Genomic DNA, 72,089 nt, shown 5'->3' with positions numbered 1-72,089 from the left:
ACACAACTCATCCTTGTGGGGATCCTTCACAAACTGTCGAATACTTCCATAAAGATACTTGGACCTTGCTGAGGATGTTCCTGCTGGCTCCAGTCTGCTTGGCAAACCAGTCGGCACAGACTTCCCTCTCTTCAGCAGGCGTACTGTTGTCTCCGGGCAACCTACATCTTTCCGCACAAAAACCTCACCTGAAATTTTAAAACAAAACTGATTAGCTATTAAAATTCATAATCAATAAAAAAAATTTTAAACCCGATATCCTCCTGATTATCTACTTTTTATCTACAAAATTAAGACATACAATGCATTTATATAGAAAAAAACATCTTTTAAGTATAGAAATCTTTATGTATACAGGTTGGTCATTCAGTTCCCTTTCCTACAGCTGGTGAACTGACATCAGAGTGTACTAGCCCAACTACATGTACATTAATTATCCCCTAACAGTTAAATCTTTACCATATCTTCATTAGTAATTGATTAATTTTTAACATGATGAAGAATTTTACTAAAATAAGAGGCTAAAGGGGACTTATATTTTTTATGTTACAACATTACCTGGTCTTTCTGAAGAAAACTTGAAGTGATGAAATGTCTGGATACCAGGGACTGCCCGAAACACTGGCTTGAAGAATGTCTTCCAGTCTCTCCACTGCCACTCTCCTTCCTGGCTTCCATACAGAACAACACGGTTGTGTGATGTTGAATGTTCCACAGTCCGCTTAAGATCCTCCATGGAATCACAATCTGTACGGCGAATTGCCCGCCTGGCTAGACCAAACAAACTGTCCACCAAACACCTAGCATGATATGGTTTCATAAAATGTAAATTAATTTCTTTGTGTAGGCTGTTGGCTACTCTCCATGAAAGATAACTTGTCATGATGTGGTTTTTATTTTGTCCTCCACAATTGTCAGCATTTAAGTGACACACTTCCTCTCCTTCACTGTGTTTGTTGAAAAAGTCATCAAGCATGGACACAACAGAATTTGCAGAATGGCTCTACTGCCCATCCTCACCAATACTTTGGGATTCCCCGAACACATAGTTATGTTGCAATGTCCTTCCATCATTGCAAATACCAAATAAGTTCACTTTAAAAGGAGACAAAAAATAAAGAGCCCCTTCTTGTCTACAATGTGTCGGAAGAAGAACACTCTGTGCAAAGTCAAATGTGTAATGAACATTCTTCAAATCCTTTGAACAAGGTGTGACAGGACTCTCTGATCTTGGTTGACCATCAAGTTCCTCTTTGGCTGCAGCACATACACTCCTGTAGTGATCTCTTTCTCTCTGGGCTGACTTGATGTGGTCACTGAATGCCTCAGTAGCTGACAACTTTTCCTCCTCTGTTCTTGACTGTAGAATAATTGAAATATATACATGCCAATCATATAGCATATTCTCACCAAACACTCTAATATGGCTATTCACAAAATTTTTGAAATCTGCAGTTGAATAAATAATCATACATGTATATAAACCACACGTGGATGTACACATTCCTGAGTTTTCACTTCCTATTTGTCTGAGAAATCCAATTATATGATATGACAAATGGAGTATTGTGACTACAGAATTAAGACAAATTTATAGAAAAATTCTTTTAATCATTATCAGTACTTGGAACTAAAAAAAAATCCTTTATAGTTTTGCATTGAGACTTTACAAAAAAACTCACTTAAGCTGGATAAACATGGTAAACAGCTGGGAAATCATGAACATACTACATGTATTCTAAAGATATTCTAACATACCTGTTGGATTAAATCCCGAAATTGTTCACACTTATGGCATACATCCGTGCGTGGAGTCATAAACTTCACGTGGTGAACAACTCTGTGCCAAATCCTGTTTAAATAATCAAAATATATGTATCAGTTAATGTGCTATGTAGAACAAACAATCAATATTTCAGTCTATTGATAACTTTTCAAATGCATATCTATTTGCTTACTGCAGTTTTTAATTTTGTATTGATAATTCTCCATCATAAGACATATATTACTGTCTTGTTTTAAATACCAACAAGTAAAATGCAAACATTACATTTATGACAGATTATTGTCACACCAGTATTTTTATTTTGTGAGGACACATGTATATGTACAGCACCAAAAGAAATATCTTGTTCAGCTGTTAAACATTATGTAAGGTACATAACTATTTACCTTACATAATGTTTAACAGCTGAACAAGACATTTCTCTTGGTGCTGTACTTGAACATGTCTTCTACATTTGTATGTACCTTGATAGAAAATAATTATATAATTAATTGTAATGAAACAAATACAAAATGTATATCACATTCCACAGCCAATGCCACAGTGTACATCAGTTTATAAATTTAATATTTTTGCACAAGAATTAATTAATATTATTATTTTTAAATATTCATTAATGTATACCTTCGAAATGTAGTTTCTGATAGGACTCGATTGTCATCTTTAGAACCATATGCTTCTGCATATTGCTGGTGGACAGTCTTGTAGCTTTCTTTTCCAGGAAGGTAAACTGGGGGAATGTCATCTCGACCCCTAGGTGCAGCTGGCTGAGGTAGACCAAATTGATCTGCAAACCTAAAGTTAAAAAAATACATGTACATATAATTACAATTCATTTTTCAACATTTAAAATAAATCACACTAGGACAATTCTCCATAATTGACTAAACCTTTTACATCTAGATAACCACTTTAAGTTCTGGTGATGATAATTCTGAAATCTTACCTTGTGATAAATTTCACAACCTGCTGAGCATCATTATAATTGACAGCATGTTTGGGTGTCCTGTTGGTGTTTCCATGGACTCTGGGCACTGCTCCTTCTTTGTACAAATGCTTTCTAATGTTTTTTAATAGTTTGTCGCCAATGTTGTTGACAAACAGAAAACAATCTTTGCACACAGGTGAATTCATAAATTGATAGTCAAATTTATGTCTTTTTCTGTCTTTTCCCTGCTTGGTCACTTCACCTTTGCTAGTCCCACAAGCCTGAAGTTGACCCATTATCAACACATCACGCGTTTCACTGTCCATTGCAGATACGTTTATTCGATTTTCTACAACGTCATTGGAACGAAACTGACGTAAACATTGACACTTATTTTTCGACTTCCTTTCATCAACACTGCTGATCAAGTCCGTGTTTACATCAAAACAGCTGCAAGTTTCAACCTCTTCACTTTCGCTTTCGTTTTCACTTTCGCTATCGCAACGAATAAAATCTCTTATCCTACTTTGTATGACAGGACTTCCAAGAATATCATTCTCACCTACCTCATCCTTTTCTTCAATATCATTGTCTGAATCATCTAAATCTTCAGAACGTAGACCTATTTCGGAAGAATTTGTTAACACAGATGGCGGTGATGAAGGTGGAGGGAAAAAATCGCTGAGTTCCTCGTTGATTTGCAGTTCTAAGGTCGAATCATCGGCTATACCGATGGTGCGAAAATCAACCGGCAAATAAGACATGCTTACAAATACATCGTAGAACTAGTTTTGCACCAAACACTTTCCGAAGCACTAGGAATACTTTCGGCAGACGACAACTATTCAATGTATTCTGTCTGTTTACTTCCTGTCAAAGTGTGTGACGTATGCACATGTTTGTAAAGTCAGGGGAAACCCTAAGATCTAAATATATCCTTCGCTTCAAAGGTTTAGAACGGCGTAAATACTACCTAAAACTCAAGTTTTTGCTTAGATATTTCAAAATAATATTCAAATAAGTTTATTTCCTGCAAAAATAATATATTTATCACTTAAATATTTCTTTTGCGCATCGAAACATTCTGAAGTGGCGTAACATGGACGGCGGGAAACACGGAAACTTCGACAAGTTTCAACGTCATGGAATTCCCTTGTTTTCTCCGTTTTCATTGGTTAATCTGTAAGGGCCCTTTTCTCAGCCGCTGGCTCAATTGTGAACAGGAGCATTATCCTGATTGAATAACGCATCTTGCAAAAGCCGCTTGTCTAGTTTACTTTAGAGTGCTACCTTGTCGATATAAACTAACCAATTGTGGCCAGTCCTTGGGTACATGACCCTATATAGTTGGAGAATAATAGGACTTAAAAACTACATCCTTGTGTACCTGCTTCAATACGCGGCTCACGACATACCAATCATCTCTTGTATAACATTCATAAAAACTTGTACAGTATTAAAATACAGAACTGTACGAACATCAAATATAATTTACATACATAATTTTTTTTTCTATATTTACTCGAAAATAATGAAAGGTTAATAAGTGATATTATCTGAATGCACTGACTACCATGTTCATTTATATAATTATTCTATGGTCATCTTGTAAAATAGACTAGTTGTACATTACTTAAGATAGCCTGCATGAATGCGTATTTACGCACAATTCTTCGCAAATATCACAAGCAAAATAATCATACTTGCGTCAATCACACATGCACAATCCGGATACTTGAATCAGACTCGGAATCCAATTTTTAGCAGATTATAATTCATGTCCCAGTGACACTTTTCAGATAAACGTGTTAATTGAAAGCATTTATATGATCATGAATAGCAACAAAAATTGAAAAAAATGGCGCTTTCCAAGGGACAACCACAGTGGTTATACATTTCTGCATTATCGCAGAAGGGAATGAAGTCTGAACAGGAGTCAAAACATATATATCAAAGAAATAACAAGTTATAGGTAGGAACAATCACTGAACTTTATCTTAACATGAAACGATTGATTCCCGGACCTAGTGTTACTCGAACATGGACGAGAAGTATTACTTTTAGGCCAATTAATTAAGTGGGCCCTGTATACAACATAACCATTTTAATTTAAAATGTATGTTGTGTTTTGATTTTGAGAAAGACATTGTCTATAAAAAAAAGTCCAAACATTCAACAATGTGACAAGAATTTTGGATCACATTTTTGCTATTGCTGAAAATGCTTGAATTAAATGAAAGGCAACAAAAGTATTAATCAACATTATATATCTTAGATCTATGTATTGTAACATGAATTAACCTTTCATATCAGTAGAAAATATTGAAAACTGAGAAGTAAAAGTTATCTGGAGCGCTCACTCTTGTATCATATGTATTGCTATCATTATCAATAATAATATGAGGAAATTAATCTTTTCACAGGGGTCCCATCCTCGTACCAGATCTACTGGATCTAATAAAATCACCGAAGATGAAAAATGTAGGACGTTTATAGAGGAAAAGAATGACCAAGACGGGTTTCAGAAATGCTTCATTAATGATTTTAAAGGTATGAATTAATAAGTTTTCATTGAAAATAAAAGTGAAAGTATTTGTCATCTATGATCTATAATAAAAAAATTGTACTTAAGACTAGTGTTATTATACTGACCCTATTGATTCTACCAGGTCAGTACTAACACCATATTGACCTCACCAAAGGTACATAATTAATAAATGTCGCACATGTACAAAAAAACCCAATAAAAAACAGATTGAATCTATTTCTAGATACATTAGTGTACATAAATGTTATAAACAGTATCAGAATAATTGTATCTTGGTTCACCAAACTGAGCCCTCCCTAAACTAACTGAATATTCTTGTCTTATGCATGGGAAGTTTCACTGTATTCAGATGAGGTTTGCTAAAATTCAGTTTTACATTATATAACTTTAGCTGCCACCAGCTGAGTGGCCAATTGAGCTTGAGCTTATGCCATTTCGCAGCGTCTATCATATCCATCCACTTTTGTTTGAATCACTACTAGTCCCTTAATATGACTCGGAGGATTATAATCAAATTTGTTCTGGAGCATTGTTAGCCAAATTTAAATGGCCCCCCTGGGCAGTGGGGTGGAGCTAAATAAGGGGGAAAATAGTAAAATCTAAAAAAAATCTCCTAAACCAATAAAAGGATTTTGACCATCTTTGGACAAAAGGGCCTCAATCTTGAATTAATGGAGAGTGTGGCCCACTGGGAGCAAAGGATTGGGGTGTGGAGATGTGCAAATGGAGGGATTCAAACAAATAGCAGTCTGAAATCATAAAAAGAAACACCTTTTTCTAGGGTATGGTGTTTTCGCCATGAAACCATTTGATCGAGGAGATTTCCTGCTGGAGTATAAGGGAGAACATATCTGTGGGAAAGACGCAGAGGCCAGGGAGAAAAAATACCAGAAAGAGGAAAAGAAAACACGACATTGCTACATGTTTTTTTATAAACATAATGGGAAGAAATTCTGGTAAGTTCACTGCTTGAAATTCTTTCAATACATGTTTTGTAACTACTTTTTAATCAAGGGTAGAATGAAACTTTTTATGACACTATTTGAGTCGATACAATATTTGCTTCTCTCCAATTGATGCATATATCACTATTTGAAATTTCATTCAATTTCGAGAGTGCAGTCTCAACATAGTGCCAGATCTCTTCCCCATATCCTGGGCTTCCCACTCATGTGTCCAATTTAAGAACTGGCCCTGTCCTTTGCCTTGTGCCCATCACACAATGCAATGTGTCCAGCTTTTCTCTTTTTAGCAGTACATTATGTGTGGCTCAAATATCTTAATTAAATAGGATACATATGTATCTATATACACAGGTATTCAAAAACTTCTTTGACATTTTGATTATTTTAAATGATTATAAAATAAGACATAACACAAGATTTTATATGTATAAAACATAATCTAATAAGGAGTAATAAGGAATCGCCCTGAAATTACACAGGAATGTTAAGAACAATGTTTAGAAGCGCTTGTAGATATTTTTTCACAGAAATTGCGGTTGCCATGGTAACCAGGTCACTTTACAAAGGTTTTTTGAGTAAAATTTTGTTCGCAAAACTCCTCATAAACCTGTAAACCAATTTCAGTGAGACCTTATAGGAATGGTAGGGACCAAGGGTAGATGTGCATGCATTTTTTTTAGCATAATATTGGTTACCATGGTAGCCAGGTCACTTATACAAAGGTTTTTTTATGTAATGGCCATAACTCACCAATCCTTTGATCAATTTTATTGACACTTATAGTCAAGTTGTGTAACTTGTCAATGCCCATAGTTTGACACATATGGTATGATCCAATCATGAATTATAAATAAGGGTTGGTAATATATCTACCACCAAACATTTTATGTTAGATATTATACAGTTTTGCTATTAGATCAGTCAAACGGAGAAATATTGAAGTAAGCATATCAATGAAATAACAACCTTAAGATGAGATGTGATTGAGATTCATTTTATTAAAAAATGACAGAAAAGCAAACATATGGGAAAACATATTTTTAGTAACAAATGTAAAATCTCTAATTTTAGTAGATTTTCTTATTAAGGTATTGAATCACTATTGATCAAATGCTTGATTCTTATATATTACAGTGCTGATGCAACAAGTGATATCTTTAACAGATTTTTGGGAAAATTTGTTAATGATGGAGGGAAAAAACATAGCAATTCTAAAATTCGAAAACTTACTGTGGATGGACAAGTGCATTTGGCAATTTTTGCGATGAAAAAGATTGATGAAGGAAGTGAAATCTGTTATGATTACGGTGAAAACAGTTCAGAATTCTGGTGGAGACATCAAAGTAGTAAGTACTAGAAAATGGTAACAACAATATGGTATACAGCATTTACATCATGACCTAGATATTAGTGCTGTGTATCGGCAACAATGTCACGATACGATACGTATTGCGATACAGACATCACGATACGATACGTATCGCATATACGTGAAATTGTCATAAATTGAAACAAATCAAACAATATTTAACGTTCAATCTGAAGTTTTAATGACACTCATTGAACACATTTTTAACAAAAACAGTAGAATTAAACTGATCTAAATAAATGTCAAATATAAACAGGACTCTTGAGTTACGTCACTGAAACATTGTCGACTCTGAATGTTATACCTTGGGTCAACAACGTGCAACAAGTTACAACTCACGGAAACATTCATTTCCACTGCCGAAAAGGGCGCAGATAATTTATTATAAACTAGTTATCGATACATCATGTAGCATGTTTGCTATCAGCTTTTAAACATAGTGGTTTTCGGCTTTATTTGTGTTAAACCTGTCCACGGTTTTCGGTTTTCAATACTTGTCTTGCTGGTGGTGTAAAATTGTCAAATGAGGGTGATGCCGATTTAATGCGAATTCAAGTTATTGTGTTCCCGGAATACGTTAACTCCGCCTCCCATTCTGTGAATACGGCAATACTGAATACTCTACTTCGATAGGTAAGTTCCATGTGCCGTGGACCCTTGACTTGTTTCAAGTCAACGAATATCTTTGATTTACAAGTCGGAGGAGGTTTAGTACTAAGATATAGATATAGATAGAGAGATAAAGTTAAACGGAATTACACATGGCTGTCAGCGTTAGCCATTGTCCATATTTATTCGCAATCATCAAGGCGCTCTGCATTGGTGACTTCATACAATCCGGTTACAAGCGTTTTACTGACGGTGCGCTTCGGCGCGCTCGATTCGCTGTATCAAATGTATTACATGGACCTGCACCCATGCCGGCGATATTACGATACAGGGATGACTGTATCGATGTATCGTATCGCGGCACAAAACGAACATATATCGATACGTATCGATGTATCGTTACAGCACTACTAGCTATTAAATCAATCGGTGAAATGTATATATGTATTGAAATTGCCAAAAGATTTTGAAAATTGAATCTCGAACTTATCTCGAAGACCCTGTTAAGTTTTACTTTGGTCCTGGCCAAAAATCCTTTATCTTAGTAATAATTAATGAAAACTCTTGATAATTTGAACTATGAAAATTCAAAAACTTCTGGAAATATCAATCCCAACAGCATAAATCCTACATGAAAATATCGCTTACCTTGAGGTTTCTGAAGTTTTCAAGGTCTGTCATATATAGGGCTGGAATGGTTAACCGAGTACCCGCTTACGGTTCGGTGACAAGTTGGTTTAGTTTGGTTTCGTTTTTGTTTAACGTCCTATTAACAGTCAGGCTCATTTAAGGACGTGGCAGGTTTGGAGGTGGAGGAAAGCCGGAGTACCCGGAGAAAAACCACCAGCCTGCGGTCAGTACCTGACAACTGCCCAACATAGGTTTCAAACTCTCAACCCAGAGGTGGAGGGCTAAACTTAAAGTGTCGGAACACCTTAACCACTCGGCCACTGCGGCCCCTCGGTGACAAATACTATCAGGGTAGCAAATATATGTACCGGAATACCATCCTGAAATGTAGGTCAATATCTATTGATTTTCTTCACAGAAATCAGCTCCTGATTGCTTTTTGACAGACATTCACAAACTTCATGAGCACTACCCTTGCTACATGTTGCAAAGTGAAATTGGTATACACATATATGATATCAACGGCATAAGTATGAGTAACATTTGTTCATGCATTGCTTATGCTGTCCTATTTGAGCTAAATGAATGTCATTTGTGGTGATATCCTCTTATATTTTCTTTTCTTTCTAAACAATTTTCTCCATACTTATGTCTCTGTTGACACTACCTTACCATGGAGGTTACGTCCCCTGGCCGAGAGATACCAGAGTCTTAATATAACAATGGTAGTTACTACTCTCTGCTTGATGCTTAACATAATTGGAGTGGAATGACGGTTCATCTGTTGTCAGTATAATATGATCTGGTGGGGTTTTCTGCTTTGGGCCTTCGGCAGTTGACTTCCCTAATAAAAATACACACAACATATACACTCGCAAAACACACGTATATCTATATATATGTATATATACAGAGGCCATCCTTAAATGACCTCATGCAGCTGATATTAGGACATAAAAGCTACAAAACCATACAAAACCACTGGATTTATTAGTGATGTTGTACAATGAGCTGCAGCTACAGCTGTTAAATAGAGGTACATATTTTGGATGGTAATGTAACGATACAAAATCATACATGAAAATTGGCCACCATTCCATTTGTATCACAATATTTCTGTCAAACTATCTTTATAAAACCTTTTACTATAGCTTTCCTGAACTTGAAATGCTTCTCATCTTTAAAAAAAATTAAAAAAAAATTATACCCCTGCAGCGAAGTTAGGGGGGTATACTGGAATCGGGTTGTCTGTCCGTCCGTCTGTCCGTCTTTCCGTCCGTCAACACAATTGACTTCTAATCTGAACCGCTGATCAGAATTTAACCAAATTTGGTAGGAAGAACTCCTAGGTGGGTTAGATTTAAATTTATACATATGATGGGGATGACCCCCCCCCCCCCCCCCCCAGGGGCCTGAGGGGCAAGGCCAAAAGGGGTCCATTTGGCAATATTAATATTAACGACTTCTTCTCTGGACCTAAGCAATGTATGAAATTGATATTTCAGTGGTAGCATCCCTAGGTGGCTGGGATTCAAATTTATACATATGGGGCTGACCCCGAGGGGCCTAAGGGGCGGGGCTAAAAGGGGTCCATTTAGCAATATTGATATTAACGACTTCTTCTCTGGACCTTCAGCAATATTGATATTAACGACTTCTTCTCTGGACCTAAGTAATCTATGACATTGATATTTCAGTGGTAGCATCCCTAGGTGGCTGGGAAATTTATACAAATTTATACATATGGGGCTGACCCCGAGGGGCCTAAGGGGCGGGGCTAAAATGGGTCCATTTAGCAATATTGATATTAACGACTTTTTCTCTGGACCTAAGTAATCTATGACATTGATATTTCAGTGGTAGCATCCCTAGGTGGCTGGGAAATTTATACAAATGATATGGGCTGACCCGCCAGAGGCCTGAGGGGCGGGGCCAAAAGGGGTCAATTTTACTATATTGATATAAAGGACTTTTTTGCAGTTTTGAAACAATTTAGATCAGGAGATGAACACAATCTTGATGTAAAAATAAGCCAAGGGGTCTTTCCCCATCCCGAAGGGATTCATGTTCAGCCATGCATTGCTAATTATCTCTGAATATTTAACATCCACATATTCCATCCAGAGTCTAACTTCATTTTTGTTTCTGCAGCCATTGAAACTGATGTTGTCCAAGCAGCCCTTGACATTGATGTTGTTCCTGCAGCCGTTGACACTGATGTTGTTCCTGCAGCCGTTGACACTGATGTTGTTCCTGCAGCCGTTGACAATGATGTTGTTCCTGCAGACCTTGAAACTGATGTTGTTCCTGCAGCCCTTGACAAAGATGTTCCTGCAGCCCTTGACACAGATGTTGTTCCTGCAGCCCTTGACACTGATGTTGTTCCTGCAACCATTGACACAGATGTTGTTCCTGCAGCCCTTGACACTGATGTTGTAACTGCAGCTGTTGAAACTGATGTTGTTCCTGCAGCCGTTGAAACAGATGTTGTTCCTGCAGCCGTTGACAGGGATGTTGTTCCTGCAGCCCTTGACTATGATGTTGTTCTTGCAGCCGTTGAAACAGATGTTGTTCCTGCAGCCATTGACATAGATGTTGTTCCTGCAGCCCTTGACACAGATGTTGTTCCTGCAGCCCTTGACACTAATGTTGTTCCTGCAGCCCTTGACACTGATGTTGTTCCTGCAGCCCTTGACACTGATGTTGTTCCTGCAGCCCTTGACACAGATGTTGTTCCTGCAGCCCCTGACACTGTTGTTGTTCCTGCAGTCCCTGACACAGATGTTGTTCCTGCAGCCCTTGACACTAATGTTGTTCCTGCAGTCCCTGACACTGATGTTGTTCCTGCAGCCCTTGACACAGATGTTGTTCCTGCAGCCCTTGACACTAATGTTGTTCCTGCAGCCCTTGACACTGTTGTTGTTCCTGCAGTCCCTGACACAGATGCTGTTCCTCCTGCAGCCCTTGACACTAATGTTGTTCCTGCAGTCCCTGACACTGTTGTTGTTCCTGCAGCCCCTGACACTGATGTTGTTCCTGCAGTCCCTGACACTGATGTTGTTCCTGCAGCCCTTGACACTAATGTTGTTCCTGCAGCCCTTGACACAGATGTTGTTCCTGCAGCCCTTGACACTAATGTTGTTCCTGCAGTCCCTGACACAGATGTTGTTCCTGCAGCCCTCGACACAGATGTTGTTCCTGCAGCCCTTGACACAGATGTTGTTCCTGCAGCCCTTGACACTAATGTTGTTCCTGCAGCCCTTGACACTGATGTTGTTCCTGCAGCCCTTGACACTGATGTTGTTCCTGCAGCCCTTGACACAGATGTTGTTCCTGCAGCCCCTGACACTGTTGTTGTTCCTGCAGTCCCTGACACAGATGTTGTTCCTGCAGCCCTTGACACTAATGTTGTTCCTGCAGTCCCTGACACTGATGTTGTTCCTGCAGCCCTTGACACAGATGTTGTTCCTGCAGCCCTTGACACTAATGTTGTTCCTGTAGCCCTTGACACTGTTGTTGTTCCTGCAGTCCCTGACACAGATGCTGTTCCTCCTGCAGCCCTTGACACTAATGTTGTTCCTGCAGTCCCTGACACTGTTGTTGTTCCTGCAGCCCCTGACACAGATGTTGTTCCTGCAGTCCCTGACACTGTTGTTGTTCCTGCAGCCCCTGACACAGATGTTGTTCCTGCAGTCCCTGACACAGATGTTGTTCCTGCAGCCCTGGACACAGATGTTGTTCCTGCAGCCCTTGACACAGATGTTGTTCCTGCAGCCCTTGACACAGATGTTGTTCCTGCAGCCCTTGACACAGACGTTGTTCCTGCAGCCCTTGACACAGATGTTGTTCCTGCAGCCCCTGACACTGATGTTGTTCCTGCAGCCCTTGACACAGATGTTGTTCCTGCAGCCCTTGACACTAATGTTGTTCCTGCAGTCCCTGACACTGATGTTGTTCAAGCAGCCCTTGATACTGATGTTTCTTACGCCTTTGACACTGATGTTGTTCCGGATGCACTTGACATAGATGTTGTTTCAACAGCCCTAGAGATTGATGCTTGTATCCCTCTGGTTGTTGATAATGATAGTTTTCTAAACAACATTGATACTGCATGTGTTAACCAGACAGTTTATACTGATGATGTTCTCCTAAACCCTGTTGGCACTGATGATGTCCTACACCCTGTTGACACTGATGATGTCCTACACCCTGTTGACACTGATGATGTCCTACACCCTGTTGACACTGATGATGTCCTACACCCTGTTGACACTGATGATGTCCTACACCCTGTTGACACTGATGATGTCCTACACCCTGTTGACACTGATGATGTCCTACACCCTGTTGACACTGATGATGTCCTACACCCTGTTGACACTGATGATGTCCTACACCCTGTTGACACTGATGATGTCCTACACCCTGTTGACACTGATGATGTCCTACACCCTGTTGGCACTGATGATGTCCTACACCCTGTTGACACTGATGATGTCCTACACCCTGTTGACACTGATGATGTCCTACACCCTGTTGACACTGATGATGTCCTACACCCACTTAACACCACTAGTACTGATGATACCAAAACTGCTGACACTGGTATTTACTGTTTTAATTTTTAATATCATTGCTTACACTTAATCAATAATGAAAATTTTGAACTGTTGGGGGTGAATATTGAATTTTATACTTTTGACAATGAAGTACACAGAGTCATAGAATTTATACAAGTAATTTTTGTGTTGCCTGCCAAAGCAGGAGATATACATAGGGATCACAATATTGGCGTCGACGGCAGTGGTATCTGAACAAGTGGTTTCCATACAATAACTCAAGTTCCCTTTGGCTGATCAAATTCAAACTTCATACAGACCTTCCTTACCAAAAGTGCTTGCATGGGATTGCTTTTCAGACTCAAATGTCAAAGGTCAAGGTCACTTACTAAAAATAGAAAATTATTTTCCGTGCCATCATTCAAGTTTCCTTGGGCTGATCAAGCTCTTACTTCATACAGATTTTTCTTGCAATTGCATTTCAGGTCCGAAGGTTAATAGTCAATGTCGCTGGTCCGAAGGTTAATAGTCAATGTCGCTTTTACTAAAAAAAGAAAACGTGTTTCTGGGCAATAACTGTCATATGTGCATTATCTGTGTAGAATTCAAGATGTTTTATGAGCTTCAAACACACAAAAAAAGATGTTTCCTTTTTTGTTTAAATTGTATCACTTTCCTCGTACTCGCCCAACATGCTGTGCAGGTGACACATCCACTTCCATGGAATTCTTGTTTAAAGACATCTGCTTATTTGTTAATACCTGTACATATGTACTGTAGAACTTTAAAATGTCTGAATTATGGCAAATATATGCACTTTCTATTTTCGCAAATGATCAGCACCATTTTCACATCATTTGCATGCAAATAAACTTGATACTAAAACAGATGCATTTAACATGTATTTATGTCAAATGACCATGTAACTATTACTTTCCAATCAGTGATTATCACTAATTTAATTCCCCTTGTTATTAGTTTTGGTTGTTAACAAGACTGTTTGGAGAAACATTTGAAGAATAATACAATGGAGTTTGAATAGAAGCTTTCAGTGCGAAAAAAATAAAATTACTGCTAAAATATATTTATATAATTACGATTCTCTTAAAGTTAAAGTGTGCACTAATCATACTGATTGAACAAATAGTACAATGCTATATCAATTGAGATAGCCTAATTTTAGATATGTTATACAGGTGAACAGAACAAAATAATCATCCAGGCAGTGACAGGTGATGGCAGGAACTACAAGAAGAGACATGAATGTTACTTCTGCGGAAAGTCAGTATTGAAAATTGGTCGCCATTTGGAAATTGTACATTCTGATTTAGCAGAAATAGCGGTATTTCTGGTACGTCGTCCGTCTGTCTGGCCGGCGTCAACTTTTCCCTTTAAACATCTTCTTCTCAATAACCAAGAGGCACAGGGACATGATATTGGACATGTAGCATGCTGGGGTGAATGGCTACTAAGTTTGTTCAAATAAATGACCTTGACCTTCATTGAAGCTCACAAGGGTCAAAAAGGCTAAAATCTTCAAACAACTTCTCAATATCCAAGAAGCTCAGGGACTTGATTGTTAGGCCTGTGGCATACTTTTTGTGAAGAGCTTCTAAGTTTGATCAAGTGAATGACCTTGACCCAAATTCAAGGTCACAGAGGTCAAATAGGCTAAAATCTTTTAAAGACTTCTTCTCAATAACCAAGAGGCCCAAGGAGATGATACTGGGCCTTTAACAAGCAAGTGTGTAGGGCTATCAAGTTTGTTCAAATGAATTACTTTGACCCATATGCAAGGTAACAGGGGTCAAATATGTTAAAATTAAACAATTATTTCTTGATAGCCAAGAGACTCCCCATGCCTGGTATTGGGCTAATAGTATGCTGGAATGAATGCTTACAAAATTTATTTACATGAATAAACCAAGCTAGCTAGCCTTCTCTGATAATTTAATAAAGTGGTAATCTGCACTAGTTAGTATCTGCATATAAATTCCCTCGATCAACTTCAAAGTTGCTCTAGAAGCAGGTGAGCGATTCAGGCCCATTGGGCCTCTTGTTTTTATTCTTAATCCTGAGTTCATGTCAGGTTATAATATAATGCTTGAGCATGAACTTGATTGCAATTAAGTACATGTTACATATCCAACAATCTCACAGTAGTTTTTCAAAGATTTCGATATGTTGATCTCCAGTTTTAAGGTTTTAGCACCCTGACAGGTGTGATCAACAATTTATATCAGAAATCTTGATGAAACAGTCTAATTCCCTGTGGTATAGGTACAATTATTTAACCACGTGTAGGTGCACTGTTTTTCGATTAAAGGTAAAATCAATGCAGATTTTCCATCAAAGTCTTGTCATGGATATTAAGAAAATGTGCAGTATTGAATTGTAGTTAGGCAATGGCTTTCATCTCTGTCAAAGGTCATGTTTCATCCCTGTCAAAAAGTTAAGTTTAATTTTATTTAAACCATTGATAGTATTTTCAAAAATCTAGATCAATACCTTGATTGTAATATCTATTAATTTTTTTCAGCACTATCTAGAGGACAAAATGCAGTTGTTGACAAAAAGGGTCCAAGATTTTCCCACAAGTACAACCTGGCGAGAATTGGCAGAAGTAGTTCTAGTAAGACTAATATGCTTCAATAAACGAAGATGTAATGAACCGGCAATGATGTTGGTGCAGAAATTCAAATGTAGACCCAAATGGAAGAATGCCAATGTTGAGCTCATAAATGCTCTCCAACCGCTTGAAAAAGAGCTTATGAAAAAGTGAGTCGACTATGTGAAACAAAACCTCCTTTTTCCCTGGTATGTAACTTTACTGTGATGTACCTGTTGTTTTCACATGTCGGTCAGTCAGTAGACTAGATGTTTTCCAAGAATGCTTAACTTGATTGTTATGATATGTTAAATTTGTGGGTTGGTCATTGGTAGTAGATAACTTCTATTGATTTTTAGGTCAAAGGTCATAATGCAGTAACCTTAAACTTTACAATTGGTTTCTGTCGAACAAAGGTGTACACCATAAGGTGATGCCAACTGTCCCTCGCTCTGGCTGCTTTCGTTGATGTAGAAGAACTCAGGTTTCTCTACTTTTAAATGTAAGGTTTTTGGGAAATAAGATCTTGGCAGACCTGCAAATGCTTATGCAGGCCTTGCAAGGCTTTTTCAAGGTTGCCTGGAAGCATTACAATGTCCTACCTTATTTAATAAGCGAACAGCTTTAGTCTTAAAAGTACTTGTTCAATCGCTTCAAAGAAAACAGCCTGTGTCTAATTGCTTGATACAATAACTGACTTATAAATAATCAACCTTTTTGAATAGAGCCCAATATCATTGGATTAAATATCAAAGTCAAATGTTTAATCTTATTACTAGAACAATTTGCTTAAACTTTTAAAATATAATGACTTTTGAAAACTCCAAGCGTCATTTTATACTGTGGGTTCAGCTTATGATTTAATTCCTCTGTTAATAGGTCAAATAAGTGCAAAGATATTTTGGAAAAACCAAAGTTTGTGCAATGTATATTTTGCTATTCTGTTAATTAAGATTTCACACGTTAATACATTAAGTATATGAAATCAAAAACAGATTTTGAACTTAAAACGTGATAAAAAGTTATGAGATATATTCAGGACTCTAATGCTGAAAAATATAAAGATCAGTGATTGAGTTACTGTATTTGAAGTCCCCAAGTAAACAAAAAATAATTCTGGCAAATCGAAACTAAATCTAGTGCTTTGAATTTTTTTTCTCTTTAATAATTAATAATAATAATTAATTATACCCCCGCAACAAAGTTAGGGGGGTATACTGGAATCAGGTTGTCTGTCCGAACCATAACTTTAAGTTTGTCCGGACAACTCCTCCTAAACTGAAGGGCCGATTTCAATGAAACTTCACACAAATATAGAGGACCACGTGCAGATGTGCATCTCACTTTCTTTTTCTCAAAATTATGGTTGCTATGGCAACTGGTCACTATAAACAGGTTTTCTGATAAGAACCATAACTTTAAGTTTGTCCGGACATCTCCTCCTAAACCGAAGGGCTGATTTCAATGAAACTTCACAAAAATATAGAGGACCATGTGTAGATGTGCATGCCACTTTCTTTTTCTCAAAATTATGGTTGCTATGGCAACTGGTCACTATAAACAGGTTTTCTGATAAGAACCATAACTTTTAAGTTTGTCCGGACAACTCCTCCTAAACTGAAGGGCCGATTTCAATGAAACTTCACACAAATATAGAGGACCACGTGCAGATGTGCATCTCACTTTCTTTTTCTCAAAATTTTGGTTGCTATGGTCACTATATTACTAGGTTATCTGAGTTAGCCTCTAATTAACAGTTTCAATTCACCATTGACCATTTTTTTTAGTTTTCTCATACAATAATGTCTGGAATAACTTACATGGACAGCTTGATTGGAATGCCACTTAGGAAGGGGTTTGAATGTTGTTTGAACGCTATTTTTTTTTGCATAACTTGGGGGCTCTCTTTCAAGAGACAATTATAGTTTTTAAATCCTATATACATGTCTCTTTCAATTCGATTTGGCCATCAATTCAGTGTACTGAATTGTTACCCCAATTCAGACATTTAATTCACTCTTGGAATTCAAAAATTTATATAATTGTATTATGATTGCATATATATCTATTTCAATGGTTATTATTACATAATTATCAATCAATTAATGAACAGCATCAGGTTGTCATTGCCGGGTCCTCCCCGATTACAACCTACATCATTCCAAATTTGAACAACACACTACAGGCTGTTTTTGCCGGGTCCTCCCCAACTACAGCCTGGATAATTAGTATACAGTATCCATAACTCCTAGCAGTCGGTGTCTTTGCTGGGCCCTCCCCAATTACCACCTGGAGTTATATATGGATGCCCTGTTTCACTAATTACATGTAACTACAATTCACTTGAAACAGTCATACAGAGTAGCCCCTGAGAATGCCATATTTTATAAGTTTTGTAAATATTCATAATCATGTGTGTTAATAAATGCAATTTTCCTATAACTTGAGACTTTGTTGTTTGTATAAAATATGAATTTAAGTATTAAATTCAAGTTTATACAAATAACTTTAACTTGTCAATCTCATTTCTGTATATGTAGGTTGATTGTTTTATAAGGATTCATTTGGTAGTTTAAATGTTTATAAGGGGCATGGGGTCTGATACCAGAGGGAACAAGGGTATAGATTTACTGGTAAGATAAGAATTAGACAGACAGCTGACATAGGTTAAGGATGAGGTCAGAATACTAATTAGGTACAGAGGTCACGTGACTAATTGACCAATGGTCATCGTGTTTAATTGACCAATGGTCATTGAGATTAGGGACGCTAAGAATCAGTATTAAAATTTTTTGGAGGGTTTGACAGAATTCTATTGAGGTGGTTTTTATCAGCCCGCCGCCACCCCCTCCTTCCGCCAATTTTATTTTCTGTTCTTTATATGATTCTTATATTGTATGTTATTGGGATGGCTAAGTCTATCATTTATAGATACTAGAGGTTTTTCTTCAGTCATAGAGCATGCATTGTTACAATTTATAGTGCACCATCTGCTATATCCCTTATGGCGTTTAAGGGAAAGTCTACTATTATGTATATACATGTATGCATCAGACACAAGATTTAGAGTTAAGCTTTTAATTATGTTTATTCCAATATATGTATTGAAACATAGTTCATTATAGTTTTCTTCTAGTACATGGCTCACATTATGTGATTTATAATGTGTATCTATTGCATTGGTAAATGTTCTCTGTAATTCATATTATTTTCAAATTCTATGTTAAAGATCTTCAATTAAGTTTTTCTTGTTTCTTTTAGTCAATAATGGGCTACCTGGATGATTGTTTGTAATTATAAGGCCATTAGGCAATGGCCATCAATTCAGTGTACTGAATTGTTACCCCAATTCAGACATTTAATTCACTCTTGGAATTCAAAAATTTATATAATTGTATTATGATTGCATATATATCTATTTCAATGGTTATTATTACATAATTATCAATCAATTAATGAACAGCATCAGGTTGTCATTGCCGGGTCCTCCCCGATTACAACCTACATCATTCCAAATTTGAACAACACACTACAGGCTGTTTTTGCCGGGTCCTCCCCAACTACAGCCTGGATAATTAGTATACAGTATCCATAACTCCTAGCAGTCGGTGTCTTTGCTGGGCCCTCCCCAATTACCACCTGGAGTTATATATGGATGCCCTGTTTCACTAATTACATGTAACTACAATTCACTTGAAACAGTCATACAGAGTAGCCCCTGAGAATGCCATATTTTATAAGTTTTGTAAATATTCATAATCATGTGTGTTAATAAATGCAATTTTCCTATAACTTGAGACTTTGTTGTTTGTATAAACCTTAATATTGTGTCGCCTTCTAACTTTTCCTTACAAGAGTGATAAAGGCCTTGTTTTGATATGTGTTTTCCTGGACTGAAATAATTCAGTATTTGTTGAATTGCTTTGCCTGAGCTCTTAACTGAAGTTTGGTTGTAGAACATGTTCAATTGTTTAAACACAAAATATTGAGAATCGGGTTAGTAAAAATACTATACTATGCTATATATTGATTGACATGACTTAATATTTGCAGGAAATGTTGACTGATTAAGTGGGTATTTGCAAACCTTGATTTTTTGCCCAACAAGTTTTTTATTTTTTTATTTATGTATTTTCTTATTTGGGGGGGGGGGGGGGGGGGGGTGTTACGGCAATAGTGGTTTCATGTCCATTCCATGCCGAATCATTGTTGCCACCCTACTAACTTCATTATGGATTTTGACCAAAGTTAATAATTAATACATAGGTCATATGACAATACCTCTGATGTTTCAAGTTTCCAAAATGAACACTATTTATAGAAAATCTTTCTCAACACTTTAGCGACTCCTTTATAAATTTTCACTCATTGGTCAAGTAAAGGAATACCTAAAATGAGTTGATTTTTCAGAGTGCCAAGGTCAAGGTCACACATCATATTATTTATCAAGAAAAGAAGTTGCCTGTGTGCTCGGTAACTAGATTCGTTTTGGTGCATAGCAAGATATACCATTATTTATCAGGCAGTATGCCAGTGCTTAGAAATAAGCCCTTCCATATCTTGTTTTGCACTTCAATGACATGGAATAGTTTAAAAGAAATCATTTTCCTGCAATGTGTTAATCCTATGTGCTTATTGTTCCTCGCAAATTGTGTTGGTTTGGGATATTAAATTGGCCAGGGCTCTGTCTTTGTGTCCATCCATCCGAGTGGATTTTCTGGGCTATAGCCCAAAAACTGTTCAACATATCCTGTCAAAACTTTCTACACATATTGGACTAGTTACGCCTTTAGCTGTTGGGGAGGTACTGTTTTTGATATTTTTTTGTTACCATGGAAACAAAGTTAGAAATATAAAATTACTGTTAAATGCTATGTGTTCCTGGCTTCAACTTGAAAACCGTTCAAGTGATCTTGACACAATTTAGTGCCCTAGATGTGCCTTTTGATATTTGTGAGATTCAGTCTTTTGTAATTTATCTGTTACCATGGTAACAAACAATAATAATTACGAAATTGTTTTTCGGAATGCAACATATTGATGGGGATAATGCTATGTGTGATAGTTCCTTTTTACAGGATAATTACAACAGGTATACTTGACACAATTCGGATTGGGGGGGGGGGGGGGGGGATTTGTATTGTTTGCAATAACTTGTATTGTTTGCAAATTCACAGCTGCTTTATTTGCATTACATGTATGATGTATTGGAGATTTTGCTTTGTTAACAACAAAACATCAACTTTTATGATATGATAACTTAGATGAACGTTAAGAGCCTTGGGCCTTTTGTTTTGTGAAATAATTTTACTTGAAAAGTGCTGTTTTGATCTTTTGAATTGAACTCAAGGAAGCTTGATGAACAGGTATCGTTATAAACAAATGTGTTTCACACAGATTACGCATGGGCATGCTAGAGTTGTGGATAATTCAAAGCATTGTACATTTAATGCAAAATATGTATGTAAATTGGACCATATCATCTAGGTCTCTTTTAGTGGAAAATAAATGAATTTGAATAAAACAAATACTGTTTTTTATAAATTCATAAGTGTCTTTAGTTATTCATAGTTTGTTGCAGTAATTATTGCTTGACATGGAAACAAATTTTATTTTGATTGTATCAATGCTTATCCTCTTACTCATGATGGTAGGAAATTCAACACCACGTCGGAATATTCTGAAGGAAGTAAATTTCTTTATTTGTGTTGATAAATAAGGTCCTAATAATATGAATGATTCATTTCTTAGCCATCAATTAGCACTATTAGGAATGACATTGTTAAAACAACTTCTTGTGTTTATATTCATAAAGATTTAGATGACCCGTATAGGATCCAAAAACGAAAATTGTTTCCTTGGAAAGGGTTTGAGGAATGTTTTAATTGATATAGGAGAGACCTTGCAGCATGTATTTTCCTCATAAATTATATCCTCGGAAATAGCTTTTCTTCATGGGTTTCCATTAATGAAGATTCATTTTCTAAATAGATTACTCATGATCATGATGTCATTGAGGGCAATGATAGATTACTCATGATCATGATGTCATTCAGGGCAATGATAGATTACTCATGATCATGATGTCATTCAGGGCAATGATAGATTACTCATGATCATGATGTCATTCAGGGCAATGATAGATTACTCATGATCATGATGTCATTCAGGGTAATGATAGATTACTCATGATCATGATGTCATTCAGGGCAATGTATGCCAACATAAATAATGTTTCCCCGAAAGTTCTAGATATTCAAGATATCTTGTCCTTAATGTTAATTCTAATGGTAGAGAACAAAATATAAGTTGATTTAATATTTTGTTCTCTAGCATTAAAATTTATGAGGTAATACTGTGATTGAAATGTAATCGGAGAATAAAATTTGTTTCTGTTTTGAGGAATTGGGGCTCAACAGACTTCAGTCAACTTCTTTGATCGGAACTACAGTTTATACTGGTTCCTGGTCGCGTCCAGACAATGCGGCTTATTTGATTGCATCTCAGATGATATATAGTCGGGACATCGCAAGGAACAATCTCATTTCATTGTTAGGACATCTTTATTGACGTATACAAAGTTGCTCGAAATGTCACAACAATAAAATAAAATTGATGCTGTGTGATGTCCTTATTATCTATACAGAAGATGTTTCCATAACAAAGTGATTATTCGGTGTAAAGTCCTGATTATGTATTATATGGTGGTAAATGTCCCGACAACAAAATGAAATTGTTTGCTGTGATGTCCTGTGATTGCAATTGAGATAAAATCATTTAAAATATCCCAACAAAAAAATAAGAGAATTTTGCTTTGTAATGTCCCTACTATAAAAATAAGTCCGATTCAATAATCGAAAATGTCTCGAAATGAAATATGATGATTACTTTGCGATTTCCCTTTCAGCGAAAAAATGACTAGTTTTGTGATGTCCTGTTGATATATCTAATGTCATGACCACTATATGAGATAACAGTTTGCTATGTACCGATAATATATCAAGTAAGGTTAAATCTTTTAAGTTGTCCTACAGTAAAATAATAATCTTGTTTTCTAGTGTTCCGATTATATAGCAAGTGAGGTAAAATAATCGAATATGTCCCGAAAACAAAATACATTATTTGTGATGTCCCAATTATATATCAAACGAAATTATATCTAACTTGTCCTGACAATAAAGGGGGAAGTTTGTATTGTGATGTACTGATTATGTTTCAAATGAGATTAAATATTTTGAATTGTCCCAACAATAAACTAAGAATTTTGCTTTCTGGTTTTCCGAATAAATAATTACTAAGGTAAAATAATCAAAGATGTCCCAACAGCAAAATAAATTATTATTCGATATTCGCTACAAAAAGGGAGAGTTTATCGCTGTGATGTCCCTTGTGAGATTAAATCTTTGAATTGTCTCGAAAATAAAATGATATTTCACTTTGTAAATCCACATTATGTAACAAGTGAGATTCAATAATCGAAGCTGTCCCAACAACGAAATGTAATATTTTTTTTATGTTTTGTTCAAACGGTATTTTATTTGGTTATAGCAATGGTACATACAAGTAATACAAATATAAGGATACAGAAACAAGTACTTGGTACTTATTAGCTCACCTGCCCGAAGGGCTACCACATTTGTTCAAATAAATGGTCACATGGGTCAAATAGACTACAATCATCAAACGACTTCTCAAATTACCAAGAGGCCCAGAGACTTGATATTGGGATTGTTGCATGCTGGGGTGAAGGGTTACTAAGTTTGTTCAAATGAATTACCTTGACCTTCATTCAAGGTCACATGAGTCAAATAGTCTAATCTTCAGACGACTTCTCAATAACCATGAGGCCCAGAGAGTTGGTATTGGGTCTGTAGTATGCTTGGGTGAATGGCTACAAAGTTTGTTAAAATAAATGACCTTGACCTTTATTCAAGGTCATAAAGGTCAAATAGGCTGTAATCTTCAGGCAACTTCTCAATAACCAAGAGGCCCAGGGACTTGGTATTGGGCTTGTAGCATGCTTGGGTGAAGGGCTACCAAGTTTGATCAAATAAATGAACTTGACCTTCATTCAAGGTCACATTGGTCAAATAGGCTATAATCTTCAAATGACTTCTTCTTAATAACCAAGATGCCCAGGGACTTAATATTAGGCTTGTAACATGCTGGGGTGAAGGACTACCAAGTTTGTTCTAATGATTGACCTTGATCTACATTCAAGGTCACAGGGGTTAAATCAGCTTAAATATGTAAACAATTGTTTTGGGATAGCCAAGAGTCTCCGAGACCTGATATTAGGACAATAGAATGCTGGTATGAAGGACTAGAAAATTCAATGATATGCATAAACCTAGCTTACTATGATATTTTAATGAAGAGGTAATCAGCATAGTATCTGTAGAAATGACCTCAATCAACTTCAAAGTTGCTGTAGAGCCAGGTGAGCGATACAGGCCTATTGGGCCTCTTGTTTACCATCCGAGTTCATAATAAAAATGTACTTACACTATATGGTATAAGTATTAGGACTGTACATGCATTTCTGTCATTTTTTTACTATAAGTGGATGTCCCCACTACCTGAGATAAACAATATCCCCACAAAATTGTCGTGTATCAAATATATTGGTGAATGTCCCCACTACCTCAGATAGTTTATGTTCCCACAAAATTGTCGTGTATCAAATATATTGGTGAATGTCCCCACTACCATGAGATAGTTTATGTCCCCACAAAATTGTCGTGTATCAAATATATTAGTGAATGTCCCCACTACCTGAGATAGTGAATGTCCCCACTACCTGAGATAGTGAATGTCCCCACTACCTGAGATAGTTTATGTCCCCACAAAATTGTCGTGTATAAGATATATTGGTGAATGTCCCCACTACCATGAGATAGTTTATGTCCCCACAAAGTTGTCGTGTATCAAATATATTAGTGAATGTCCCCACTACCATGAGATAGTGAATGTCCCCACTACCTGAGATAGTGAATGTCCCCACTACCTGAGATAGTGAATGTCCCCACTACCTGAGATAGTTTATGTCCCCACAAAGTTGTCGTGTATCAAATATATTGGTGAATGTCCCCACTACCAAGAGATAGTTTATGTCCCCACAAAATTGTCGTGTATCAAATATATTAGTGAATGTCCCCACTACCATGAGATAGTGAATGTCCCCACTACCTGAGATAGTGAATGTCCCCACTACCTGAGATAGTTTATGTCCCCACAAAGTTGTCGTGTATCAAATATATTGGTGAATGTCCCCACTACCAAGAGATAGTTTATGTCCCCACAAAATTGTCGTGTATCAAATATATTAGTGAATGTCCCCACTACCATGAGATAGTTTATGTCCCCACAAAATTGTCGTGTATCAAATATATTAGTGAATGTCCACACTACCATGAGATAGTTTATGTCCCCAAAAAATTGTCGTGTATAAGATATATTAGTGAATGTCCCCACTACCATGAGATAATTTATGTTCCCGATTTTAAACATGCATCCTGTAATATAAGACTCCGTGATCGAAGCTGTTCCTACAACAGAATACGAGTGTCGTAACCAACAACTGAAAGACATTTTTCTCAATGGCATTCACTTATTTAAGATGTTCCGACGGTAGAATGAGATTCACCGCTACATATTAAGATATCAAGAGAAAAAACTGATATTTTCACTTATATCCCGAAATATACTGTTTGTGAAGTTCTGATTACATATGAAGTTGAAGACATATCCATGAAAATAATTAAAATATTAAAATGTTTTCTGCATGATGTATGTTTCTTTTCTTTTTAATATTTAAAAAGAATGTATGTGGTTTGATGTGCTTTCTGTTAGTTAATAAACCGATCGCGTTTAGATAGAAAGTATAGATGAGCTAGCTTGTCAAGCAGCGTATTTGGGCGATGATACCGATAGGTAAGAATTCCAGTAATTCACGAAACCGTTTACAAAACATTACAACTACAGTTTTTAGATGATACATTGGTCAATATGTTATTTGTTGGTTCAATGTTTAGATGAAAATGTTCAGGATGATAAGTGGCGAGGAGGATGGATTGAGCCCTGAAGACATGTTAAAACACGGTCATATTATTGATATTGTATGTCGTTCTCACTCTCTCTACAATGTCGGCGGCATGGTGACACCTGTAGTGACGTATCCAGCAGGTCGTACAACGACACCGAAACCTGCAATGGTACCAACAACGACACCACTTCAATAGTAAATGATGGCCAGGTACCTACTCACGTTTACGCAAATGTAAGTATTACAGCATATATAAAGAAATTAAATAAATAGACCAAAATTATGGAATCCTATGCTGCCAAGCAGAGACCTAAATAATTCATAAATGATACCATTTCTTTTGTTGATAAATGTAACGACTGTTTTTAGGCAATTTTCTGAAGATTTGTAATCAGCAGGCCCCAACACATCCGGGTATAAAGTGATACTGACGTACAATACTCTTTAAACGCAGGATCGATATCATAATGTCAATGGCAGCCTAACATTGATTCGGTATGTAAAAGTGATTAGCCTTATATTTGCAGGAAGGTATGTTTCGGCAGCGGTTTAAAGATCACATAATGCATTTTCTATTTAAATCAACTTCTAAGAAAACGGTAGACTATTTTAATCAACCATTTGGCTGAGTTATATATGGTCAGTGCACAAGCAGATCATATGAAGTCGATTAGAACAAGTTGAATACAGTCTGGTTACATCACGGAAGCAGGGTGTGTTAATGTTCTCACTATATAGTTTCTAGTACAACTGTACTGATTTGAAAGCATTTATAACAATTTGGATCTTGATGAAGAAAGTTATTGCCGTTAGTTATCCTATAGTCACGTTTTTCATTCACAAATCACTTGATGGGCTCGGGGATAATTAGAAACCCTAGATATCTGCGAGTTTTGTAAACGGAGATAATCATGTTAACTATACCATGCCTCGCTATCATTTCTTATACATAATAAAGATTATGTCCTCATAACAGTCAAGGTCATGTGAGCGCTACGTCTAAGTACAGTTGTATCACTGAAATGCCATCAACCGTAGACAGCACTATGCTTGAAACAATTATTTCCGGACAAATACCTACAAATGCTGCCTTTATTTCCTTGGGTAACATACCAATACTCCAGAGCAGTTGGCCGAGTGGTTAAGGTGTACCGACACTTTATCACTAGCCCTCCACCACTGGGTTGCGAGTTTGAAACCTACGTGGGGCAGTTGCCAGGTACTGACCGTAGGCCGGTGGTTTTTCTCCGGGTACTCCGGCTTTCCTCCACCTCCAAAACCTGGCACGTCCTTAAATGACCCTGGCTGTTAATAGGACGTTAAACAAAAACAAACCAAACCAAACCAGAGCAGTTTAAGATCCAATAGTAAAACCTCTCATAAACTTGTACAAATTAAGATAAACTCAATGTACCGTTCTGTTCTTTCCCTTTTGATGTCTATAGTATTTGTTTCAAAATCAATGTTGTCACATTACTGTAGTTTATGGATTAACAGTAAAATTTATACATTGAGTTTCAATGGTATCACGCATTAAAATTTCCACATGGATTGTAATTTGAGATAAAAAAAAGACTGGCCGTTTGATAGCTTGTTCATGTGGTGCCCATATATCTATACTCCCAGCTTATCTGCTTACTAGGCATTGGCCTTTAACTCCAGAAATCAGCTGGCTTGGAGCAGTATGCTACAATAAATTGACAGGCGGGCCTCATTCCGCATTTCCAAAACATGTGCTTTTGAACTGTAGAAACACGTATCGATGGTGGTTGTTGGTTGTATAAGTAATGAGTTGTGAAGATACTACTGTATTTCAAAACAATCTTGTCATCTTATAGATGAAAATAAATGTAGAAAAGCAATTAATGAACAGTACAGTATGTATAAAATTCATAATAATTAAATACAATTTTAAGTGTATGAAAAACGTAAGGTCCTATTTGAAACATTTTAAGACACCCTCCATTACGGTAACACCATATGATGTCAGGTGTGAGACGAGAGAAACTCGTATCAATACAACATAATTGACACTTCATTAATATAAGTTCTATTTTATACTTTACAGATGTACAACATCTAGGACGAGATGATCCGCGACCTTGACAAATAGTATGTTTTATACTGAAATTTGATTGGGTCATTAAAAGTTATGTTACAACGTAACGTGAGAGTCTTTCGTTTCCCCCCTATTTTTAAGCGCCTCCGCTGGTAATCTGAGGTTTCGATATTACCAGCCACACGAAGATGTCAATGATAACACAAAAGCCTGATATTTTTGCTGGAAGGTACTTTTGGGCAGTAGTTAAAAGGTCATATAGTGTATTTTCTGCTTAAATCAACTTCTTAGAAATCGCTAGGCTGTTTTTAATCAACCCTTTGGCTAGACATTGTTTTAAAAATATGGCCAGTGCATAATCAGATCATGTAAAGTCTATTAGAACAAGTTGAACCGGTAACATCAAGTAAGCAGGGTATTCTTATGTTCACAATATGTACTTTCTGTATGTACAACTGCACTTATTTGAAAGCATTTGTAACAAGTCTGACTTGGATGAAGAAATTTATTGCCGTTGATTATTCTTAGTCACGTTTTTTCCTTCACACATCACTAGATCAGTCGTTGATCATTAGAATCCCGAGGGACCGCTTGCACATCATTGGACCATCATCAATACTGCAGTAATACGTTTAATTTGATGCTTTACAAATACATTATAACTGGGACGATATCCCCCCAACCCCATCCACACACACACAATCTCTCTCACTTTCTCTCATAAATGTCTATACACCAGTGTATATTTGATGGTCATCGGTAAAGGTCAAAGGTCATAAGTAATAAATAAATCTGAACATATTAACATCGCAACTTCAATGCCTACTTCGATAGATCCAAATCAGGGCAACTGTATAGCTTCCATCCACTGACGTGTCATGTCAAGAAGTGATATGAATGAATTTTAATTCCATACATGGTAATTTATTTTATTACGTTTGTTTTCAACAAACAAGTGTTTACCTTAGGTTATCGTCCATATCATTTAATGTTGTAAATTAAACTTGTTTACGGTACAAATATTGTATTCCAGCAGCTAGAAAATGATATAAATATGTGCATACAATAGCAGCAAATAGCAAAGCAATAATTGTATACACACATCTTTAATTGATAGGATAGCAAAGCAATAATTGTATACACACACCTTTAATTGATAGGATAGCAAATCAATAATTGTATACACACATCTTTAATTGATAGGATAGCAAAGCAATAATTGTATACATACATCATTAATTGATAGGATAGCAAATCAATAATTTATACACACATCTTTAATTGATAGGATAGCAAAGCAATACTTGTATGCACACATCTTTAATTGATAGGATAGCAAAGCGATAATTGTATGCACACATCTTTAATTGATAGGATAGCAAGGCAATAATTGTATGCACACATCTTTAATTGATAGGATAGCAAAGCAATAATTGTATACATACATCTTTAAATATTTCAATTTCTACTCAAGTTTGACTCGATGAAACTACCAAACTTAATCTGTTTCATTTGCTCATGAATTTGACCAGATTAACACTGATCAGTGCGTATGAATACATGGTTAAAATCCTTCCGCGGAACGATTTCACTTTTTCTACATTGTTGTTATAAACATGGATTAATTATTAAAATTATCAAATTGATAATGTATTCTTGAATTTCATGAAAGACCAGATATGCTAGATACTTCTATTTTGACAAAATAATGCTGTTTTTAATCCTAAAATTGCGGACTATTTTACTCGACCGACTAGACATGCACAATCCGGAACTCCTCGGGCTTTTCCGCATTTGGACTTGCACAAGCTTTGAGACATTAATATCTAGACCGCCTTTTCTATTCGAAAAAAAAAAACAAAACAATTGAAATATAAGGATTGAATCTTGATTTGGTCGATTTCATGGGGTCATGAATTGAGTTGCTCTTGAGACAAATTCAACATGAACTGCTTCGCAGTTCATTAAATTTGTCTCAAGAGCAACTCAATTCATGACCCCATGAAATCGACCAAATCAAGATTCAATCCTTAATTGATAGGATAGCAAATCAATAATTGCATGCACACAGTTTTAATTCATAGGATAGCAAAGCAATAATTGTATGTACACATTTTTAATTGATAGGAGTTATTTGGATTGAGGAGCCCCGGATTCATCTCCCCGAACAATTGTATTTGTCCTCACGCAGGAGGGCTCTCACACAACAAACTTGTCCTCACGCAGGAGGGCCCTCACACAACAAACTTGTCCTCACGCAGGAGGGCTCTCACACAACAAACTTGTCCTCACGCAGGATGGCTCTCACACAACAAACTTGTCCTCACGCAGGAGGGCTCTCACACAACAAACTTGTCCTCACGCAGGAGGGCTCTCACACAAAAAACTTGTCCTCACGCAGGAGGGCTCTCCCACAAAAAACTTGTCATCACGCAGGAGGGCTCTCCCACAAAAAACTTGTCCTCACGCAGGAGGGCTCTCCCACAACAAACTACAGTGGTGGTTACATAATAATATCATATATATGTATAATAACGACAGTATGGTCCAACATAGATACTGGATGTTCGGTGGATGCGTATTACTGGAAATAGATACGTAGTAATGACGACAGTAGAGACAAGCAATCTGCCCCTCTATCGAGACAATTTAATATCCGATCAGTTTCCGACAGTTCCGGAGAATAGAATATTTGTAAAAACAACAAATATGTTGCATTACAAAACACAAGGGCTCAAAAGGAATAGACAAACATCATAAGCATAATAAAAAGGAAGAAACAAAGAAGAAGAAAACAAAATACTACGCAAACACACAACCTCTCTTATACAAACAGGTACAGGTACTATACATATACTTATTGTAATTCATCGTTCTATTTTAATACACAACTGAGGCCAATTACGAGAGTGAATTACCACTACAATCATATGTATGAGTCATTTATTAACACCCTGAGACCAATTACCGCTTGACTGAATTACCACCACAATCATAGGTAGGAGTCTTTAAACACCCTGAGGCCAATTACCCCTAGACTGAATTACCACCACAGTCATATGTATGAGTCATTAAATACCACGAGGCCAATTACCCCTAGACTGAATTACCACTACAAACATAGGTATGGGTCATTAAACACCCTGAGGCCAATTACCCCAAGGATTGAATTACCATCACAATCATTGGTATGGGTCATTAAATACCAAGAGGCCAATTACCCCTAGACTGAATTACCACTGCAGTCATAGGTATGGGTAATTAAATACCCTGAGGGCAATTACCCCTAGACTAAATTACCACTACAAACATAGGTATGAGTCATTAAACACCGTGAGGGCAATTACCCCTAGACTAAATTACCACTATAGTCATAGGTATGAGTTATTAAATACCACGAGGCCCTTTACCCCTAGACTGAATTACTGCTACAGTCATAGGTTTGAGTCATTAAATACCACGAGGCCAATTACCCCTAGACTGAATTACCACTACAGTCATAGGTATGAGTCATAAAACACCCTGAGGCAAATTATATTTCCTTTCGCCTAACTTGACATTGATACATGTTTTTCATGAAATCATACTTAAATCTGTGTCACTATATACAACATACATTGTATGTGGCAGAACATTTTTGACAAGTGATATTGACCTTTGACGGATGAAGCAAATATCCGATCTGGTGTATTGTCTTCCCAATGCAAAACACACGTGAGGTTTTATAAAAATCAGCAAGTAGGGTGATGTCATTGGTTTTGACGCCAAGGTTTTTTTTATAGTACATCCAATGAAACACTTCATCTTAATCCACCAATATTTACGAAGTAGAAAGCTGAATAGTAAAATATGCCATAAATACTGGATCTTAAATGAATTTTCATTTCCTTTGGGATATTGTAGAACAAGAATTTATTATATACTGAAACGAAAAAGAAACGCAACATGGAAAATTGTGATTAATTTTGTATTAAATATACATATCTGTATAAAAATCGCGGAAATAAACATGCACCCTGCCTAACACCCATACCAATCTTCAAAATCACCCAAGTGTGACTATAGAGACCTATGCACTTCCGGCGCGGTAAAAACATCAAAAACCGTGCCTGTACAAACATATGCGTTCTTTTTTCATTCAAACCAGTATCAATTCATCACTAACATTGAGCCACATCATCGCCAATACTTTTGCAAACAATAATTCCTTTTACAATTATGCCACGGTTATCAAAGGTTGATAGAGGACGTGCTATAGCGATGCTTCTGGCAGGGAACACGCAACTTCACGTCGCTCGACAATTCAGAGTTCACAAATCGACTATTAGTCGATTAGTTTCATGTCTTAACGCAACAGGAAGAGTCGATGACCAGCCGAGATCAGGACGTCCACGCGTAACGTCGCTACGTCAAGACCGGGTTCTTAGGTTGGCACACCTGCGTAACAGGAGATTAACGGCCGCTGAAACGGCAAGGAATACGATTGGTAATCATAACCGTCGAATTCATCCCCAAACAGTGATCAACAGACTGCGTGAGGCTAATTTGCGTGCAAGGCGACAGTACGTTGGTTTACCACTAACACCGCAACGTCGAGCACGTCGTATGCAATGGGCAACGGCACATATGCCCAGACGTTTTCCTATGAGACGTTGGAGGTCTATGCTCTTCACCGATGAATCTCGATTCACGTTATTTCGAGCAGATGGCCGTCAACGTGTGTACCGGCGTCGAGGCGAACGTTTTGCTGACGCCTGTGTTTTGGAACACGACCGATTTGGGGGTGGATCAGTTATGGTTTGGGCGGGAATCTCCCATGGTTTGAAGACGCCTTTGGTGATAGTCAATGGGAATTTAACGGCCGTACGCTATCGGGATGAGATCCTTAGGCCCCATGTTGTGCCGTTTGTTAGGCAGCATCATCTAACCTTTCAGCAAGATAACGCGAGACCACACGTTGCAAGAGTCTGTAGAGACTTTCTTGCGACACAGAACATTGTTCCTATAGATTGGCCTCCATATAGCCCCGACCTGTCCCCAATCGAGCATTTGTGGGATGAATTAGACAGAAGAATTCGAAATCGCCGTAACCCCCCAAATACCCTCCCTCAGTTAGCAAATGCACTCGTCCAAGAATGGAATAACATTCCAATACGGAAAGTCAATGCCCTGATGAACTCAATGCAACAAAGAATTAGAGATGTGATAACTGTTCGAGGAGGACACACACGATATTAGGGCACGGTTTCAAAACTGCTGCCATTTCAACTTGGATTCACGTAGGGTACTACCAATCATGACCTTCTAGCAAAGTGACCTGTTCTTAAAAATCTCTAAACATTTAAAGGATGTTACATCAATATTCAATATCAACTATTACATATGAAATTTAAACATAATGCTCACAAGTATTATTTTATTAAACCTACAATTTGAAGTTGCGTTTCTTTTTCGTTTCAGTATATTAGCAAGCCTTGGAGAGCCAAAACTAAAATTTCGAGACGAATTTCATGCAATGCCCTTATCCAAGATTTTCATAAAACAAACTATATTAGGGTCAATCTTTGAGCGTTATCTCGAGTCTACGAGGGTACCATGTATCAATCTTCAAAGAACTTTAGCTCATGAATATTCATACCGCACCTGTCAATAAAACCATGTACATACACGAAAACAATTGATGATAAAGAAGAAACTGTAGGGTACGGGAAACATTAAATTTGAAACATTTCTCCACCTAATGAAAGATAAAAGGTACTCTCTTAGCCTCAGGCTGAAGCTCAAAGAATGTCCCTCATCCATCATATCCTAAGAAATACTTGGATTAGGGGGCTCTTTTTCACCTAGCCCTCATCTTATGAAGGTATCATATAACATGTTTAGATATCATCAAAGTAATTAAACAAATAATAGGCCAAATCAACCAGTTCAACAAATTGTAATTGAATAATTCATAATTATATAATAAGTGTTAATATGGAATGTTATTCCCAGAGCACCTTCAGTAATATCCGCAAAATAAAATACATCATTATGTATGTTCAAGTGTTATAATTATGCATGAGGAAAACCTTTATATGAAACCTTAAGTCATATGAGAATCTGGAATAGAACACGCGCATTGTTGGGGTTATTAAACACAGAATTCGCGAATGTATTCGGTTCTGAGTCAAGTTCCTCATTACAGAATCTATGAAACGTCGAGATTCAGAATATCGGTCAGAGTGACTGAAGTAGAGGAGTTTTGAAGGAATGTACCTTAAATGCTTAAATCCTAGATATCACCTCCTTTAAAATACCACACCATTTAAAATACCGCCTAATTGAAGATACCACCTCCTTTAAAACAACACCGTCTTTAAAATAATACATTTAAAATACCGCCTCCTAATAGATAACACCTCCTTTAATATAACATATTTAAAATATCGTTTCCTTTAAAATATCTTCTCTTTGTAATACAATCTCCTTTAAAATACTGCCCTAGGTCCGTTATGGCAAAATCTGGTCTTATCATCTTATATGGATAATTCATTTCACATCGAGGTATTGTACTGCCTGCATTCGAGATAAAGAAGCCAAAGCAAGTGATGTAACTAACCCGACTGTCATTTTTAGGGAAAAGGGTAGCTATAATAGATGAGAAGCCGGAAGAAAACAGCACCCTTGAAAACAACCGAGGTGAATTCATACCGAAGTTTGGGTGATTTTGGGTTACAATCTTTGGTTTAGTTTTCCTGTTAATTATTTTAACGTCCTATTTACAGCCAATGTCATTTCAGGTTGTGCCAGGTTTTGGAGATGGAGGAAAGCCAGAGTACTCGGAGAAAAACCACCGTCCTACGGTCAGTACCTGGCAACTGTTCCACGTAGGTTTCAAACTCTCAATCCCGAGGTGAAGGGCTAGAAATAAAGTGTCGGAACACCTTAACCATCTAACTACACGTTATGGAACCAACATTGACTGATGAGTAAGGAAATGGAGTTTTTTTGCGAGTGTATTTGTTGGGTAGATAGATATATATGAGTGGTATGCTTGAAACGCGTTATTTTCTTCAGTATTGTGCTTATTCATCAATTCGATTTTCTATTCATACTGTTGTTTTTGTTCTAGGAATAATCCTTTTATAGAACGACATTAAGACAACAACGGCAGTGCCTTCTAACGATTCTGTCAAGAAATGAAACAAATGGATCGGGAATTATAAAAGAATGAATTGACCTTTTCGCTACATTAGTTCTAAAACTGTTTACATGTATAGCCATAAAAGAAATATTATTCTTATTCTATCTTTCCTGAGGAGATTTGTCGTAAATTTTGTCAGCTTGATCAGTTTTCAAAAATGGAATATATAGACGCAATAGATTTTCAATTTCAATTTTCAATTTCAACACATTTTATTGTCATTTAATTCGACAAATGGATCTGACATCAGGCATAGCCTATTTAAGTCATCTCCATATAAACATATATACAGGTAACAATTTTTTAATCTCGAATATAACAGAAGTAGTATACATAATTTTATATATATTAACAGGAACATATATATTAATTTACGTAGTTGATACATACAATTGCCAAATCACAAATTAACAGTAGATTAGAGTATAATTTAAATAATGAAGTATATATCACTCCAGCTAGAATTTTTTTGGTGTGTATAAATTGAGTCAAATTATATGAATTTAGGTATTGTCTGTATACCATATTTGTTGATAGAATTTTCATACATTACTTCCTTGGGCTGCAGGTCCTATAAAGTCCCCGTGTTAAAACACATTGACCAGTCACCCTAAACGATGTATGAGAATTCATCAACAACTATGTTATACACATTTTTGTTAATACATATTACATATAAAAAAAAACAAAAAAAAAACTGGAGTAGTCAAAAGTGTTATCAATCTACCCTTAATTATTTTAGGAAATTTGTTACTTTATATAACTTAATAATACTATGACAACTTCCATCCAGTCCAATCTTGCCCATTTGCATAATGTTATATTGCTTGCAGGGTACTGTATGTGCTACATATATATATAATTGAGATTTACCCAGAATCAATATAGAATTGTCATATATAACATATGCATAACTAAATTACTATGAATTTCATTAATTGGTAAAAATATATGTGTTTGTGTGTGGGAGTGTGTGGCATGGGTGGGATATATATTGCATGTTAGATTATATGTTAAATCTTCCAGTTTCTTGTATATATTGTGTTACAAATTTTAGAATATTTATGTTGACATTAGTGTTATATAAACTACATCCTTTTAGAAGAGTACTAGCATTATAATGGTTGTGATCATCTAAATGGTTTATTTGTGCTAAGTTCTGAATTAGAAGTTGTCTAGCATCAATAAATATGGGACATTCAAACATAAAGTGGTGTATATTTTCATCTTCATAGTTACATGCACATGCTGCAGACTCAGCTAGATGATCTTTGTGAAGATCAGAGTTTAGGTTTGAGGCTTTATTTCTTAGTTGACAGAGTAGTATGTTATATTTTCTTAGTCCATAATACTTGAAAGTATCAGTTATCTCTAATATGTTTTATTATTATTATTATTATTACCTGTAGATTTAATAAGTGTTTTGAATTTGTTCAATGAACTAGCATTTAATACTTCTCTATCTAGCTGGTTAAATTCATTCAGTGTTGATGGGAAAAAGCTATTTGAGTAATTTTCCGTCCTACAAAATGGAGGATTGAATAGTCGATTATTCCTGAGTGGATATCTAACATGTGTACATGTGTTATCATTAATGTGTTGTTCAACAATGTCTGCAAGGTATTTTGGTGTTTGTATAGACGCAATAGATACAACTGAAATACGATTTTGGTACCTTGATTATTGTTTTAAGTTACGTATCGCGATACTGAAATCCTAGTTACCATATTTCAACGATAAGGAAACAACTAATCCAACAGACATCTGTTGCTTGCCTCGAATCCATGTTTTAGGGAAGATTGGTCTGAAGCATCGACCAAGACGTATAAGTCTACTATACATCACTGTTGGACTTCAGTCATAAATGAATGCATCCCTTTTCGCAACGGTTTGGCTAGTTTCTCTCTTTACTGTGCTTTATGTTAAGAACACACATAAAAAACAGTATTGAGGTCACGCGTGTCACATACAGGGACAGCTTTTACATTTTGGTCTCTTTAATGTCACCTATATATAAGACATTGAACGAAAATGCCCGATTTTGATGACTTGACATTAACAACAGATTGTCGTACGATGATGGCGTGTGACGAAATGCTGTCTAAGGTCACATAATCGCGCCACACGATTTTAGGAAAAAAAGTTTATCGGCGAGATAACATAGAATATATAAACTAGATTTCTTTGGTTTAAAGGCTATTTAGATTGTAAGAGACGAGATTAGACCAATATGATCCGACTTGTTTGTCTTGTAGCACTGGCGACATGCGCTACAGCTCAGGTAAGATCTTAAGTAAAGGAAATGTTTTTGACATGTACAGTATACTATTACTTCAATCTATTAATGAATTAAGAGATTAGGAAATAATGGTACCACATGGAACAGTTAGACATTGGAAATATACATTATGGATAATGAGATTTCATTGTTTCCCGAAATATAGATAATCGATATAATTTTGCATCTGGAAACATAATGCTTATCCTTTCAATGGATTTGGAAAAACACACTGTGATCGTCAAGCTCAAACTGATCGTTACCGACTTTAACAAACAAAATCGCGGGTATACTGTAGTCATCAACACCGCGAAAGTCAATAATATAGTTTATCGCGTGCTTAGATTAACAAAATTAAGCTTCAGTACGATTTGCGAATAAAACCTGAACTTATATTCGTGAAAATCAATCACACTTTTTCAAGATGGTAACTTTCATAGTTTATACCCTCTTATGATTCAGGTATATGAAAGGGTTGATAGACTGTCGAGTCTTAACATCAAAATATAAACTCATTTGATGTACTTCGTAGGTAAATCAATTGCAGAATTCCCTCTCACACTTTAAAGATAAGCGGCATCCAACATTTTCAAATCAATTCCACTATGTCATTATGGGTATGTAAGTTGCTAACGCGTAAATGTAATTCACATCACATTGCCTTATTAAAGCGTTTTTCACGGACGATTTTGCCGCTTCGGAAATATTTTACGCCTAAAACAAGGAACGTCTTTATGACACGCCACTTTGAACTATCATAATGACAAAGAACACAAAGACTCTACCGCCTGCTCTATTCTAGTAAAGTCAAATGTCACCCAGTTAGTTCTAATGTACAAATATTGACTATAGCTTTCTATGTGATAAAATCCAGAATTTTTTCGTTCGTGAAGATGTTCAAATCTAAGATTAAACGCTCGGTATTGCTCATTAAGTCAATAACATGGAGTTGTAGTTAGCCACATTGATAATCTCGAACTTTGACGTATTAAGCCAAATACACTATCTCTGTCTACAGTAACATTGTAAGGACCACTGAATTGGTATTATAAGCGGGAGAAGGAAAACATCAAGTAGTCATTACCATTTGAGATTCGGCACGTGTTCTATTTCAGATATTCGAACTCCATGGACACCATGAACACGGAGAGTACGGTTCGTTCACCTTCCATTATGACGCAACATCGGTAGGTAATATGTTTTGTATTTACTAACTATGAGTGTAATAACTGCACTTATAACTGAACGGATTAATCTCTTCCACTACGTTCATATCTCCTCGCTCTCTTCTTCAATCATGGGTCACATATTGTTCCTTATGTCATAGACCGCTGCAAAGAGTATTAAATTTGTTCCTAGTTTACCCTTTACTCGTCAGCTGAAAGGCCGTAAGGCCGTAATAGCGGACGTAAAACCCATAAATAAATAAGTAAACCCTATACTGCTACTTACAATTTTTTCTGATATAGTCCTTGATTACATAACGTCACAATTACTTATTTCATTGAGACATAACAATGTCTTTTACGTTACCTCAAAAAGATTACTGTCAGTCGATATACCGCAGTGAGTACATCGATACAGAAGGAGGTATAGATGTATTACAGATGTAGAGTTATGTCCCTTGAATCATATTACTTATTTTGATGTGTCTATATTTGGTACATAAAGATCTTAATCTTTTCATTTCATACGCGATTTAGTGAAACGAGCCTTTGGCGATTCTTTCTATAACAAAATTCAGACAACCCACGTTTTGACAAGTGTTAAAATCAAACTGTAGAGGAACAAATAGAACGGATGCAGCCATTCTTTATGCCATTTTATTTCATCTCGTCACGTTATTGTCCATTTTATGACGTCACAATTTCTGACTTGCGTAGCCAATGATAAACGCCAGTAGCAAACGCCAAAAAATGTTCTAGAGTTCCGTGCTATATTGACCAATGTTAGATGTAACTTCTTGTTTGAACTTTTTCAGCACTATCTGGTAGGCAGAACGAGACATAACTGCTACCTCATGAGTCTTGGCCCCAACGAACAGCTCGATGTCCATACCAACACTGGATTGGAAAAGTCCGAAGTAGGGTATACATACCATCAATCGTGGCTGTAATTTTAGAAAAACAAGCTCCAACATCCTACTTAATTCGTCTAAATCACGGCATGTATTGATAGTTCTGTTGGTATATGTCATATCCACAGCACATACACGTTTACCCATTCGGAATACATTGTACATTACATAATGCTCTGAATTGACGTGTTTGAGTTCCGTTAACTTGATCAATGTACTTTTTCGTAAGTTAAAGTTATGGCGGATTCCTTAAAGCAAATGCATCACCACTAAAATAGGAAGGAATAATTCAACAATGATCTTATGATAAAATAATGGCGCCTGGGTTTCCAAATGAATAAACAAATGTCAGTGTGATGTTTGTTAAGTAGGATTTTTATTTATCAGATTTTGAGATAAAGAGGTTTATATATACATATGTCCAAAAGTTGTCTTCCCTTCGTCATTTGTGTTGCTAAGTTATATATGCGATATATGGTATATATATACTTTTTCTATTTAATGAATCAGCTGAAGATGATACAGTTGATCAGTGGTGGGGAGGATGAGCTAACAAAGGAACAGATTGTAAATCACGATCGTTTAATTGACTACATGTGCAGAGGTCATCATCTGTACATGGTGGGTGATGTATCTACTCGACCCCCGACAACTGTTGCATAAGGTGTCAATTATTACTTGCTGTATGGTGAGTCAAGTTGATTTATTTTCCGAGAACGCAAAAATCAATCTATTACCTAAGATTGTTCAAATACATTAATTTATTTTTGTAAATCCTAGTTCATTGCATTTTTGTATTTCTGTTTTTGCTTTTTAGTTTTTGCTTTTTTTTTTTTTTGCTTTTTTTTTTGTCTTTTTTTTTGTTATTCAAATTTTCGCCTAATTACACCGGTACTTTCCGACTGTTTGCAAATAATTTCGCAAATTTAGTTGCGTATGAATATCACATGTCCATATCGGGCTTCAAAATCAACATACATGTATCAAAATATTACACGAAAAAGAACACACTAAATTATTCTTGCTTTGTATATAATATTATCAAGTATCGATATATTATTTATCAATCTCATTATATCTTTATTAGTGTCCTGTCCCGAAAGACTGTTTAAATGAAAGAAAACTAAAATAAAAGTATCTTCTATATGCAGTAACTATATTCAATTCAACATCTTATTTAAAAGCTGTATACACGAGCAATTAGGAATATACGTCAACAATAAAATATTAATATAATAAGTATATAATGATATGATGTTTGGACACGGATGATGACAACAACACATCTGTTCATATGATATTATTTTTCTGTTTAACGGATATATCACTGATTGAGAACCTTGATTGTATTTAAAGAGAATGAAGAATGGCAATTCACCTTAAATTATCTTTGATAGACATTTTACTATTATGTTAACTAAATATATTTCTATCATTTCAGGAGACACTGGCTTACTTTGAATCAATATGTTCTGGACTTTGAAATAAATTTTTCATCGTAATATTGAGTTTTTTTTATATGTGATTTGTATCAATATCGGTTATATCGAATTATGTGTTATCTAATATTCAATTACGTCTTTTTATTTCATTGATCAAAATAAGAATTTGTGTTATATGAACAGGAGATAACACTTTTAGTTTGAACGAAATAATAAAGGATTTCTATTCACGCATCTGTTTACTCGATATACCCAAATTCACATGGAAACTTTTTGACACAAATGTAGTACACTTGCAATTTATACCTATATAATAAATAATTATGTAGACAGCATGTAAAGTACAATGTCTTAAACTTTGATGACGTCATGGCAATAAGAGATATGTTCTTTATTACTTAGACTGTTTGGTTCATCAGTACAGTGCATTGTACATTGACTCACTTTTCTCACATCACATTCATATATTACTCTCACATTACATTAATCTATCATTCTCACATCACATTCATATATTACCCTCGGAATTCATCTATCTATCATTCTGACAATATATTTCAATCGATTATTCTGATATAACATTTCCATATAGTATCCATTATTATAACAATACATTTATCTACCATTCTCACATTACATTCATGTATTACTCTCCTTACCTTATTCTATCATTCTCACATTACATTCATGTAACATTCCCACATTCCGATTATCATCACTTTATGTCAAACTTATATTCTGATATATTGATTAATCACACATTAAACTATGATCCTCATATCAGAGCTATCTGTAACTCTTGCATTGTATTAATTATCGATTCGTTTTTAAATACTTAATCTGATAAACTTTGCTAAATTTGACATTTGACAATCTTGTTTTATAATCTGTTTTCGATAATTGAATATATGTTAACATACTAGGCTTTTAGAATATTTTTCTTTATAAGCTTGTTTCTTTTATCTTTGAAACATTCACATTTTATCATAAAATGATATTCGTCTTACATATCACCGCTGTGGAATGATGTACATATTCTAGGATAGCATTCAGTTTTGTTATCACAACATATCTTTATAATTCAAGGTATGACTATATACAAATTTTCAATATTTCTTTCAGATTTTGACTTCCTATAGGTTTCTTTTAATAATTCTATAAACCAAAGCCATCATTGATATGATTGTATAAGACACACTTCATAGATGAATTCCTCTTATCGGCGTAATCGTGTTGAAATATATCATATTTTCTACGTTTAAGAAAAAAGAACGTCATTTTATCATATATACCTTAACCCCAATCTATAAAACTCATCTCTAATACTATCGGACCATTCACTTCAATTGAAACAGTATTGAAGTCAATGTCATCAATGGTGCACATAACAATGCCACCACCTTCACCATGCTGTCCTGGGAAACAATCATAACCTTTTAATTCCAAAACATCATCTTTATTTATCCAAAACGTGTACAGACAAACAACGTCATATTAAGTATATAGTATCTCTCACGCGAGGATATTGACTTGACCTTGACCTAGAACACCAATGTCATTGTAAAGTAGTTTAAAGTCGTGTGTGTTTCAGCTGTTTGCTTCCCATAGAGATAACAAGTTGACATGGCGACATACAGATACTGAGATGACAGGAATAGATCCCATTTATGAATTTAACAATTAAATACAACGCATAGATTTAAAATATTACCGATATTATTAATTATTAACTGTGTTTCGATTAATACAAGGACTTGTTAACCCGAAAAAGGTGATAATGCTCAAGGTATTAAATTACTTTGTTACTTTATAATACCATTTATCTCATTTTAAATTACAAAAATAACTCAAGACGTAATAAAGATAAGATTTATTCATATTTAATAGCAAAAATACATCTAGTAAAAACAAAAAAAAAACTTGTACAGTACACGTAACAGATAACGCGTTCTTCAGCCTCACGGAATCAGCTACGGCATCTAACAGAAAGTTGTTCAAAGTTAAACGTCATGACATGTTTTCACTTCATAATCCCAGAATGCCTTGACATATGTCTCCTTAGCGAGTTTTGGTGTTAGCTATGTATATTTACCATTATGATTTGTAGATCTGTATCCGAAATACAAACAAAATGTTTCTTTTCATGCTCATTTTGCTTGCACAGCTTACAGCCAAATTATCGTAAATACTGTTATGTGTTTGGGACTCTAGATATTCCCTGTCACTATTTCAGTCCAAGCTTTCAATTTAAGATGTTGAACTCTCGTATACGAATATGCCAGTTTCAGAATAATTGAAAACATGAAATAAAAGTCAACAAAACAACATCATATGATAAACCCAATATTGGACCAGAAAAAAAAGACTAAATCTCATTTGACCACAGCTGATAATGTGTATAAAGTGTTTTGAAATGACTTTTTTTATATTTTCACTTTGAAATAAAGCATACCTGAGTGCGATTCTGCTTAATAATTGGATGATTTATAACAAAGGCATCAAATACAATTTAATGTACCTTTAATAAGATAGATAAAACTAAATAGAGATAAAAGCCTCAAAATGCCCTAACGAGTAAATAGTGGACATTTCGTACTTTATTTTGTGATTTTACGGTATGGGAATATGATGCAAATCTTGGTGCAATTACAAAAGAAGTTCAACATCTCTAACTTTCTGATCATAGATTATCTGGCTTCAAGAACTCTGCCATATAGTATTTATTATACTCCCCTGAAGAATAGAGGTATATTTAATTATAGAACATAGAACATAGAATTTTATTAATCTGTATGACAAAGTCGCTTTTGCAATACTATGTCGATGACATCACTCAAGCTTATGAGAAAGTTTACAAAAGTATGAAATCAAATTCTATACAAGACATGCAAATTTTGATATGGATGATACCCGTTCCTAAATATATACATTTAAATATGACGTCCTTGAGGTCCTACTCTATGGTGTGGAGACATAGAAGATATTCAACAGCAAAATCAACAAGCTGGAGAATCCTACGAATATTCTGGTATCTACAAACTCTAATACAGGGTATACAGGAAGGCAAACACCATACCACTGTCACAGAAAATAAAGCCAAGAAGATGACTGAGGATTGGGCACGTCTGTAGGATGCATCCTGACTTCATCACAAGATAACGTGTAGGCGGTCGGTCGAAAAGGAAATGGAGAAAGCAGGGTGGACGTTGGGACAACAATGATTTTAAGACAGACAACACTAGACGTCTCTGATGATGGCGTTATGTGCGATGCCGTACAAAGAGAATTAAGTAGTAAGCTTAAGTATTATGACGTTATAAAGTATTTTCTGATGTTAAAATAGTGTTATTACAAATGTGCCTGACATTTATGACATATATCCATGCATAGCCAGCGGAGAAATACAAATGACGGACAAAGACAATTTTTGACTCATGCCCTCTTATCAAAATTCAACAGATATAAATATCATTCGATGCATATCATTATTTGATGTTTTTCATTATTTGATTGATATCATTATTTGATTTGTATCATTATTTGATGTATATCATTATATTTTTTATATCATTATTTGATGTATATCATTATTTGATTTATATCATTTATTTGATGTATATTAACTTTTAATTCTTATCATTATTTGATTAATCCCATTACATGTAGACACTTAAGTTTCTATTTTATATTATAATCATGAAATACTTTTTAAATTCATTATTTTGATTGAGGTTAAGTTGAGTAAAGGTAATGTAAACCCTGGGTGGTGTAATGTAAAACTCCAGGCGTTTTAAGGTTCAGAATATTTATTGCCCAAGCATAAAGCCAGGGCTAAGCTGTATGTTGCCGGTGCAATGGTCAGCTGTGGAGTGAAGGGGAAGGGTTTGTGAACCGGGTACCGACGTTCTCGCGCATGCGTACCTCACATACACACTTGTACACACTTATCTCTCACAGCCCGTGCAACATACGCGCGCGCTGGTGACATTGCATAACAAGTTCACCTGGTTACATATTCCCCCCCTTTGATGAAATAGCTCCTGTCATTTCCCAGGTACTCCTATCCCTTTATTTCTATGAAGAAAAAGGCAATAAAAGGTGGGAAACCTGTTACTGGGCTAGCTCCAGTGACTATAGCTGTTATAGCACGGTACATATAACGAAATGAACCAATCATTCCACAGGCACCTTTAGGGAGTTCGGAATCCCTCTTGACCTTGAGCACCCCAGACTATAGCTGTAGCTACATCCTCCCAACACCACAATATATCATACTGCCACTTTCACAAGTGTTAGTAGGTACTGTGGGATTTGGAGGTCAACACCTAGGTCTAAATGTCCAAATGGTCACGCATACATAGTGTAAAATTAAAAAACAAAGAGTTGGTATTAAAATGTTCACAGGGAAAAGTAAATATCACATGATCCTGTGTCAAACCGGTTCCCAAACCCATACTGGCGGTTGGGGAGAGCCCTACCTTACCAGCTACACTGGCTAGGAAACGGAGTAAAACAATGAATGTAATAAAACAATGGATACAATAGTTATTACCAATACGTATAAGGGTCTCATACTGATGTTTCCTTATATCCAGACCTCCTTGCCTGTTGAGCATAAGCCCAGTCACCATACCGTGTCGGAGGTCTGTGGCTCCTGGCGGAACGCCTCACGGTAATGGGTGAGGATAAATCATCCCTGCTTGCTCCCTCCGGATCAAGCAGGTTGTTTTCCTGTGCAGATGTATCAGCAACAGGTACCTCCAAGTCCGTATCACTTGGAGCATCATCACTCACCGTGATCTGGGTATCGTCCAGGTCAATAAACTCGTGGATATGGTCCACAGGTTCTGGACTCTGTTGGTTCCTTAACCGCCTCTTTGGACGCGGAGGTGGAATTGGTGCTACATCATCACTGCTGTCTGTTTCTTCAGCAGATGATGTTACCTCGCTCTCATATGTCTGAGTTGGGCATGGCTTAGATGGTTTCGCTTTGCAACGATCCACCCTCCTGGGAACATCTACGGGTATAGCGTTAAAAGGCAGCAGCATGTTCCGGTGAAGGGTCCGTCTGGCCCCTTTTCCCGACTCAGGCTTCACCTCGTATACCGGAATATCACTATTTGGTATATTGACAACCAGATAGGGTTCCTGTTCCCATTTATCAACCAGTTTGTGTTTGCCCTGGAGACCAACCTTCCGAACAAGGACACGGTCTCCAATCTCTAGCCGAGTTTCATGTATGGACCGGTCATAGCGGCCCTTATTGCGGTCAGCACTTTTAGAGGCTTCCGCTTGCGCAGCTTTGTAGGCATATTCCATCCTATCTTTAAGCTTGCTGACATATGAGGTTGGTTCAGCTGCATCTACCTCCCTTGGTTCTGTACCAAAGAAAGCGTCAACTGACAGGCGGGGGTGCCACCCAAACATTAAGTAATGGGGTGAATACCCGGTGGAATCGTTCTTGGTGGCATTATAGGCTTGGACCAGTGGTGAGACGTACGACTTCCAGTCAGCCTTCTGGTCCTCCTCAAGAGTACCAAGCATTCCCAACAGTGTACGGTTAAACCGTTCTACTTGACCATTTCCCATCGGGTGATAAGGAGTGGTACGTGATTTGGTAACTCTGGCGAGTCTAAAAAGTTCTTTGATAACCTTGCTCTCAAAGTTACGACCCTGGTCACTATGCAGACGCTCAGGGAAACTGTAAAAGGCTATGAAGTGCTCATATAAAGCCTTAGCTGTGACATGTGCTGTCTGGTTCCGACAGGGCACAGCCTGAGCATATCTGGTGAAGTGATCTGTAATGACCAGAATATTCTCGTACCCACCCTTAGACCTTTCTAAACCGAGAAAATCTATGCAGACTATCTCTAATGGTCGAGTACTTTGAATGGGAACTAATTTGGCTCGGGGTTTGAGTGGTGTTTTCCGTCTTTGACAACGACCACAGGTCTCCACTCTTTCATTTACATCCTTCTCAAGACTAGGCCAGTAAAACCGTTGCCTTGCCAACCAAAGCGTTTTCTCCTTACCCTGATGACCCACATCATCATGGACCCCCTTGAGGGCCAAGGTATGGTACTTCTTTGGCAGAACAAGCTGGTTTGTCTCTTGACCTTCGAGAGAAACGGTTCGATATAAAACACCGTTAAGTAAACGAAATCTCTTCCATGATCTCAAAAGTTTTTGTACATACGGGGATTCATCCTTGAGTGTTTCCCATTCATCCTTGAGTGTTTCCCCCCTGGGATGAAAACCGGTTATGAGGAGGTCAACTACTCTCGATATATCTGTATCCTCTGATTGTTGCCTTCGCCAGTCTACCGACCCCAAGCTGTCAACAGTTTGTGCTAACTCAGTGGCCACATGAGTAGCATCATCAGTGACAACACCTTCTGGAAAGGGGAAATCAGCAACGACGGACTGACAAACAGCCTTGACAACATCAGTATTGGCAAATAACCGAGAAAGACAATCCGCATCGGCATTGTTCTTCCCAGCTCGGTATTTCAGAGTGAAATTATAATTGGCCAAAGCGGCTACCCACCTATGTCCATTGGCATCCAACTTAGCTTTACCAAGCACATACGTAAGCGGGTTATTGTCTGTGACAACCTCAAATGTATTACCATAGAGATAATCATGAAGTTTATCTGAAACGGCCCACTTAAGTGCCAAAAACTCAAGCTTATGTGCTGGATAGTTACGCTCGCTAGATCTAAGACCACGGCTAGCATATGCTATGACTCTTTCCTTTCCATCCTGTATCTGGTAAGAACAGCACCCAATCCAGATGCTGAAGCATCGGTATGAAGGATGAATGGTTTGGTATAGTCAGCATAAGCTAACACTGGTGGCTGCGTCAGTTTAGACTTTATAGAATCGAAAGCCTCTTGTTGGGAATCACCCCAGATCCACTCAGCTTTTTTTGTCTTGGACTTGGTTTTAGGTTTAGAACCTTTTTTCGACAAGTCATGACCCTGTAAAAGCTGATTTAAGGGTTGAACTATCTTGGCATAGTCCTTAATAAACCGCCGATAATAGCCACAGAACCCTAAAAACTGACGGATTTCTTTCACATTTGTTGGTTTAGGCCAATTTTTAACAGCTGACACCTTTTCGGGATCAGTTGCCACACCCTGCTCTGAAACAACATGACCGAGATATGTAACCTGAGTTTTAAAGAACTCACACTTGGAAGGTTTTAAGCCATGCTGAACGAGTCTGGAAAATACGGATTCTAGTCGACTGATGTGCTCGTCAAAAGTCTTGGAAAAAATGAGGATGTCATCAAGAAAAATAAGACATTCCCTGAGATGCATATCTCCCATACATTTCTCCATGAGACGTTGAAATGTAGCTGGGGCGCAGGTCAAACCAAAACCCATGTGGTTAGTTTCATAGAAGCCTAGGTTTCCTACAGAAAACGCAGTTTTCTCACGGTCTGACTCTAGAACTTCCACCTGCCAATACCCAGAACGTAAATCAAGTTTACTGAAATACCTTGACCCAATTAAGGTATCAACAGTATCATCAAAACGCGGGAGCATGTATGCATCTTTGCGGGTTCTTGAGTTAAGCATACGGTAATCTATGCAAAACCTAAGAGAGCCATCCTTTTTCCTTATCAAGACGACATTTGAGGAATAAGGGCTATTGGACTCTCTGATGACACCTGCATCAAGCATATCCTTGACATGTTGACGGACTTCCTCATACATACCTGGAGGTATTTTACGATAGGGCTGTTTAAATGGTCTATCGTCGGGGAGATCAATTCTATGTTTGATTAAGTCCGTATGTCCTAAGTCAAAAGGACTTGAGGAAAATGCATGTTTCCAATTTCCGAGCACTTGGTGAACACGTAACAGTTGCTCCTCGGTTAAAGTTTCAGTGTCAATAACAACATTAAGCCACTAATCAACCTGATCCGAATTTGCCTGCATGCGCGAAGCAAAATCATCGACCACTTCAGCCTGAGACGCACTACAAATAATTGATCTAGGCTCAATGGTTAAAGTTTTCCCTGTAGTGTTACAAATCTTAACAGGAACCTTAACACTAGACACTTGACCTTTGACCTTGATGACCCGAGGACATACCGTGTAAGAACGACGCGACTGATTACGGTTCTCAGTGACTAAGTCAGTAATATTAGTATCGAGACCACGGGCTATCCCGTTGACAACTACAGTGGCATATGGTGCCACCTTTACAGGTTTCTTACTAGTACAGTGTAAACTGTAGACGGTACTTATACTATCTATCGCCATACTCCACTCAGGCGAGGTAGGGGTATCACTGGACAGCAGCTCTTTAGCAAATCTTATAATATTTGTACCCACAATAACTGGACAAACTTCATTATGTGTAGTATCAGGCACCACTAACATCAGAACATCAATGTTTAAAGATTGTAAAAATGGTAAGTTGACTATACACTCAATGTAGCCTAGATAGGGTAATGTTGATCCATTAGCAACAGTCACCTGCAAATCCAATGTATCTAAACTATGGATTTCTGGTTTATCCTTAAGTGAGTCATAGCTTGACTTTGCTATGGTTGATATTTGACCCACTATCAATAAGAGCATTGAATGTTCGACCTTGGACTAATATAGTCCCGACATTTGACTGTCCCAACAATCTACTTAACACATCCGGATCATGGCCTTGAACTTCGACCCCTGTCTGGCCAATTCCAGAAGCCGTTATTAGTTTGGGGTCTTCTTGTCAGACTTATCTGAAGTAGACTTTTGACCAGATTTCCCCTGACCTTTACCTCTGTAATTACCACGGCCTTGACTTCTACCACGACCTCGACCTTGACCTTGACCTTGACCGCGGGAGGAATCAAGTTTCTTTAAAATCTGTTCAAACTTATTATCGACCTTGGACGACAGTCTTTCTTCAAGAGTCTTAAGTTTCTCATCAAAAACTTTTTCCAAACTATGACTTTCTGCTACCTGCACATCACTATCACAAGTGATTGCATTGTGTTGAGCTTTCTTACCTAAGGTAGCAGTGGAAGAGCTAATATTTATCTCCTTATCAACTGCCCTTATCTTACCTAACAGCTCATCAAAGTCCAGGATGCGATCATACATGTGCCTTGTTTGACTTTTTAATTTCTCACTATAGAGCAAAGTCCAGAATTTGCGGCGAAGAAGATCATTTTTAGCTGCTGGGTCCAGTGACTTGTTCTCAATGGCTAATAGCAACAAAGACTCTAAACGGCAGCCAAACATAGTAACTGACTCATTTGGTTTTTGACTACAGTTGAAAAATTCTTGCATAATCATACCATGGGTAGATATGTCACCAAAGAGTGTATCAAGTTTTTTCAATATTTCTGCCGGAGTAGCCCTATCTCCCAAAGAAAAAAATACTTTTTTTGGCAGTACCTCGTAATGAACGGCGTAAGGCTTGTACCAATCTACTAGCTGACACTTCAGGGTCACCAATCAATGAGTTAATATCATGTATCCACTCCATGTAGGAGACATCCCCCTTAAGTTCATCCCCAGAGAACTGAGGGAGTTTAGGTAAAGGGGAGTATGCAGGCATACCTACTCCATCATCGGAGTTGTCTCCCCTTGAACTAGCTCTACGTCTAGCAGGGGGTATGGGGGTGGTCCTATCTTCAGACTTTGGAAGTCTGTCTTTACTATCTATGAGGGATGTCATGGGCTCCATGTGGTATTTGCCCAGAGCATGCAAGGCCTTAATAAGGGCGTCCTCACCTATGATAGAACCATCCTCCCCTTTAAGCTAATCCTTAGCCTTCACTAAGTTCTCCTCTGCCCCTGTTTTTGTACCATCAGCCATTTTTCAAAAATAAAAATAGCAACAATGTGAACCACAAGCTAGGGGATGAACGAAAAGGTTGATATATATATATAATCAAAAATACAATTGAAGATATGACACAAAAAATTATTAGATAAATTCAGCAGCGACTGTGGTTGGGGTAAGCCCTACCGTACAGTGTAAACTGAATAAGCATATATATCATCTACAACGTACAATCAAACAAGATGTTCTGTATCAACCTCTTCATCCAGACCCGGGCAAGCAGAACATCCGGATGAATACCATCCTTATATAGGGCAAAATTAATGGTAGGGGGGCGACCCGTTCTCTTATATGACAGAAGGTCCCTTCTAAAATTCAAGGATAAAACCCCAGACCTGGCATTGACCTCCCGGAGATAATTATTCAAAATGTCTATATGTTGTATCAAATTCTGGTCCTGAAGTATAAAATCAGCTGGAGCGGGATGTCCTTTAAATTCATTCCATAACTGGATTGAATATGGAGGGATTTCCAGAAATATTAACTGGACTGTTGGATATCTCCCAACTAAGCTCACGTACGCATCAACTTGTTTGCGCACATACTGGGAGCATTCTACCTGGGAACCATAAGTTAATGATATAAAGCGACCAAGTTTGGTAGTGAGATCACAGGTTCCCAACCATATGTACAGCACCAGCTGGCCGTGTGATTTAACTAAATTTGGTAGCAGCTGAGCTAAATAGCGATAGGAAGAATTGAACTTCGCACCAGCTCTGCAATAAAACTCTATCTCAAAACCAAGTTTGGAAAGGAGATCCACATTTCTCCTCAGAGAAAAACCTTTGCTACTGGTGAACAAGACGGGTTTCCTCAACAAAGAGACAGGAGACTCGCAAATGGGTTTTTCTACAAATTTCTGCAATTTGCTAACACTCATCGGTTACATAAAAAATGAGTGAAATATATGTAGGACAATGTAATTACATGTATAATACAACAATATAACCACATAGATACAAAAATAACCTAGACGCTAATGACCAGGTAAATCTGGTATACAATGTCACCACCTGTTCCGATATATACCCATACAATCCTCTAGCACACTTACACTGCAAATATACACCCAGGTCTTACCTTACTAAAGGCTGGGGTGCAGGGTAAAGGATAAAGTGATTCATATGAGGCTGCAGGTGATGATGAAGATGATGATGATGATGGTGATCATGACATGAGGCGTGACTTGGGAGCCCTGGTAAATGTAAAAAAAATACAACAAATACAACAGAAATTATTAACAGACATTGCAATCAGCTCCTACAGTAGTTTCTAGATGATAAAGTTACAAAGTATAGCTTGAGAATTTCATTATTTTTTTTCAATATAATCAAGAAATATTATCAATCCACAGAACACAATGGAAAAGTCCAATAAATCCAATAAATCCAATAAATCGTCCAAAGATATTTTTATAATAAGATGTTTGGTGTAAATTGTCCAAAGATATGGAATGTCTAGCACACACGTGTGCAGAATGTAAACACGATCGTCGCTATATATAGCCAACTCTGACACTTCCGGTTTGTGAGCCAACAACCCACGTCATTGCCAGCCTATACAAACGCTAACAAGATGTTTTGCAGCTCTCTCTCATCCACGTCTGGACGATGACACTAAACAGTAGCAAACGGCGATGTGTATATTAACCGCTCACAGCTGTTAATTGTTCATGTATACTGGGGAATCCCCTGAATACCGGAAATGTTGGTTGGTCACATCTGAGCATGCGCCACACACACGGCGGAAGGTAGCATGGTCAACTTGCAACTGTCCACATCAAGAAACTGGCCGCTCCTGGCTCCTCAAACTGGCTTGGGTTCCTACATGGGCGCCATTTTGTAAACCCTGGGTAGTGTAATGTAAAACTCCAGGCGTTTTAAGGTTCAGAATATTTATTGCCCAAGCATAAAGCCAGGGCTAAGCTGTATGTTGCCGGTGCAATGGTCAGCTGTGGAGTGAAGGGGAAGGGTTTGTGAACCGGGTACCGACGTTCTCGCGCATGCGTACCTCACATACACACTTATCTCTCACAGCCCGTGCAACATACGCGCGCGCTGGTGACATTGCATAACAAGTTCACCTGGTTACAGTAATATAAAGAAAACTATCATGAAATGTCATGCAATTCAAAGTTAGGCTCGATGTGTATTCACACTTTTTTATTTTTATTTTTTTATGAACATAATTGTTAACAGCTAACGTCATTGACTGAACTTATTTTGCGTCAAACGCAAGAGTTCATTAATCAAACTAAATGAAAATATATATAAGTACTCGAACAGTGTAACCCACAGCCAAATATATAATTAATAACAGTGGGGAAGGAGGGATACTTAATAGATCACTGTCAGTGCATATAGTTTGCATAACGATATAATGCACGTTTAAAATTCATCATGCACCTTTTTACATTTTGAAAATTCACCGTTAGCATGATAAGTTTCATTTTACTTATATACCATTTGATATCATATGTAACGCGATCTTATTCACATGACAGCATGTACCACGTGATATTATATACCAACTGATATTTTATACCATGCTATATTATATACCACGTGATGTTATATAGCACCACTAATTGATTTTTTTTTATCAATTTTGCGAGGCTTGGCTATTATGAAATGAAAAAAAATCTAAGATACGTTTGATAATATAACTCAGAAAACTTACATTCTGGTAGGTTTTAAAGTTAAAAAATGAATATAGTTGACGTAGGTAATTATTTTGTTGTGCATTTCACAATTCATGGTGTCACGTCATTGGCTATATTATGACGTCACAGACGATTTCTGACTGGCAGTCAATAAACATCGCTCCGTAGTGTAAAACCTATTACGCTAATGACACATACCAAATGATTGAATAATTCACTTGATAGTGGAGAGGTTATGTGATAAAATGATTTACGTTGCTACATTTGTAGGTTTGTTTGCAGGACGTATATGAAATTGTCCCTCGATATTTCAATACTGTTTATACCGATCAACATGTGAGTATTTTCATCTGTTGAAAGCTATTTATATATAACGTCGTTTAGTTATTTATAACATATAACTTCAGTTTTAAAAATATTGATACTAGGCTTGGCTTAGCCTTAAAACATGTCTGTATATACATTGAATAATGGTGTTACAGACTGATTAATTATATTTATTTTGTAAGAGCTCAGATATAAAGATATTTCAACATATAAATGGTACAACAGATCGAAGGTTCTTTAAAAGGCTATTGGTATCTGTAATCACAACAAAATGTATCCTATCCAAGGAATAGGATTGTAACCATTGTAAGATTGTGTCATACAATGGTAATTTTTAGACAGAATGACGTACTACGATATCCTGGCATGCTATGTCATGCCAGAAATCGAACACACATGATAAGCTTCTTGATTGATGTCAGAACAAATCTGGCAATCAGGATTCATATCTCTTAAAGATTACAGAGAAGCCGTGCCCAAGTTTAAAAATCGGCCAATTAAACGGTATGATGACCCTGAGGTTCGTTTGATTGTACATATATCATTCTTTCTGCTTTATCCTAAGATAGCGATGGCTGAGCATTCAATTCCATCATGATATATTCCAGAGGTGATAAGAGTAACAAGGATGATACCAGGAAAAAGAAATTATGCCACGTCTGACTTACAGGGAAGTAAGCAACAGCATAATTCATGCAATAATGAAAATATAATTTTTACAAGTCAGTATTGTGTTTAATACGTTTTCTGTTACTCATCTGGCCGATCGTGTTTCTTTGACTCTGAAGATCGAGCTAGCGATTATCACGCCACAGACCCACTTTCGATTCCTCTCTACAGGAATATTATTGTCTCTGCTCTTTCAAACAATGCCATTGAGCCACTATAGCGACCACACAAGAAAACATGGAAATTTTCCGATAAATTGAACATCTGTCGCTTCTTAACTCTATTTTCTATGTTTTGGCAAGGCATTTTTATTTTGTATTCCTTTGAATTGATATGTAATTAATCCATGCCCCAAATCTTTGATTAGGTCCCAGGAATTTGAGCTGCCTACATACTCCACATGGGGACTCCGTTTTTGGCAGGATATGGATAAAACTTTCTCACCTATTTCAGGGTAATCGCTAGGAATGGGATACTCACACACGGGGTAGGGAACACAGCTTACACGCACCATGATACTATTAACAGTACCGTAACGTCATTGCTTTATGTAGCGTTACCACGTCGTGAATCGATAGCGTCATCAATTCCGACGAACATTTTATAAGATAATGATGAAGAAGAGATAAAAAAGGTTTCGCAGCACCTTACAATTTTTCACTAAGTGAGCAAGAAAAATATTCAAACAAGGGTCTGTTACGTGGACAGAGATATCTAAAACCTCATGCAAGAGTAAGTTTTACATAAAGGTTGAGCTATCTTTGTCCACAAAACAGGAAATGCAAATTTATATTTTTCTCTTACCCTGAAAAGGGGTTACCACAGTATTGCCGGTGAGAGATTGGCTTTTCTCTTACCCCGGACAGAGATATCCACACTCTTAACGGGGTGAGATTTTCTTATCTCACCCTAAATCTCACCCTAGGGAAATGACAAGCTACACGTGCTCTTTGAACGTGCTCTTGTTCTCGATAGGCAGACGTCACTTTGACCTGACCCGGAACGTTTGAGTGTTAATATCAGTATTATTAACAAAAGAAATTAAGATAAGTATTGATTATCAGAGTTAACTGAGTGTTTGGTGTCCTTTTTGACGAGCTTATTGGATTTATATTTTGTATGAAATCAACATCGTAATGTGTAAAGCGTCTGCTGCAGCCTTATCACAACAGTCATCAGTCGTCCACGTGTTGTTGTTTACATAAATTTGGATTTGGTTGATACCACGATAGGAAAACAGGGTAAGATCTTGCATACAATTGTTGAGAACGTGCAAAGAGCACGTGTAGTTTGTCTCAACCCCAGAGTGAGATTAACAGAATCATTCATCCCTTTTTGGGATGAGATTGTTAAGTGTTTGGGAATTTAACAATCTCCTCCCTCGGGTTGAGATCCCCCTATCTCACCCCAAAAGGGATGAAAGATTCTGTTAATCTCACTCTGGGGTTGAGACAAACTACACGTGATCTTTGCACGTTCTCAACAATTGTATGCAATATAATGGTGGCATGACAGGATCGAACTGCCGATGTGACGTCATTGCAATATTTCATGATGTCATGCAGTTGCTATGAAAGGGGAAATAGAAACCTCCTAGAAGTTTCAGTTTTGGGCGGAAGATTTATGCTTATTCTAACTGGATTCGTTTATTTATACGTATGTGAGAAAATAGCCAAACATAGATCTGTATCGTGGACAAGGCTATCTGAATTTTCTTTTTAGCTTTTTGCTGACTAATACCCGGCAAGCCTCGCGCTTACCGGCCAAACTGTTTTATTGAGGTTAAGATATCCCTGTCCACTGAAAAGACACATGTAAGATTTTATGAAACACGAGTTAAACATTATGGTCATTGGAATAGGCACAGCATGATAAGGATATGTCACCAACGACCTTAACCGTTACCTATGACTTTATATATCAGGTGTTCACTGATAGCGACCCATTTTTTAACAGTTCACATTTGAACCACTATGTTGGGACTAGCCGCGATCCTTGCCCTATTTGCTCTAGCTGTAGCACAGGTACGTCGGTGTTGGATAGCTATTTTTTATTATCAAATGTATGATAGACATTAGAAAAGATTTTTACTTATATTCGCGGCCGACTATATGGAAACTTTTCTGACCTGTGACACAACTATGCATGTAAAAGGTGGGCGGATGACACTGTAGTGACACACTAGCCTTTCACCCTTGCGACTTCGGTTGGATTTTTCCCTTTTGGAGGTGAAAAGCTATGGGGTCGCCTGCCCGACAACATGGTTTTGTCTGTGGTCCCCCAATTCCTGCCTAAAAAATCTCCCTGACGCTCTTCCATACAGGTCGAAGAAAATGATTAATATATATTGATATAACTTGTTTCGTAATTGTTGTAATATGTGTAAAGTTAGAATAAGAGTATCTTAAAATGAAGATTAACATTTAACTTGAAATGCGAGCTTATATCTAAACTTTCCATGATTTACATAAACATCTTGATAGCAGATAAATATGAAACACTTGGCACTTGTTCTCTCTCTCGTAAACTTATTTTCTTTAGATGCTTTGGATGTTTCGGTAAATTGAAGAATTGTACATAAAAAAATGAAGTGAAATATGATGTAATGCCCAGCAGGCTAGTTGTCTCAACATTCAAAAGAACAACTACTACTGCTGTGAAACATTTTGAAGAGAGTGGTCGTTAATTAAAACTATTCCACATTAAAAACTCTACATGGACTACATGGCATACAAATTATCCAAGACCATTTGACATCACTTCCTATAACAGCAACCTATTTTCACGTGACTTTTCATGTGACATTTCTCGTGGAATCAGTTGCAGATTATATCTAATATCTAGTGATATTATAAAAGACAACATCGTCGAAACTAAAAAAAAAAAAAGTAAATTAGCATATAATTTGTTTTTCAGCATCATCACCATGGGGGATTCTTTCCAGGTGGACAGTATGAACATCCGGAACATGGCGGTGTCGGTTTTATATATGACCCCACTACGGTATGTACTGTGGAATAGTATTTTCCAAACCTGCCCTGAAATTCAAAGCCATGGCAACATACACATATTTCTTCCATGTTTTATTTCTCTTTAAATAGTGAATTTCTGTTGATAATTTCCATATCAACAACAATCAGTAAATAGTGATGAATGTAATATTCGTTAAGAGATATCGTTCACATAGCCATTTTTAATTGGTAGTTAATTTGAAGGCATCTGAACTGTAGTATGCCAGATTGAATTTTCGTTAATTCAACTATTAACCATTGGGCCTATTGAACCCATACTATGTAATGTATCGAATCCTAATTTGTTTATGTCTTTATTACCAGTACACATCCTTTGAGACTTTTATGTCATTTTAATGTCCCAAATTTTACCTTTATTTCGTCGCGATGCATAACCCGTATATCCTGCTTGGACTTTTAATTAATTGTTGAATGAATCAGTCGAAAGCTACATGTTTAAGACCATTTAAGGGAATCTTAATCAGACAGTATTAATTATTATTTTTAGTGGAGGTTGAACGAAGTTATATCCAGACAACATATTTTGCATATAATAGTTATCTGCCATGCAGACAAAGTCCAGCATGGTTTTGGAAAGCTTGCGCCAATAGCGGAAAACCAAATAAAACACCAAATGTATCGTCCATTGGCTAAGTTGTGTCATGAACTAATACCAAAGTATTCAATATGCATATTTAGCAACGCTAATGGTTATACATTTTGTTGGTGTGAACCTGCTGAAAAGATATAGATTTATTTTTACACATCTATCCGTAATGTGTTTTTACAATTATGAAAAAATAAAAAATGAAAATTTGACTACATTACAAAAAAAATCCTTCTTTGTTTTAAAGCCTAAGCATGAGTACATAAATGATGCACAAGCCTGTCGAGTCTCTTATCAAAAAGGGAAAACGGTAATCTCCGGAAAAAAGATGATTTGTATTACGAAATAATATGTTATTTATGATTGCATTGTGACGTGTCCTCTACAACTTCCGATTTATCCACAGCACTACTTGGTAGCCTCTACCCACTCGACCTGCTACTTCATGCCCTTAGACGCCACCCAGCAGACTGCTTCACACACGTCGAGCGGAATGGAGAAATTAGAGGTAAGAAATACCAAATGTGCAAAAATAATCCTTAAACTGTAATACTGTATAAGTTATTCTCTTAGAAAGGTTGGAATCTACCATGCAATTCACTGTACGAAACTGATTTCATGTCGTACAATAGAACACAATCCTTGGTTATGGCAACATGTGTAAATGACACCATATGTAGATTGCTAAATGAACGATTGAATGAGCTTCTTCGTTGTTAAACAGTACCGTTTGATGACATGTATAGGTGTTGGAAACCGTAACATAAGTGCTGTGCTCAAGCGCGTGAAATGTGGCGCGTTATCAGGACAGAATTATTTGCCGTTTGGTACCTCGTTTAACAAAGCCATCGGGCTGGCATTTAAAGAAGAACGGTAAGAAACTTTGTAAGCCTAATATCGCTGCTTGGACCAAATTTCACAGCAGAAATAATTTAAATTCTTAGTAAATCTTGTCTAATCGTCGACCTTGCCATGTTATTTTCTAAACTGTTTGGCGCAAAATGTTTCAGGAGAACCTTTACAGTTCTTGTGGATCACATATTTTACACAAAACAACCATGTCGTTATACATAGAAGAGGTGCCTATAGGATGCCTTTAGGGAATTTATTTGACCAGCTATGTTTCCATAAAAGCATACACATTGACTTTTGAACTTGAAATGCAAATGACAGCTCTGTATAGTATTACAGACAGGAATCTAGATAATAAACATACTCCATTGATTGGATACCATTAAGACTGCAGAACAAAGTAAGAAAACTACTTTAGTAAGATAATTACTGGTTTACCACCTACATGAAACCGCTCAGTGGTTTCATCTCACCAACTAGACTATAGTTAGTGTTCTGTCGGCGTCAATGACTGTTTGATTGCCTACATGACTCTGCCTATTGCTAGGTTTCATCTCACCGACTAAAGTCAGTGCTCTGTCGGCATCAGTTACTGGTTTATCGCCTACATGACTCTGCCTTTTGCTAGGTTTCATATCACCGACTATAGTCATTGTTCTGTCAAATGCCCATTGACTTGTTAGTATAATGGAATGGTTGTTTTGCCCAACCTATATGATCCGCTTGAGTCGCCTAGGTTCTCCAGAAACATTTTTTTCAAACAATTGTATGGTACTTCTGTTAAATTGCTCTAAAGTAATTATTTAAAGGCTTGTTAATATATTAGCGGATATTTGTAACCAAATGACCCGTTTGAAGGCATCAAAGTGTGGGTCTTGCTGTTGACACTGAATTTGTAAATCTGTTTGTAAATTTCAATAAAACATGCCAAAAATGCATGTTTCAGGGGACACCATTGGCTCATATGTATCGCAAATGTAGCACAAAATAAACATGTTGTTTTGCTCACAAGTGTCTAAAGCACACAATAGCAGCATTGATTTGATCAGATTTGACTTTATGATATGCAGAAACATTTATTCTACATTTGCCTTGAAATGCGGTGGTGAATAATACCAAATATGGCATATCAGGAGGTGTGAGGAGAATCATTTCGTAAATAGTTGTAAAACGAATAATTTTGTAAATATGTGTGAAAGCGAATAATTTTGTAAATTTTTTTTGTTTTGTTTGCTACACTGGTAAAGAGGTTGTTTTAAGCGGTCGTCTGACTACTTTGTAATTGTACATTTTTTGGCGGTTGGAGGTTTATAAAGTGAGAAGTATTCTGTAACTGGTTGAGAAGTTTTCTTAATCTCCATGGTGGTAAACTACAGTAGTGCGTCATAATTTAGTTCGTAGTGTCGGATTTTATTATAAATGATAAGTATATTAAACTTTTTTCTATCAATTGACTTAATTCATTGAGGGAGTTAAGTGACATTTTGTGTGTTGGAACATATACTGAGTTGCTTCACGTTATTTACATATGTTAGGAAATATTAAAATTAACAACAAAGACCAAATTTTCCGCGACACCGTGTTACTTCATAATCTTCCTGCAATCTGGCATTGCGAAACCTTCGTGTTATAAATAACTCTCTGGCAAAAGAAATCAATGAAAATCTTATGATGAAAGGAACATTAAACCAACATTCGTCAGCAGACTTAGTTTATAAAAATCCGTTTATCAACAAATTCAGGAGAATTCATTAAAAAAGGGGAAAAAAGGGGGATATTGACTAAATATTTTCACAATTATTGTCTTGCAGCTCCAGATGATGGCCATGATGTCGGGTGGCGAGGAAGAGTTGACCAATGCGCAAGTAGAAAAACACTCGCACCTCATTGATATGGAGTGTCATGGTGACAAACTATACATGGTCGGACCTCAACCAGGCGCTCCTTCTGTATCATCTCCAGAGCAGTAGATGTACGTTATCAATTTACACTGACCGTTTTATTAATACACAAGAGGTTTATTATTGCTAACCAGCCCAATATCAAATTATGATAACTGCGGTGGTGATAAAAAAATCTTTTTTAAAATTGATCAATTCAGAAAGTTACATTGATCACATTAAAATCCACGGACATTCTATTCAGATGTAAATAACGGAGAAATAATTGGCTTTGTTCATCTGTAATGCTTTCTATACCATTTCAATATCCGATGATCTCAGTTAAGACTAGAAAGCACTGTAATGACGCTTCCAAATTATTATTTTTTTTTTGTTTCTTTTGTTTTGTGTTTGTTTGTTTGTTTTTGTTTATATAAACAAATAGAAAATGTAATATTGTCTCGTTTAATACCACATAATATGCTATTGAGAAACTTATTAGTGTAACACATTTCACAGATTATTTTTCGTATCATAACATTACCCATCATGTTTTATTTGCATTGATTTTTTTAATCAAGCAGGGATAATATTGGTAGGTGTTATAGTCGGAATTATTGATTATATCAACACCGTCATGTAAACATTTGCAGTGATTTTTGCACCCTCTTTATTCACCAAGAATACAGCGAAATTAAATTTTCCGAGAACATGACCAACTATACAACATTTATCCTTGTGTAGAAGAGAGAACACTATAAACGTCGTATACCCCTTGAGACGATATTTTTTATTCATCTTCAATGCACGGTTATACAATCATTAACATGAAGATATATCGGTTGCAGTTTAATAGAGAGATCCAGATATGTTACCAGAGGTATTTTGATGTTTATACACCTGTCGGTCTTGTACGGTAAAATAATGGTCTGTGGGTGTCCTTCCGTCCGTAGATCTCCTCTCTCATTTACATCCGATTCTAAGAAACGCTCTAACACCGGAAGTGAACTTTTTTCCTGGGCAACATTTTGGTTTGACACTAAAAACGTGATTGCCTGTTGAATGTATAAGAATATCAATCTTGTTTCCTGAGCAGCATTTCAAATTTATTTAAGGGTTAACTGTAATATTTTTTTACGTTATTGAGCAATAACACAAACAACTGGGGTGTACTCTGAAGTTTATGAAAAGAGCACACCCCAGTTGTTTGTGTTATTGATCAATAACGTAAAAAACATATTACAGCTTATTTTTTTTTATGTTATGAGATGATAACATAATGTTTTGAGCCAATGAAAATGCTTGTTACAAGCAAAATTAAATTATACTTTCTTAAAAAAATTTCGTATCTTTCCCGGATGTGTTCTACTTATATCAATAAAAACTCGTGGGAGTTGCTATCATTATATACAGTTATGGATTCTTTCAACATGATTTTGATTTCGACAAATTTTTTTGCGTTTCAAAAATTTACGCATTTTAATACCAGAATCTATACTGCTAATTCGACAGGCGACAATTGTCTAGTCCAGCGTTACTCTTATACTTGTGACAATTAATTAATGTATGGTATTATTTCTTTTTCTTTTCAGTTCGACTGGTGGATATTTGATTAATTGTTTTCGGTACAGAACACTTTATAAATACAACTACATGTAACAGACTTTGTGATATTTCAGCTGTGATTCTGATGATTATCTTCAAATAAAGTTTCCATTTAAGATTGTAATAGATTTACTGGTTTTTAATGGTAGTAACCGCCATATATTTTGACAAATTTACAAGAAAATTTAAATGTGCCAGACATTTTACGGTCAACGACCAAAAATGCATGCATAGTGAATAATTACAAATAAATAGCTCACTTCATATCATTGGATTGTAAACTCCATTTAAATAGTGTCTATAAACAGTCTATATATAACCTCTTTCTTATATGAATAATATCTAAAAAAAACCCAAAGAGGTCAGTTGTCAAGCAGTGAGGGCAAGCCTCGTGTTTGTCAACTGATGGATTTCCTTTTGTTATGAGATCCTGTGGTCTCATCCTCGTGTGAAATATTTCATTTCTTTGCAAAATCTTGTTAGTCCACGTTGCCGAACATTATTCTCAATTTGCATCCTTTAGCACGAAGTTCAAACTGTTCAGAAGTGGCATTCCTCGTGAAATGCTATACCGTTTGCTCATTGCCAATGTCTCGCTGATTAGTATACTGACGCAGACATTGGCAAATTATCTCCAAGAACCTTTTTTGTGTGTCTTTTGTAAACTTCTTTGATGACTTATGACAGAACAAAAAGACTTTTTCATTTGGGCGAACGCTGAACTCATTGGCTAGGTAAATATATACATTATAACAGCCTAAAGGGAAATGTTTAACAAAATAGACCTATGGGGAAAGTCTTTTAGGGTTTCTAGGAGATAAAGAATATAACCTTCTTTGAGTATAATATCTCTTTTGTAGCAATGGATATGGCAAATGAAAGGTATCAAGACAAACTGAAATACAGCAAAAATATGACAATATTTTTTTTTCAACTGGGGTATTGCATTGAAACACATTGACCTATCAATGTAGATTTAACTCATTTTAACCTGACGGGAAGTGCTCTTGTTGTCGTTTTCAATATAGATAAAATGTCATTAGTTCATTTCAAAAGCAAAACGAGTTCATATTTAATTTCTAACTAGAGCTGTCACCGAGGGGGTGACAAGTATACTCCCCGCTTTTCCATGATTGGTTTGGATACTTTGCGAAGCTGCCTATTTATGGTACTATAACCAAATCAAACATGTTCCATGTTTAGGTAACAACTAAGTGAATACATAGCCGAACAAAATTTTGCTCGTTTTTAAAGAAAAGGGGCATAACTCTATTAGAACTGGTAATTCGGCAAAATCTTTGCATATAGCTAAGCCTCGTAGGGTCCTCTAACTACATACCAAATTCTGGTAAAATCCATTGAAAACAAAGCAAATGCATAGCCAGACAAGCTAGTAACCATTTTATACATAAAGGGGCATAACTCTGTAAAAAGTTTTTTTTTCGGAAGAAGCTGTACTGGAGACACAACTTCATGGCATTTAATTCAATTATCATACATGAACGATAATTAAAAAAAAGTGTTAACAAATACTCATAAGTTTTATATCCATTTAAGAATGTGCTCCATTTATTTGAAATACTTATTTCAGTAGGATCAGTTGCAAAGGTCTAGTAGTGAAAACGTCATTTAATACAACTTTGCCTTACTAGTAAAAATTACTATTGGTATAAGATTCTAAAAAATAATAAAAAAAATCTTACTCGTAGAACTTTTATTCGACCACATGGTGACCTTGCCAGAAAAGTAAGCATAACAGATATTTGCATGAAATAAATTTGGAGTTCAGCATTTATGCATACTTCATCATTTATTGAGAGATATGTATCCTCCGCTCTGCTCTATTTTATTTAGCACTTTAAGGCCATTGTTTTAGGGTAATGCAAAAAAAAAAAAAAAAAAAAAAAATAGCAATCAGACAAAACACAAAATATCTTCACAGTACCAATTTTGTTTTTCCGACTAAATAGCTAAGACTTTCTTTAACGGTTCAATAAAATTCACACCAAACGTCGTATTGATCAATCCGATTTCTTTCATTGTTTCCAGATATCTTAAGCAAAATTGTTCCGGAGAACATGCACATAAAATAGTTAGCCTTTGCCTTTCATGTCATTAGATACAAGGTGCATAACTTTGGAAATCATTCAATATGGAGTTTACAAGATTTCCAATTCAACCTCACATGTCAACTTGCATGGTTTATAAAATTTAGTGCACGCATACAAGACCTAAATCTAGAGACCATATTTCAATGCATTAATTCTAAGTCAGAATTGATATTAATTTTTGGGGCTAAATTGTTTAGCTAAGCTAAGTTATTCTTCCTATATTCAGTATTGTTTAAGAATTAGATATTACAATACTAAGTTAGTTCAGTAAGCAATCATATTTCTTGACCTGACCCAAACTAGGGCGAACAAAAAATAAAAATACCCAAAGGTTGATAATGAACTACGTAAAACCGTACATGAGTAGACTATATAAGATAATATCGAAGTCTCAATTCCCAAAACAATTAACAACCGTTCACCATTCAAACTTGCCAGGAATAAAATCAATTGTTCGATAAACAATTTGACATATATTGTGGTTATATTTTCTAATTATGTAGGTAATTTTCACGTTTAGGTTATTAGTACTGTACATACTCTTTTACCCCTTCAGTATATGTCGTGCATTATATACGATGTTGTTCTCCCCTTGAGCATCCACAATATTTATTGGCAGCCGTAACAGATCGATATTCCTGACAGCTGGACAGGTGAAGGATTACAGCGGTGAGCTAACGTGAAAATTCAGCATCGAAAGTCTTCGGTGACAGTCAGCTAGTTAAGTGAATAGTGTATTTCACATTGCAAAAGTGGCCGCACGATGAAGCACCAGTAGAAAATAGTATCAATTGAAAGACGTTTGAAACCGCAAAGATACTGTTATTGATGTGTTTGGAATACACAGGACTAGGAATGACATTTGTTCTGTTAATGTTTTATTGTGTGATACAAATGTGGGCTATAACAGTGTCTACATTCAGGGTGGAGACATAACGTCGTTTATCTCACAAATTCAAATTGTCGAAATATTATTGGACATGAATTAATTAAATCAATTTCCATCACGGACAGTGGAAAAGCTTATACTTATTTGAATCATATATCAAATAAAAGCGGTTTCACCGATCATACGTGACTGAAAAGTGTCTTGCTAATGTTCAACACAGTGACAACTTGATACACATAGAAATTAAGATGAACACATCCAGAAACGTGTCGTTTGGAATATCAAATGAGGTAGCAGTGTCCACGGGATGTTGTGCCGAAGGCTGCAAATACAACATCCTGTCTTCGCAAGGGAGACGCTTCCAAATAACTAAAATTCTAGCACTGGCACTGTTTCCTATTATTGTGTTAAGTGTGATAGCATCCATCAGCGTTATTGATAATGCAGCCGAATTGTCTCTAAAGGAAGACATTCAAAAGGGAATTAAATTCAGCCTCGAAACTGGAATTCTTTTACGCTTTACTCAGATCGAAAGGGGGATGAGTACCTTGTATCTCAGTTCACAATCGGACACCCAGGCATACCTCACACTAATGGAGAAATATAGTCTTACTGATAGAATCATAAACAATTTAAGTCAATGGCCTCCGTTAGCAGTGGGAAATCCGCCTCATTTTCAATCAAAAGCAAGTTATTTTGAAAACATTAAACAATATCGGAATCGAGTAATCTCTGACAATATTACTATTGAGGATGTCATTAACAAATACACCAACGACAATGGCGTAATCATAGGCTGGGTAGCCACCTATATCCGACTGTACACCACTGGAAAACTTTGGATGAACCTTGTAGCATACTATATGCTTCTTCTTGGAAGCGATGAGATTGGTTTAGAGCGTGCTCTCGGAAGTACATATTTCACGACAGGTAAGAACTGGCTTTGAATGTCGCTATCACCTGAAAAGCTTGCCATTTACTAATGAAAACAATAGGTTTTTTTTTGCTTGGCATTACTATCTCATTTTCAAATATTCTTAATATTCTAATGTTGATATGCCTGGTGGTTACCACTCTTACTCCTATTTTGAGATTGTGACCCAACCCATCGTATTGATTAATTACTAGAAGTAACATTATACATCGAACAATTTGAAATTGTATCTGCATATTATAATAACTCGTTTTGAGAAGGTTACTTCTTGAATTTTCAGATAGTAAATAGTCCAAATTCTGAGTTATTTATTGGTCAGAAAAAAGAAGGAGACAATGTAACAGCTTAAAACCCTTGTGATGGTTGTGGGTGTTAATTTATTCTAAAGTGACAAGATGATTAAAGTACAGCGCTGTCGCGTTATAAGTCTCGGTGTAAACATCTAATTTGACGCCTCGTTCATAAAATGTTAATTTTGTGTATGTGTTAAAGGTTTGCGTTACATAACAATAGGATGGGTGTTGGAGATACAGGTTGATAAAGACCATGCGAAAATGTATGGTCGATATCATAATCAAATTCGTTTTCCTAATGCGATACGAATACGTGTTCGATGCTTGTTAAGATGCTTAATGATTCCGTTGTCTTCCATTAGTTCTCATTTTGAGAATGTTACTTCACACAGACATGACCTAGATTTGTTAAAGCAGTTACCGTCGATGAATAAAAAAACAACAAAAAAAACGCTTTCTCTTTCAGAGTATCTGGTCTTATACTTTTTTCAATACACCGTGTAAATATACATCATTGTTCCTTTTTGCCTTGGTTTATCTATTCTAAATTGAAGTTGTAGTTCCGTTACCATGTAGGAATTCATAATTCATGCTTGTTTTCTTTGATATAAACATGTTTAGAAATAGTTGTACGGTGAAGTTTGAGTATATTTTGTTTCTATTATATCTAACTATCAAAACATATTGAAAGGTGTTGAGATCTTGTGTGCCTTTAGTTCAATATCAAACTTGTGACAATGTTTACACTGCATTTATTATATGAATGATTGATTCGATTCAGATTCAATCATATATGATTACTTTACACCAATGTTACCTTCAGATTGATATGTGATGTAATCTTGTTTCTACCACAATACCCTGTGTTATTCAACTCTCAGACCATCAGTTAATCATTACAGCCGTTGATTAACAATCTGTTTATACCACACGTGGTATACACTCTGTACGCATTTTGATTGGCTAACACGGTGAACTTTGGCCCAAGCTGCAATTGTTATTGACGTCATCAATAATTTAATGACGTCACATCACCGGGTGCCGGACGTCACCAGTACACTTTATTTGCATACGCGAAATTATACTTGGCCACGTTTCCCTTTGATTCAAGCCGATATTATTGTGGTAGAAACAGGTCACACGACTCGAAATTGTTGGATATGGAATTTATTTCACACTCGTAAGTTATTTTTTTAAAGTTGCAAAAAACACTCGCTAAAGCTCGTGTCTTTTGTAACTTTTAAAAAATAACTTACTCGTGTGAAATAAATTCCATATCCAACAACCACTCGTTGTGTAACCTCTATTTACAAGCAAGTTAATACAAATGTTGATTAACATATTTAATTATCACGATTGAGATTTATACTTACTACCACTACCCGATTGGAGTGATGAGTCTGTGAGCGCCAAGTGCTAGTTGACACAAGTAACCTGTGGTAGCACTGGAACACCTCGATGGTGTGAAGATTTAGTTTTTCGATACGTAAGATTACGTGCGTAGGTGAAAGTAAACGGGTGAAAGACTGAAGACACTTATTATATACTGTAGCGTATACAAATAGTATACATAACATGTATATATTAATCACCAATCATATGCTGTAGCGTATACTAATATTATATAAAACATGTTTATATTGAATCACCAATCATATTCTGTAGCGTATACAAGTATTATACAAAACATAACATGTTTATATTGAAACACTTATTATATACACTTATTTCTACCACAATACCCTGTGTAATTCAACTCTCAGACCATCAGTTAATCATTACAGCTGTTGATTAACAATCTGTTTATACCACACGTGGTATAAACTTTGTACGCATTTTGATTGGCTAACACGGTGAACTTTGACCCAAGCTGCAATTGTTATTGACGTCATCAATAATTTAATGACGTCACATCACCGGGTGCCGGACGTCACCAGTACACTTTATTTGCATACGCGAAATCATACTTGGCCACGTTTCCCTTTGATTCAAGCCGATATTATTGTGGTAGAAACAGGTCCCACGACTCGAAATTGTTGGATATGGAATTTATTTCACACTCGTAAGTTATTTTTTAAAAGTTGCAAAAAACACTCGCTAAAGCTCGTGTCTTTTGTAACTTTTAAAAAATAATTTACTCGTGTGAAATAAATTCCATATCCAACAACCACTCGTTGTGTAACCTCTATTTATATATGTATATATTGAATCATCAATCATATTCTGTAGCGTATACAAATATTATACATAACATGTTTATATTGAATCACCAGTCATATGCTGTAGGGTATACAAGTATTATATAAAACATGTTGATATTGAATCACCAATATATTCTGTAGGGTATATAAGTATTATATAAAACATGTTGATATTGAATCACCAATATATTCTGTAGCGTATACAAGTATTATACAAAACATAACATGTTTATATTGAATCACTTATTATATACTATAGCATATACACATATTTATATATGTATATATTGAATCACCAATCATATATTGTAGTGTATACAAATATTATATTAATCACCAATCATGTTCTGTAGCGTATACAAATATTATATAAAACATAACATGTATATATTAATCACCAATCATATTCTGTAGCGTATACAAACATTATATAAAACATGTTTATATTGAATCACCAATCATATTCTGTAGCGTATACAAATATTATATAAAACATGTTTATATTGAATCACCAATCATATTCTGTAGCGTAACGTTTACAAATATTATATAAGATATGTTTATATTGAATCACCAATCATATTCTGTAGCGTAACGTATACAAATATTATATAAAATATGTTTATATTGAATCACCAATCATCTACTGTAGTGTATACATATATTATATAAAACATGTTTAAATTGAATCGATTGCCGTGTATTCCCGGCATTTGCATGAATGGGTTGATGGGCAACAAACGGGTATCTACACTAAGCAGACTTAATAACAAATGCATTGTATATAAGTACAATGTTATTGTCATGCACATAAATGTTATTTGGAAGAATGGATCGAAATTATGAACTTAAGTGCGAGCGAGCAAAAAGAAAATGATTGAGTGAAAATGAATATTGAAGTATTGTTAATAGAACTTTATTGAGAAAAAAATGCTTGAATATTTTGCGAAGAAAGCAGGATGTGCGGGAGTGCTGATTGGTATGTGTGAGAAACCTCCGGTGTGAGGACATGTGTTGTATTTTGAAGGCTGACCACTAGGGTTCCAACCTTGGCAGCATTCCAGGCTTTTTCTGTCTCTGTATTTGCAATTAACAAGTACAAGAAGAATTTTTAACATTTCAAATTGTATTAATGAATAATGAGCACAAAAGTAAAGTATTATGCTTTAATCAATGTTGTAGGTGTTTTACCTCACAAGCAATCGGCGTTGTACATTGAGAAGAAGGTGACAGCAGAACGCTACTTAGAAATCAGTAAAAGCTATTCTGACGAAGTTCGTCGTCTGACGGAGACATACTTAGACAATACCGAGCTCTATAGAACCCTTAATGACATGCGCACGAAGATCATAATGAACCAAAACATAACAACTTCGGCTTATTCGTCCATCCAGTGGTTCGATAATATGACGTCATACATCGATATCATGATGGATATAAAGGACACTATCGCACAGGTAAGAGTAATAGTATATCGTATTTCTATGCCTTTTTATTCCGCAGCTCAACCTAATTTTCTAAGTGAAGGTACAAACCTAGTAAACTGTTTCAAGAGATCGAAACTGATATCACAGGCATTAAACACCTGTTTTTTTTACCTGAATACTCACAAATAATCATATATACCATTAAAAATCGATACCAGGAAACCCTCGTCTGATGTTTCCTCAAACTGTCCTGTTAAAGACCTCAGCACTCGCATTCCAAACCAGTCAACAATTTTGTCATATTTGATTTCTGACCGACTTGCTAGAATGTTTTAAAACCATGAATGAAAGTTTATCGCCCAATTATACATGTTTATTAGTTGTGTATATCGCTGAATAATTCTAATGTTTATCAGCTGATTACATCGCCATATAATTGTTATTTTTATCAGCAAATTATATCGCCCAATAGTTAAACATACTTATTTGCAAATTATATCGCCCAATAGTTAAACACTTATTAGCAAATTATATCGCCCAATAGTTATACATACTTATTAGCTAATTATATCGCATAATAAACTGAATGTGATTAGCAAATTATATCACCAAATAATTAGACATGCTTATTAGCTAATTTTATCGCCTAATAAACTTAATGTGATTAGCTAATTATATCGCCCAATAATTATGCATGGGTATTAGCTAATTATACTGTCCAATGCAATTAATGTTGATTAGCTAATGAATCAACAATTTATATCACCCAATAAAGATTTAATAATTAACTTCAAACTATTTTTTATGTTACCTTTTTTGTTATGGAGGTATAACAAAAACAAAACCCCCCAAAAAACGGAGTGCAATCTAGGTTTATAATGTAGAGTGTCACTCAGGTTTTTTTTTGTGTCATTGCTCAATAAAAAAAATGATTTGATTTAATCCTTATAATTTAATATACACCCTGTGTCACTTTATTGATGGACTCTCATCTCCTACAACTACAAATCATTACGGTGCTCCATCCGCCAACCAAAGTTACGTTAAAGACGGCGACGTCGTTTTGACTTTATGGACTGATAACATACATTTCTAAGCTAAGGAAAATGCTTAGTACAAACAAGACTGAATTATACATGTTTATTAGCGAATTATATTGTTATATCGCCCAATAACTATACATGCTTATCAGCTAATTTAATCGTCCAATATTTCAAACATTCTATAGCGAATCATATAGCACAATAATTATGTAGGATGAAATCAACGAAACTTTACACGATTGTTAGTGTATAACCAATGGTATGCAAGCATTTTTTGTCTTTGTTTTTCGATTTGACAAAAGGTCAGTCAGAATAAGGCTCCTGATTGGTCGAAGTTTACATATTGTCCATCTCGATTAAATTTAGTATACAGGTGTAGTATGACTCAGAGAAAAAGAACGGCGGTTACCATTTTTGGAAATTGTTTGAAAAAAAAATGACCATCATTCCCTGGCCTCTGATTAGTCGACATTTCAATGTTGTTCGATATTGATGGGTGCGTCGGTACATCACAGGACACTGGTTATTCTCGTAACATCGCTTTCACAATTCAAGAAAATAGCCGCCATTTCACGGCCTTTGATAGGTCGAAATTTAGGTTTGTATTTATATCATTGAATATGAGTGTATATGG

At 36.2% G+C, this 72,089-nt stretch overlaps 5 protein-coding genes across 5 annotated transcripts in view; 3 read left to right on the top strand and 2 right to left on the bottom strand.

Annotated features, from left to right (window-relative positions):
• The window catches only part of LOC117345171, a 1,653-nt gene extending 649 nt beyond the window's left edge, over window positions 1-1,004 (bottom strand). Inside the window, exons 1-2 of the mRNA XM_033908174.1 lie at window positions 559-1,004; window positions 1-188 (exon numbers count right to left, since the gene is read on the bottom strand). The exon at window positions 1-188 is cut by the window's left edge and continues 649 nt beyond it. Of these exons, the coding sequence (XP_033764065.1) occupies window positions 1-188; window positions 559-976 (606 nt within the window). The 5' untranslated portion in view covers window positions 977-1,004. The remainder of the gene's footprint in view (window positions 189-558) is intronic.
• On the bottom strand, window positions 974-3,833 carry LOC117345170. Its single transcript, XM_033908173.1, has 4 exons — window positions 2,733-3,833; window positions 2,411-2,581; window positions 1,759-1,852; window positions 974-1,360 (listed from the first exon to the last, which is right to left on the bottom strand). The coding sequence occupies exons 1-4, from the start codon at window positions 3,476-3,478 to the stop codon at window positions 1,004-1,006; spliced, it is 1,368 nt and encodes a 455-aa protein (XP_033764064.1). The 5' UTR covers window positions 3,479-3,833; the 3' UTR covers window positions 974-1,003.
• A 33,621-nt stretch (window positions 3,834-37,454) lies between these two features.
• Window positions 37,455-41,149, top strand: LOC117345257. Its single transcript, XM_033908291.1, has 5 exons — window positions 37,455-37,573; window positions 38,686-38,757; window positions 39,552-39,653; window positions 40,158-40,335; window positions 41,089-41,149. Exons 1-4 carry the CDS (start codon window positions 37,523-37,525, stop codon window positions 40,308-40,310), a joined length of 378 nt encoding a protein of 125 aa, XP_033764182.1. The 5' UTR covers window positions 37,455-37,522; the 3' UTR covers window positions 40,311-40,335; window positions 41,089-41,149.
• A 15,345-nt stretch (window positions 41,150-56,494) lies between these two features.
• LOC117314793 lies at window positions 56,495-62,678 on the top strand. The gene is made up of 5 exons (XM_033868897.1): window positions 56,495-56,626; window positions 57,519-57,605; window positions 58,627-58,728; window positions 60,884-61,044; window positions 62,545-62,678. Exons 1-4 carry the CDS (start codon window positions 56,576-56,578, stop codon window positions 61,040-61,042), a joined length of 399 nt encoding a protein of 132 aa, XP_033724788.1. The 5' UTR covers window positions 56,495-56,575; the 3' UTR covers window positions 61,043-61,044; window positions 62,545-62,678.
• A 3,058-nt stretch (window positions 62,679-65,736) lies between these two features.
• The window catches only part of LOC117345347 (receptor-type guanylate cyclase gcy-23-like), a 14,915-nt gene continuing 8,562 nt past the window's right edge, over window positions 65,737-72,089 (top strand). The window contains 2 exon segments of the mRNA XM_033908417.1: window positions 65,737-66,487; window positions 70,168-70,442. Coding sequence (XP_033764308.1) covers window positions 65,806-66,487; window positions 70,168-70,442 — 957 coding nt within the window. The 5' untranslated portion in view covers window positions 65,737-65,805.

This window comes from Pecten maximus, chromosome 16, assembly GCF_902652985.1.
Source record: "Pecten maximus chromosome 16, xPecMax1.1, whole genome shotgun sequence".
In the NCBI taxonomy this organism is placed as follows: domain Eukaryota; kingdom Metazoa; phylum Mollusca; class Bivalvia; order Pectinida; family Pectinidae; genus Pecten; species Pecten maximus.
Note: the sequence above shows the minus strand (reverse complement) of the source record. Positions and strands in the feature narration are given on the sequence as shown.

What these genes read in the sequence shown, in the direction of transcription:
- LOC117345257 (XM_033908291.1), top strand. Translation starts at nt 37,523, where the DNA reads ATGATCCGACTTGTTTGTCTTGTAGCACTGGCGACATGCGCTACAGCT. An exon ending in CGACATGCGCTACAGCTCAG is followed by an intron (nt 37,574 to 38,685) that starts GTAAGATCTTAA and finishes GTTCTATTTCAG; the next exon opens with ATATTCGAACTCCATGGACA. An exon ending in TCCATTATGACGCAACATCG is followed by an intron (nt 38,758 to 39,551) that starts GTAGGTAATATG and finishes GAACTTTTTCAG; the next exon opens with CACTATCTGGTAGGCAGAAC.
- LOC117345170 (XM_033908173.1), bottom strand. Translation starts at nt 3,478, where the DNA reads ATGTCTTATTTGCCGGTTGATTTTCGCACCATCGGTATAGCCGATGAT. An exon ending in GTTGTGAAATTTATCACAAG is followed by an intron (nt 2,582 to 2,732) that starts GTAAGATTTCAG and finishes TTTTAACTTTAG; the next exon opens with GTTTGCAGATCAATTTGGTC. An exon ending in TCAGAAACTACATTTCGAAG is followed by an intron (nt 1,853 to 2,410) that starts GTATACATTAAT and finishes TTATTTAAACAG; the next exon opens with GATTTGGCACAGAGTTGTTC.
- LOC117314793 (XM_033868897.1), top strand. Translation starts at nt 56,576, where the DNA reads ATGTTGGGACTAGCCGCGATCCTTGCCCTATTTGCTCTAGCTGTAGCA. An exon ending in TTATATATGACCCCACTACG is followed by an intron (nt 57,606 to 58,626) that starts GTATGTACTGTG and finishes ATTTATCCACAG; the next exon opens with CACTACTTGGTAGCCTCTAC. An exon ending in GCGGAATGGAGAAATTAGAG is followed by an intron (nt 58,729 to 60,883) that starts GTAAGAAATACC and finishes ATTGTCTTGCAG; the next exon opens with CTCCAGATGATGGCCATGAT.